Source organism: Phoenix dactylifera, chromosome 2 (genome assembly GCF_051530095.1).
Source record: "Phoenix dactylifera cultivar Ajwa chromosome 2, Ajwa_hap1_PhDact_Kaust_v1.1, whole genome shotgun sequence".
In the NCBI taxonomy this organism is placed as follows: Eukaryota; Viridiplantae; Streptophyta; class Magnoliopsida; order Arecales; family Arecaceae; genus Phoenix; species Phoenix dactylifera.
Genome location: NC_143191.1, coordinates 31,614,531 through 31,675,478, shown reverse-complemented (window position 1 = coordinate 31,675,478; position 60,948 = coordinate 31,614,531). Strand labels below are relative to the sequence as shown.

At 43.8% G+C, this 60,948-nt stretch overlaps 4 protein-coding genes and 1 long non-coding RNA gene across 9 annotated transcripts; 3 read left to right on the top strand and 2 right to left on the bottom strand.

Annotated features, from left to right (window-relative positions):
- Positions 1 to 2,066: 2,066 nt before the first annotated feature.
- LOC103711490 (UDP-N-acetylglucosamine transporter UGNT1) lies at positions 2,067 to 9,083 on the top strand. Of its 2 annotated transcripts, XM_008797645.6 has the most exons (8): positions 2,067 to 2,483; positions 2,587 to 2,663; positions 4,650 to 4,783; positions 5,307 to 5,391; positions 5,519 to 5,617; positions 8,278 to 8,385; positions 8,473 to 8,521; positions 8,606 to 9,083. In XM_008797645.6, the coding sequence occupies exons 2-5, from the start codon at positions 2,598 to 2,600 to the stop codon at positions 5,543 to 5,545; spliced, it is 312 nt and encodes a 103-aa protein (XP_008795867.2). In that variant the 5' UTR covers positions 2,067 to 2,483; positions 2,587 to 2,597; the 3' UTR covers positions 5,546 to 5,617; positions 8,278 to 8,385; positions 8,473 to 8,521; positions 8,606 to 9,083. The 2 variants fall into 2 exon arrangements, with proteins under 2 accessions (XP_008795867.2, XP_089785009.1); XM_089928883.1 differs by lacking the exon at positions 5,307 to 5,391.
- A 5,097-nt stretch (positions 9,084 to 14,180) lies between these two features.
- LOC149768281 (uncharacterized) lies at positions 14,181 to 14,961 on the bottom strand. The gene is made up of 2 exons (XR_016399219.1): positions 14,593 to 14,961; positions 14,181 to 14,556 (listed from the first exon to the last, which is right to left on the bottom strand). It is a non-coding gene; the product is annotated as an uncharacterized LOC149768281 (long non-coding RNA).
- A 7,894-nt stretch (positions 14,962 to 22,855) lies between these two features.
- LOC103711491 (protein TOPLESS-like) lies at positions 22,856 to 48,743 on the top strand. Of its 4 annotated transcripts, none has more exons than XM_017843892.5 (25): positions 22,856 to 23,802; positions 23,915 to 24,094; positions 24,168 to 24,281; positions 24,446 to 24,604; positions 24,704 to 24,866; positions 24,984 to 25,110; positions 25,668 to 25,783; positions 26,003 to 26,162; positions 26,272 to 26,381; positions 26,470 to 26,539; positions 26,691 to 26,764; positions 26,905 to 27,000; positions 27,070 to 27,165; positions 27,328 to 27,455; positions 27,589 to 27,823; positions 27,912 to 28,067; positions 28,164 to 28,262; positions 28,413 to 28,559; positions 46,438 to 46,548; positions 46,630 to 46,809; positions 46,905 to 47,033; positions 47,135 to 47,230; positions 47,386 to 47,574; positions 47,830 to 47,987; positions 48,073 to 48,743. In XM_017843892.5, the coding sequence occupies exons 1-25, from the start codon at positions 23,723 to 23,725 to the stop codon at positions 48,221 to 48,223; spliced, it is 3,324 nt and encodes a 1,107-aa protein (XP_017699381.2). In that variant the 5' UTR covers positions 22,856 to 23,722; the 3' UTR covers positions 48,224 to 48,743. The 4 variants fall into 4 exon arrangements, with proteins under 4 accessions (XP_017699381.2, XP_017699380.2, XP_088572011.2 ...); XM_017843891.5 differs by having other exon boundaries at positions 23,022 to 23,802; positions 26,467 to 26,539; XM_088715885.2 differs by lacking the exon at positions 28,413 to 28,559 and having other exon boundaries at positions 23,022 to 23,802.
- On the bottom strand, positions 36,730 to 38,453 carry LOC120111834 (uncharacterized). The gene has a single exon (XM_089928882.1). The coding sequence runs from the start codon at positions 38,309 to 38,311 to the stop codon at positions 36,851 to 36,853; it is 1,461 nt and encodes a 486-aa protein (XP_089785008.1). The 5' UTR covers positions 38,312 to 38,453; the 3' UTR covers positions 36,730 to 36,850.
- Positions 48,744 to 52,829: 4,086 nt separating the features above from the next.
- On the top strand, positions 52,830 to 56,358 carry LOC120110934 (pentatricopeptide repeat-containing protein At3g16610-like). Its single transcript, XM_039126991.3, has one exon. It carries the CDS (start codon positions 52,891 to 52,893, stop codon positions 55,372 to 55,374), a length of 2,484 nt encoding a protein of 827 aa, XP_038982919.2. The 5' UTR covers positions 52,830 to 52,890; the 3' UTR covers positions 55,375 to 56,358.
- The last annotated feature ends 4,590 nt before the right edge of the window (positions 56,359 to 60,948 follow it).

The following is a 60,948-nucleotide window of genomic DNA, read 5'->3' as shown; positions in this document are numbered from 1 at the left end:
ATTAATATATTATACATATATTAATATAGTATAATATATTATAAACCAACTCTTAATTATATCAATATTTATATTGATTATATATGTTTATAACTAATATATTAGTTTTAATATATAAATAACTATATTAATCTTGCATATATTAATAAATGTAGTAACTTTAATAAATACATTAATTATATATTATTTACTATGATTAATATATTTTATTCATTATTTATTATAATTGATATAATAAATTATTTCATTATATTTAATATGTGAAAAATTACTAATAACAATTTTAAATGATAATAATATTAATTTATTAATATATTTATTATCAATTATTAACTATTAACAAAAAATAATAAATTGTTATTAATTATTAATAGATTTGACATGAGATTTATGAATAATTAATATATTTATTTATTTATAAATATATTTGTAAAATTTATAATTAACATATTTATTAATATATCAAAAATAAACTATAATTTTTTATAATAAGAAATATATTTTTATTACATGTACAATTAATTTAAAATATTTATTATTTTATATAAATATATTTTAATATTCAAAATGGCCTATTGCCAACTTTCATGTAAGTGGCCATAAGTAGCCAACAAATGGACTGAATAAAAACAATGTCACTACTTTAATCGTTTATGCAAAGGTATTGTTAGAAATTTGACGATATTCTCATATAAAATTTCTTCCAATCAAGTATAGTAATCTTTTTTCTGGTACTATTTTCCAGAGTAATTATTTTCACCATCCAAACATAATAAAATTTATTTTTCTTCATAATTATTTTTTAAATAAATAATTTTCGGGATTTGTTAAATTACCTCATAATCTAGCATACCCAAACAAAGGCACCCTTAAGGCCTGTTCGGATGTACATATAGAATTGGGCTGAAAATTCTATAGGAATCACACCTGCTAGCTTTTATTTTCTAAGAATCTATCTAAACCCAACTTAGATCCTAGCTATATTTTGGATGCAGAAAAAAAATCTATTTTTTTTTTTCTTTTCAAGGGATTTGGGTTGAGTGGAGTTTAGTTGATTTAGAGAATATTTAAATAGAAGGCCTAATTCACAAATCCTATAAAATTTTCAATCTGATTCTATAGGAATATCCTATTTGACTAATTCTATAGGATCAGACTAAAAATTTTGTAGGAATTAGGTATGTTGACCTATGTAACTTGTATTTTCTAAAAGCTTATTAAACCCAGCTTAGATTATAGTTTTTGGGCTGCAGGAAGAAAAAAAAAAAATGATATATAGAGATTTTTTTCTTCTCACAAAATCTGAATTAGATGGAGTTTGGTTGATAAGGCTACACTTAAATGGATGGCTTAATTTAAAAATATGATTAAATTTTCAACCAAATCCTTAAAAAAGAACAATACCCATAAATTATATTAACCATCTGCCCGAAATCCTCCAAACCCCTGAATCCTAATACTAGGGGTGGCAAAATATGACCCGACCCGCCAACCCGACCCGTGTTCGACCCGCCATAAACAGGTTTGGGTTTGGCCTAAACAGGTTCGGGTCGTAAACAGGTCGACCCGTTTAACCTGTTTATTAATTGGGTCGGATACGGGTTTTAGATGTCTGACCCGTTTAAACCGTTTAACCCGTTTAACTGTTGGGCAGGTTAAACAGGTCTAAACAGGTTAAACAGGTTAAACGGGTTAAACGGGTTAAACAGGTTAGACAGGTCTAAACAGGTTAAACGGGTCTAAACAGGTCGGGTTGGGCAGGTTAAACAGGTCGGGTTGGACAGATTAAACAGGTCTAAACAGGTTAAACGGGTCAGGTTGGGCAAACAGGTTAAACAGGTCGGGTCGGATTGGGTAAACAGATTACCTATTTATTAAACAGGTTAAACGGGTCGGGTCGGGTTACCTGTTTAATAAACAGGTCAGGTTCAGGTTTGTAATTCCTGACCCGTTTAATAAACAGGTCGGATTCAGATTTATAGTTTTCTGACCCGACCTGTATTTGACCCGACCTGTTTATGCCTGACCCGACCCGATTGCCACCCCTACCTAATACCCTATTATTTATTTATTTATTTATTTTTGGGCACATGCCCACGTGGCCTCCTCACTCTATGGCGCCCCTCTCTCATTCCTTTCATCTCCGCCGCGGGCCCCGCCCCCGGGCGCCGCCGAAGTTCTTCCACCTGCCCTTCTCCTCCGTCACCCCGCCTCTCCTCGGCCTCCTTGCCTCCGGCTTCCTTTTTCACCCGGCACCCACGGTGGCGGAGCGGCACTGGAGCGTCTTGGAGGCGGCGGTCAAGCAGGGGGCTGTCGCCCCCTCGCTGGAGACGAAGGAGGGACGGGTAGCGACTAGCGACGGGGACATGGGCGAAGGAATGTTGGGAGGGATTCGGTAGACGGCCAAGGAAGGAGAGCTCGATGGAGAGAAGCTGGCGGTGGGAGTCGAGTGCTTCGATTTGAGGCCGAGAGGCGGCACAGCAGTGAGATCTACTCCTATTAATATTCATCATTCATTCTCCTTCCATTTTTCTTCTAACTTCACCAAATTTTGATTTTAATGTTTTTGGTCTACAATTTTGGCAGTACTTTTGGTGATGTTAAACAAGGCGGCTATGTCTTCCTACAATTTTCCATATGTCAATGTCATGGCCCTCCTTCAGGTAGCTTCTTTCTCTGTATTAGAGGCAAGCGTTATGCAATCACTAGTTTTAGCCTCTCTTAGCTTAGTTCTTGTAATCAAAACGCTTCGGTCATGTTACTCCATTAAAGTCTTACTTGGGAAGCCTTAACGGACACCTTGTTAATTATGAAAAAGGGAGGTCTGATTCGTCTATAATCGGACGATTCCTATGGTTGGATTTGGTAGGCCCAGACTAATTTTTTGCAGGCAATATCATCTGTATTTTTCGGTTTGTGTTGCCCCGATTATATCATGTTGAATTAAAATTACAGAAATTTGGAAGTTTTGGAACCAAATATGATCTAGGAGATTGAGGAGTAAGATCCTATCGAATTTAAGTAGAACATAATGAGAATTTCCAAACCGATAAAGATGGGTTCTGGTTGCTGGTTACAGTTTGGTCATAGTTACTTGCTACAGATACAACTATCAGTAAGTTCATCAACCTCTTCCACAATTAATACGGACTTATGTACAGGAAAAAAAGGAGAAATGTTTGTGATTTATGATAATGACTAAAAGATAAATGAAATCAAATCTGCCTATGAATATATCCATATGTAGGCCATATCCATCAATACTAGTTAGAGATGAAACTTCAACATGGTCGTATTCAATGGATGAACCAACGCTTATTTGAAAGCACAAAACTTGGGAAAGCAACCGTTTGTTTTAGCTTAATACTTTTATGTAATGTAGTAAAATATTATGGTTTCTATACCCATTTTCTCTAAAGCAAAGTTTGCAGTACTGGTTTCAATACCTGTAGTGCTGCCACTTTGGTATTATGTTGGTATAAGTCTGTATACAGTAACAACACTTGGTACACCCTCTGTACTTAGTCTTGTTCACTATCAGTATGGCATGGCATGCCTAGTATATGGTGATACAGTCTAGTACAGCAAACTATGCTCCAAAGTAACTAAATACTAAACTATATCTGATTTCCTTCTTTGCTGTGTTTACTTAAATTGGTCTCTTTACCTGCTACCAGCATATTAGAAAAAAATAAATGAATTATACATCAGACACTATTTTTATTGTATTTACACTTTGCAACTCAGTTTGAGGCTCCATGATAGTTCTTGGTCAATCAAACTTATGCACATAGAATTTGTGTTAGTTGTCTCCCAACCTCTTCACTTGATTCAGGAGCATTGATGTGGCACAAGTGATATAATATATATGATTATTTTCCATAAGCATTTGTCATATTTCTTCTGTACTTCAGAGATTTTGTTATTTCATTACCATTGTTAGAAAAATCTAGTTTATGCTTAATAAACTTTCATCTCACATGGCTCCCAAGTGATCTTCCAACTTCCTTGTGTATGTATAAGACCAATTTTAATACAATATATGTATATGTATACTGCAGAAAAGAAACTGTTACACAGATACTGTTTCTTTCATCAACTGATGGAAAGATCAGTTAGTCCACCATATTTTTTTCCTTTACAGGAAGGAGATGGTTATGTATTCAGACTGTCTGTTCTTTGCTTAGACAAACTAATCTTTGGCTTTTTGACTCTTATTTATTTAAAGGTTTGTATCACCCCCATCATCTTGAAGAGCTTAAAAATGTTTCAACTTCTTCTCATTACTTTGTGTAGTTTTCAGTAATATTCAGATTTTCTCTCTTTATGAATGTAAAATCTATTGAAGTAGGCAGCTTTCCCGCTTATTTTGTGAACAAGCATGATACTTGTAATTCTGCAGATAATAGTTTCAACCATGTTGCTCTGTGCAATGAATCGTTGGAAGATCTTTTCTTTTACAACAAATGAAACCTGGAATATGTCAAATAAACCTGCAAACTTTGTACCAGTTGAAACGCTGCTGTGAACCCTTCCCCTATCTTTAACATATTTGCTTTACATGGTATGGCCAAACTTTGATAATTAGATGTGGCAATCATGTCTCTACTATGTGTAGATAATGTCTAGCCCTTTGTTTTTGCTGACAGCTAGCTTCAATGGAGTCTGTAAGGGGAATAAGTGTTCCCATGTATACCACCCTCCGACGTACAACTGTGGTGTTTACAATGGTCATGGAGTACCTTTTAACAAGGCAAACATATACGCCTTCTATTGTTGCTAGGTAAGTGGCATGTTTTTCATCTTACAACTTGATGTAATTTGTAGGTAGTATTACACCCACTAGCTTTGTTTTCTGTGGTTCTAAGCCTTTCCAAGTGGAATTGACATTAGATATGAAGTTCTTTTGGAATCTTTTCTTTTTAATTTGTTATTCTAGCAATGGAATCATCATGTACACATGATCCAATAAGCACTTGTTGATTATCTTTCAACCATGGACGTCATTAGTTGTCAACTTTCTTATGGTGGTTAGCTTTGATGCTGGTATTCTTTTTAATTTCTCCACTGGAATTTCCTCTCTTTATGACATATTTTTTGATGATGGAAATGATTACTCTTTAGCGTGTCATTGACCGTCATTGGTGCATTTATCACTGGTGCTTGAGATTTATCATATGACAGTTATGGCTATGCTATTGTTTTTGTAACTAACATAACAACTGCAATATACCTTGCAACTGTAGCCTGACTTGATAATGCATGCAAACTTATTCCTTTTCTGTATCTTCATTTCTGTGGCTCAGCATAGACATGGCACTATTATTTGACATCTTTGTGCTCCAGGGAAATCTAATGGACTCAATAGCTTTGGTCTCATGTGGTGTAATGGTAATAATGCACAGTCTAAGACTCTTAAGTAATTTGAGCTTTGGGACATTATGTTGCCTACATAATCATGATAGAGTTCTTCCCATTTATTGTAAATATTATACACAATTGTTTCTTTATTTTTCAGGAGTCATATGTGCACCACTTTTATTAATTTGGGCATTTGTTTTCGGGTGATTTGGAGAGGACCATTATATTCCCACATCTATATTCTCCTGGTTTTCTGGTATTACCGACGTTTTATTTTTTTTAAAATGCATGCATAAAAAAATACATATTCATTAATGCATACTTCCAATGTTGTCTTTGCAAAGATGATACTTGTAAAATGCTTGTATGCATGCATCTCATCTTTTTTTTTTTTTTTTTGATACAACAGCTACTCATCCTACTCTAGTATAGGTGTAGCCAACCGAATCAAAAGCAAGGACCTGGCACAATGGTGCTGGAAGGACCTCCTGATGAGTCCAAAGGACCTCTCTAGAATGCTGCGCCGCATAGATAGCCACCTAATCAGCGGCTCGGTTTGCCTCCCGGTAGGCATGCACAACCTGAAAGGTGTTGTATCCTCTTAATATCTGCTGAACGTTATGAAGTAGAGGGCTCCCATCCCCCCTCCACATCTCCTCTCGTATCCAATCTATCATTGTGGCTGAGTCCCCCTCCAGGATGATGCGCTCCGCTCCCAATCGCCGGCTCGCAATGCAATATCCTCCCAAGCTGCCCTGAGCTCTGCCCCTGCAGCTGACAACCCAACAATGCGTTGGCCTCCCACAGCAATTAGCTTTGAGTCGTGGCTCCTGATCACAAAGCCCACACCTGCTCTACCTCCCTCAGTGGCAACACTGCCATCGAAGTTCACCTTGAGATGGCGGAAGGGTGGGGGCACCCAAGAGACAAGGATAAACCTGGGTGCTGTATCAGCAGAGTGAGTGTTACAGATATCTCCAACCATCCCAAATGAAGTTATCGTAGTGGCTCGGGTGAGCTTAGCAGCCTGTAGAGTGGCTCTCTCCACTACCGTACTCAGTGACACCCACCGGTCTTCGAATATCCGGGTGTTCCTGTCCAACCAAATGTGATACGCCACGTAGGCGCAGGTAATTCCCCACTCCATAGTCCTCAGGCTCTGCATCGCCTCCTTCATCTGGAGTAAAAGATTATCAGTTGATCGAGTGGTCTGTGGCAAGGTAAAGGCAACCCTACTCCAGATCTGTGCTACTCTCGGGCATCCTCGTAGAATATGGCTGATGGACTGCTCCACCTTCGGGCACCACCCACAACACGGAGTGATCGTGACACCTCTCCTCGCCAGCACGCTCCTCGTAGGTAGGCACTCCCATGCCACCTTCCATAGGAATAGGGCCACACGAGGATGGATACGCATCCTCCAAGTCCACCTACTGTCTATCTGCTTGGGCACCGCCCCGCTCAATGCCTCCTGTAAATTCGAGGCCCTCACCCTGGATCTACCTGTGGCGGCCCAAACCAGTCTGTCCGCCACCTCCCCCATGGGTAATGGCATGGACAGAATCCTTTCCGCCAGCTGCTCCCCGAATGCCTCCCTAACCAGCATCTTGCTCCATCTGCTCTGGCCCGGCACAATCAGATCGCTGACTCTGCAACTCTTCAGTCTCGCGGAATCCACGAAAGTCGGTGCTTGACATAACGACTGCTCGAGAACCCAACTATCCTCCAATACGTCAATGGATCTGCCATCACCGACCGCCCACCTCAGCGCAGCAAGCACCCTCGGGGCATAGGAACAGATCACCCTCCAAATGTGGGAGAACCGCCGCCCGGCCTGAAAGTTTGCCGCTGACATGCGAGTCCCATACTTGGCTCTCAACAGGGTGCACCACAGGCTATCAGTCTCCAGTAAGTATCTAGCCGCGTGCCTCGCCCCCATCGCCTCCTGCCTCGCCACCAGGGACTGGATCACCAAGCCCTCCTGCCTAACCGGCTGACATACTACCTCCCATGCCACCAAATGGATGCCCCTCCTGCCCTCCTGTCTGCCCCACATGAAGTTTCCGAATAACTGCTCCAGGAACTTCAAAAGCAACGCTGGCACCGTGGTGTTCAATAGCAGAAATACGGAAATCGAACTGAGTACAGACCGCACCAGTGTCACCCTAACCATCATCGAGAGTGCATCCGTCTGCCACCCCTCATCCTTTAATGAGCATCATCTTATGCTTAGTATTCTGCATGAAATCCCTGAATAGTCAATTAGATGCTACTCATGCGGTGTTAAGCTAAAAAACAGATAAAGCAAGTTGGGGAACATGCTCATTGTCAACAAAAGTAACATGCACACATAAATAAGTTGTCACAGATATGCACCGCATGGCTGTAGTTGATGTTAAATATCTGTGATCTGCAACCAGATAAGTTTGGTATCATGCATATTTTTCTTTGCTAGGTCATAATCTATGCCTTAATATGAGCATAGGTGCGCAAATAAAATCCCACTTTCTATATTTTGCTAGATTATTTTCTAGGAAATCTTGAATTCTTGACTGATGATCGGTTCTGTGATTTTTTTGACTAAAAATACAAATTTTGTTTAAAAGTCAATATGCTGCTTATCCAAATAGTTGAATATATATATATATATATATATATATATACCTCTCTCTCTCTCTCTCTCTCTCTCTCTCTCTCTCTCTCTCTCTCTCTCTCTCTCTCTGTGTGTGTGTGTGTGTGTGTGTGTGTGTGTGTGTGTTACAAATGCTATCTAACGGGTCTTTATTGGAAAAAAAGGGGAAATGTTTGACAACCAATATTACATGTTTTTCTTACTGATTGCTTTGAGGCTGTCAAACAGTTTTAATGCTGTCCACTCACATAATTGCTGTATTTTTTTTTTTTTTTACTTTGCAGGTTGTTTTACTCCTTTCATGTATAATGGCATTTCTGTTGAACTACACCGTTTTTCTGAACACAACTGTTAACTCTGCACTCACTCAAACAGTGTGTGGCAATCTGAAGGTTTGGTTATGTACTTACAAGCCCTTTTTTATTGTGGTTATTCTTGCAATCATGGCACCTCTTTCTGATGCATCATTTCACCTGCAGCATTTTAGGATTTTTTTCACAGTGGTTTCGTGGGCTTCCTTATGATCCAGTGAGTCTAATCTTCACATCCTGATGGTTCTTCCAACCTATTTTACATTTTAACAGTCTGAAACTTTTCTGTACTTTTCTGCAGCTTAATGTTATCGGGCAGTGCCTTGGTTTCCTTGGCTCTGGCTTGTATGCCTATTGTAAGCTCAACGGAAAGTAGTCTTTGGTCAGCTGAGGCTTGTTTAAAGTCGCGTGCTCTGCTTGAAATTCCAAAGTTGCGGCCTTCTGAGAGTCGGATCTAACAAGAATTTTTATGCAGAGAATTCTTATCGACTTCTCAAGTAAGAAATCAAATTTTGATCCTACCTGGCAGTGCTCCTTTCTCTCTCTTGCCGGTATGTCAGCATGCCTGTGGATCAATTATTATATCAATACCTATAAAAGAGAACTCTAGATTGGAGACAAAGCATCTTTTGATACTGATTTGCCGGCTCTTTGACAATCATTGCTAGCCATTATAATAAGAGTTAATGGAAGTAAATCCTGGTGTTATTCGTTCGAGTTCCTGTTTATAAAATAAAATATTATATTTAACTGAAATATCATTCTTATACTTGGGTGAACTGTGAAAAGTAAAATAATTGCTTCTGCTTCTTCCATATTCTGCTTCTTGTGAATATTTATAAGACATCTTTGATAGCCGTTTTATCAAGAAGGCTACCAAAAACTCTTTTATAGCAATTACTCAAATGATCTGTGCTATAACTCAGACACGTTTATTAGACTAGGACTGCAAATTATCTGAGCCAAGGCTGCTCATGCATGGATGGTTTGCTGAATTCAAACTTGAGATAAAGTTTAGCTACAAATGTTCGAGTTTGGCCTAGGCTTGACTGTGGCTTCTTCCTTGCTTGAACTGGCCCTATGATAGGTTTCATAGCATGGATGTCCAACGCGTGGGATCTTTTTAGGCTTCGAATCACCATAATCTTCATTCTTTTTAATGCTAGCTGCGAGGCAACCTCCAGTAAGGTAAATGGCAAGTCAATGATCATTGACTTGCATACTCATCCCAACTGAGAAATTTGAGTCGGCGGAGAATTTAGAAAGCTAAAGTAGACAGGGATGGCAAAAACTAACCCAACCTAATTCTATTGGAAACGAGTTTGGATTAAGAGTCTTTTAGTTAGGACTGGGTACAGATCAAATTTTCTGATATGACATGTTAAATGGGTTGACAATGAGTCAAAGTTCCAGCCCAACTCAAGTCATGAGGATAGTTTACTCCGGCAGAAGAGCTGAGGGAGGCCGGGTCATTTGACGGAAATGAAAGGCTTTTTCCGAGTAGTGACTTACTCATTCTTGGGGGGAAAAAAAGAGGGAGCTCTTTACGCCCAATCATTCCAGATAATGTTTGCATCCTATGTGGCTGCTGACGTAGAGTTAGCCAATGCTTATTTTTTAGATACCGTTGTTGCTTTTTCTCTAAGAAAAAGAAGTTCACTATGACTTAAGCATCGGTATTGATTGAGAAGTTTTCGGGCAAGATTTTATGTGTATTGTGTTTACTTGACCCGAAGCAACCTGACCCATTGCCACCCCTAATTGAGCCAATTTTCGAGCCAAATCTAGCCCATTCTTCATTTTACCGGCCAAATATCGCCCAACTTAGATCATTTATAGCACTTGAGTGAGATTGATGAGCCACTTGCCAACCCGAGCTCATAGGTAGCTCGGTAAAATTGCATCCTCAACTAGACCCAAGCCTGGTAATTAATATCATCATCCTGAGGACCATTGCTTAGCTGAATTCAGAATATTTTCACTATTTTAAGTCATTGAGTCTATGAAGACGGAAAAAATGCTGGAAGGCACTTCTCCTGGTATATAATACAGGATCCAGATGATTCGCCTCACAAATTCATGTTGGTAGGTTTCCAACATTTTCCTTTAAATTATATAAAAAAATAGTGTCAGGAGTCTGGATTTGGAAAACAAGCCTAAGAGTCCAAAGTTTCCTTTAACCCGGAAATTGAAACATTATTAAATTAAGAGGAAGGATGATGACTTTGGATCTAAAAAGTTTTAATTGTTTCGAATGCATAAATAAGCCAAAAATGTCGAGTATAAGTTTTACATATAGAATAAACAAAATCTAGGCGCAAACCGATGGAGGCTGGATTATGTTGTGCAACACCAAGGCCAAACTCAAGAAATATTGCAAATGACAATATCATAATGTTATAACTAAATGGTTACAAAATGAAAAAGATTTTTTTTATATGTATACCCTCCCATATAAAATTGCTTGAATACTCTTATAAAATTACTATTTACATGTATATCTTCCTTCTTGTTTTTTTTTGCATATGAACTCATACCATCTGACGTCGTTAAAAAATAAACGGCTTAAAACTAAAATGACCGAAATACCTTTATAGGTAGATATGCAATATATATATATATATATATATATATATATATATATATATATATATATATATATATATATATATATATATATATATATATATATAAGAATATATACGCAAATAGCAATTTTACAAAGGCATTCATACAACTTCTCATATTTAGAAGTGTTGCTGGTGGTCCAAACCGAGAACGATTGGCACTGCGGTGTGAACGGGGTTCCGTCTGAGTTGTCTTGGTTGGTGTTGGTTGCGCTCCACCTTCCGCCAAGAAACCTGCAAACAAGCCTTGCACCACCACCAGGGTGGTGATAGCCCTCCGACGGTCAAGTCAGAGGAGATTGGAGGAGGAGGAGAGGTGATAATCGCAAGTAAGAGAGTGCTCTTGGAGATATTGCTCACCTCCCCCCTTTCTCCCCCCAGCCGCATATATACCTGGCTGGGGGGTCTCTCAGGGGGGTTCGTTATCGTGGGGCACGATGGTGTGGCCACTGACATGGCCGTTACAGGGCGTCGTGGAGCAGCACCGGGTACGGCCACGTCAGGGCATAGTGGGGCTCCGCTTTGTACGGCTGATGCAGGAGATCGTGGAGCAGCATCGGATACGGCCGTTGCAGGGAGTAGTGGAGCAGGAGGCCGCGGCGTGCCTCTGGGGAATAGCCTGTCGTTATCAAGAGATCTCCGACTCGGGGTCGGAGCGCTGGATCGAGGGGCAGCTGACTCGGGGTCGGGCTGCGGAGCCGAGGATATCCGACTCAGGGTCGGATTGCTGGATCAAAGGGCAGCCGACTCGGGGTCGGGCTGCGGAGCCGAGGATATCCGACTCGGGGTCGGATTGCTGGATCAAAGGGCAGCCGTAGTCTTCCTGGGCGCGCGTGCCGGTCACGTGGGGCATGGCGGCTTATTTCCCCCGTAACAGTAGCCCCCCACTTCCGAGCCTGGAACCAGAAGGGGAACAGGTGAAGGGAGTGATGTTTCGGGATTGCCGCCGTTCCTCGGAGAGGCGCGCGCGCTTCGAGCTCCCCGCCCTTTTTATGGCGTATGGCGGTTATTGCTGACCTGGCAGTCTGAGGATTTCGGCGGACATCCTTCCTTAATGGTGTCGATTCGCCTTTGGGGCGCGAGCGACCCTTCGGCAGCCAGGCGTCCTCTGGCGTCATTGAGGCGTCACTTGCCTTTCCGCCTATTTAATCGGGGGCCTTTCCCCGTCCGTCTTCTTCTTTACAGATATTTTCAAGTTTCCCCTTTGCGCTGCTGTTGCTGCCGTCGGACTGTTCGCTCGTTTCTCCTTTGGCGCTCTCGGAGCCGTTCTTACCTCTTTTCCGGTGAGTTTTCCCCATTCTTCTGCTTAGGGCTCTCCATACTTTCCCCTCTTATACTAGTGTACTCCAGTCGCTCCGGTCTTTCCCCCCTTCCTGTCCCCGTCCTGACCGTAGGCTTATTGGCCATTAGGAATGGGCGAAGTGAGAGCAGACCAAATTAAGTCGGAGCTGGTCGCCACAGACTTAGACAGACTTGTGGCTCGGTACCACCTTCCCGAGGCCTGCAACGCCACGCTCCCGGGGCCTGAGGAGAGGATGTCCCATCCTCCTCCAGGGAAGATCGCCATCAATGAGGGCATTCTCCAGGCCGGGTTCCGCTTTCCCCCTTCGGATTTGGTCATGCAGGTGCTACGGGGTTTAAGAGTGGCACCGACGCAACTGGTGCCGAACTCGTGGCGGGCCCTGACGGTCTTCCAGGTTCTCTGCCGTATGCACGAGATCCCCGCCACCCTGAATGTTTTTTGGGAGTTCTACAGCCTGAGCGGCCACCCCCAGGACAAAGGGTGGTGGTGCTTCGCAGCGCGGCGAGGATGCGGCCTTGTCAAGGAGGCTCCTACCTCCATTCACAAATGGAAGGAGCGCTTCTTTTTTGTTGATGCAGATCCCTCTTGGGAAATCAGGGCGACCTGGGAGACCCCGATGAAGTCTCCGATCGGCCTATCGAGACTGTCAAGGGAGGAGTCCGATGGCTTGGCCGCCTTGAAGGGGTTGGTTGCCGAGGGCCAGCTCCCCCCGGTGGCCCGCCTTATTTCCGAGGATACTTTGGTGAATGTCGGTCTGAGCTCGGTCCCCACCGACCGTGAGTCCGCCACCGATTCTTTCTTGACTTTTTCCCTTCTTTCGTCCCGTTCTTTCCTTTGGTTTCTCCGTCTCCGACTATCCCGTCCTCTTTGCAGAGATCGACGACGTCATGCGGTCGGTGAAGACAAAGGCTGTTGGTAGGGCGTCCCTGCTGGAAGCAGCCCAGAGGAGGAAACGAGCTCTTCCGAGCGGGGCCCCACCGGCGAAGAGGTCCCGTAAGGAGGTGCCTCCGACGCCGACCGACGAGTCCGGGCCCACCGATCAGGGAGACGTCGTGGGCACGGACCGGCAGCTGACGCTGTATCAGCCCTCCGGTGGTAAGATTGCCGCTACTCCGGAGGTATCATCCGAGCCTGCCCGAGACGGACGGGTCGGACGTGATCGGTCCCCGACCCGGCCTCCGACTCGGTCGGCTCCTGATGACTCGAGGAGGGACGCGCCGAGGCCCCGACCGAGCGAGACCCTATCAATTCCTGGGGTGACCCCCGCCCCGAGCGCGATCGGCCGGACTCTTCCCCAGGCGATGGATAGGGGTAAGGCTGCAGAACCACCGTCCAGCTCTGGGGAGAAATCGGGGTCTGCCTTCACTACCGATGGCGCCCGAAATCTCATCGAAACAGTGCTGCTGGAGAAGGACCGTCGGCGGGTCCGGGAGTTGGAGGTCTCTGACGTTGGGGCTGCCAGCTGTGTCTGTCTCATGTCGGTGAGTGTTCTTCTGGCCGCTTTTCACCATTTATTGGCTCTGTTGTTCTCCGCCTGACTCCCTTATTTTTTCTATTTCTTAGCTCGCCCAGTACATGATCCGTCTGGAGGAGTGTTACAAGGAACAGGCGGGGCTTCTGGCGAAGGCCGAGGACCGGCTGAAAGCAGTGGAAAAGGAAGGCCAGGCTGTGGCAGGCAGGACGACCGGGGACTTCGAGGCGAGGCTCCGGGAGGCCGAAGAGCGGGCACTCGGCTTTGCCGCCCTCGAGAAGCAACTGTTAGAGGCTCAGGAGCAGCTCAAGGTTGCCTCGGGTCTCGAGGGCGAGGTCAAGAAGGCGGATGAGCGGGCCGAGAAGCAGTCCCGGAAGGCTGCCGACTACCGGGAGAGGTGGGAGAAGGCCCAGCAGTCAGCCGACGACGCCCGCAACCGAATCCGGTCTCTTGAAGCTAAGCTGGGCGAATTGGAGTCGGCCTTGGAGAAGTTCCGTGCGAGCGATCAGGAGCTTCATTCGCGCCTGACGGAGGCTGAGGCTGCTCGCATTGCTGCCGAAGCGAAGCACAAGGAGGCTCGGGCTGAGCTGCTGAGGGTCTCCACCGAGGCGGAAAGCCGGATTGTGGCGAAGGTCTTGGAGGCGAAAGCCCAGATTATGGAGCGGGCAGAGGCGGCGCTGGCCGAGAGGAGTGCGGAAATCGGGCGTCAGGCGGTAGAGGCTTATCGCCAGTCCGCCGAGTTCGCTCATGATATGTCGGAGGCAGTACAGACCTATCGTCAGTCCGACGAGTTTGTCCGTGACGCGTCGGACGCGGGGGCCGAAGCCTTTATCTTAGGCTTCGAGGAGGGCCTGGCAAGGGTGTCGGCTAAGTACCCCGAAGTTGACCTGAGCGAGATTTCCCTTCTCGACTCCTCTCCGGCGCCATTGCCTGCTGGTTCTCCTGCTGCTTCCCTACCTCCTGCGGACGAGCCCGACGTTCCCGACCCGGGAGTTCCTCCAAGCTGACCTCTTGTACCTTTCGTTGTCTTCTCTTTTTTTTTGTATACCGGGGTTTTGCCAAATTGTATGGGCCTCGGCCTTGAAACAATGAAAATTAATGCTAGTTGAATGTTTCTTCATTTCGCCTTCGTCCTTCTTTTTCTTTTAACTCTCGGTAGCGTCTTGCTGACTCCTGGCTCCCGAAATTCTTCCGGCGCTAGGCCAGGCATCCGAGGGTTAGGCCTCAGGAAACTCTTCCGGCGCTAAGCCAGGCATCCGAGGGTTGAGCCTCGGGAAATTCTTTCAGCGCTAAGCCAGGCATCCGAGGGTTAGGCCTCAGGAAACTCTTCCGGCGCTAAGCCAGGCATCCGAGGGTTAGGCCTCAGGAAATTCTTCCGGCGCCAAGCCAGGCATCCGAGGGTTAGGCCTCAGGAAATTCTTCCGGCGCCAAGCCAGGCATCCGAGGGTTAGGCCTCAGGAAATTCTTCCGGCGCCAAGCCAGGCATCCGAGGGTTAGGCCTCAGGAAATTCTTCCGGCGCTAAGCCAGGCATCCGAGGGTTAGGCCTCAGGAAACTCTTCCGGCGCTAAGCCAGGCATCCGAGGGTTAGGCCTCAGGAAATTCTTCCGGCGCTAAGCCAGGCATCCGAGGGTTAGGCCTCAGGAAATTCTTCCGGCGCCAAGCCAGGCATCCGAGGGTTAGGCCTCAGGAAATTCTTCCGGCGCTAAGCCAGGCATCCGAGGGTTAGGCCTCAGGAAATTCCACTCGTTGGTCGACCAAGGCTGGCGCATGCCGAGGCAACTGGTCGGGGCTTCAGGCTAGTCTGCTCCCGGGATGGTCATCGGGTTAGCCTGGCATCCGAGGGCCGAGCCTCGGGACCTTCCACTCGTTGGTCGGCCAAGGCTGGCGCAAGCCGAGGCGACCGGTCGGGGCTTCCGGCTAGTCTGCTCCCGGGATGATCATCGGGCTAGCCAGGCATCCGAGGGCCGTCAAGCCTCAGGAAATTCCGCTCGTTGGTCGGCCAAGGCTGGCGCAAGCCGAGGCGACCGGTCGGGGCTTCAGGCTAGTCTGCTCCCGGGATGATCGTCGGGTTAGCCTGGCATCCGAGGGTTGTCAAGCCTCAGGAAATTCCGCTCGTTGGTCGGCCAAGGCTGGCGCAAGCCGAGGCGACCGGTCGGGGCTTCAGGCTAGTCTGCTCCCGGGATGATCGTCGGGTTAGCCTGGCATCCGAGGGTTGTCAAGCCTCAGGAAATTCCGCTCGTTGGTCGGCCAAGGCTGGCGCAAGCCGAGGCGACCGGTCGGGGCTTCAGGCTAGTCTGCTCCCGGGATGATCGTCGGGTTAGCCTGGCATCCGAGGGCCGAGCCTCGGGAAATTCCGCTCGTTGGTCGGCCAAGGCTGGCGCAAGCCGAGGCGACCGGTCGGGGCTTCAGGCTAGTCTGCTCCCGGGATGATCATCGGGTTAGCCTGGCATCCGAGGGCCGAGCCTCGGGAAATTCCACTCGTTGGTCGGCCAAGGCTGGCGCAAGCCGAGGCGACCGGTCGGGGCTTCCGGCTAGTCTGCTCCCGGGATGATCATCGGGCTAGCCAGGCATCCGAGGGCCGAGCCTCAGGACATTCCGCTCGTTGGTCGGCCAAGGCTGGCGCAAGCCGAGGCGACCGGTCGGGGCTTCCGGCTAGTCTGCTCCCGGGATGATCATCGGGCTAGCCAGGCATCCGAGGGCCGAGCCTCGGGAAATTCCGCTCGCTGGTCGTGCGCTTGTCGCTCGCTGCCCGACGGGGTTTCTCCGTGGCCAGCCGCGATCATGTTTCTCCTTTTCTCAAGCGTTGCCTGGGGGAACACGAGAAGGGCATTAAACGCTAATTAATGCGTTACCTGGGAAATCGGATCACCAGCTGCTGCTTGCGAGGAGTGTTAGTTGAGCGGCCGCGATACGCGGGTTCTTCGAGGAGGATACGGCCTGGGCGCGAGCGGAGATATGTGGACCTAGGGGTACATGACACCCGGATTGTCCTGCACAAAGAATGCGGTTTAAGGAGAATGACGCTTAGGAAATCGCGGGGAGATACGCCTCGGGAGCCGGAACGGCTCCGGTTTCAATGCGCCTGCATTTATTGGAGCCACCCGCATCGGAACGACCAGGGGGCCGCAGTTTGGCTATAAATACAGGTGCAGGTACGATGGAGTTTGCCAAGCCGGAGCTGTTCAGGTTGCCATGGATCGCGGACCTCCTCCTTGGCATATGACTGAGAGACTCCTGTTGAAGGAAAGGGGAGACGCTCCCCTTGCGACTTCAGCCAACTAGCCGTTTCATCTGGGATCAACAAGGAGGGTCTTCCCGGCGGAGCTCCGCTCTAGGCGTTTCATCCGGGATCACATCTCCCCTCCTTGAAGTTCAGCCTCCCGATCGAGCTCTGCACCAGACGCTCAGTCCGGGACCGCGCCTCCATATGCTCTTCCCCCTCGTATTCCTTCTCTTTCCTACCACTGGGGAGGATGGGAATATCCTTTGGAGGCGGCGTTCCCCTGGGGGCAGCGGGAGCTTCTTCTGCGGCGGCTCCTCGTCTTTTTGGTGAGGTGCTGGATGGCGCCTCCGGTTAGAAGCACCCACTTCCGGTGGGATTGCAGCTGCTTTGGATTGAGGGTTTGGGATCCTCGGTCCTCAGCTCCACAGATTCTCCACCTCTTCTTTGCTTTCTTTACTCCCTAATTCCCCTCTGGGAATTCCTTGTAATCACACGAGCACGCCATTGTAACCAGAAATTATTGAAATGAAAAGTGTTGCACCTTTTCAAATTGTCTTTCTGGCCTTGTTGTTCTACTGGTAATACATCCGCAGGTTAGCGGAATTCCAGCCCCTTGGAATTTCTCGGCCATCTAGGGCTTCCAACTGGTAGGAGCCAGGTCGGTTTACCCAACGAACTTTATACGGGCCTTCCCAATTCGGCGCTAGCTTCCCACCTTCCGTAGGTTGAGATGCCTTAGCTCGCCTCAGCACCAGATCTCCAATTCTGAAAAGCTTCGGTCGGACTTTGGAGTTGTAATATCGGGCCACCCTCCGCTGATACATTGCCATCCGAACCTGCGCCATTTCCCTTGCTTCTTCCAAGAGATCCAGGTTCCCTCGGAGTTGCTCCGAGTTGGCCTCGGGTCGGTGTGCGGCTACCCGAGGTGAGGGAAGTCCGAGCTCTACGGGGACAACGGCTTCCGTGCCATAGGTTAGGCTGAAAGGCGTCTCCCCGGTAGGAGTCCGATGCGTGGTCCGATACGCCCAAAGGACATTCTCGAGTTCCTCGACCCAAGCTTGCCCCGTCCGTCCGATCCGCGCTTTGATACCTTGGAGGATTGTCCGATTTGTGACCTCGGCCTCGCCGTTGGTTTGTGGATGCGACACGGACGTGAACCGATGTTCGATCCCGAACTCCTCGCAGAAGTCTCGGAAATGCTTGTTATCAAACTGTCGACCGTTATCCGAGATGAGGACCCGAGGTACCCCAAATCGGACAATGATGTTCTTCTTTACGAACTTCCGGACTTGCGCCTCCGTGATGGTGGCCAGTGGCTCTGCCTCCACCCACTTGGTGAAGTAGTCGATGGCGACAATCAAAAATTTCCGCTGGGCCGAAGCGATGGGGAATGGTCCGAGGATATCCATTCCCCACTGTGCAAAGGGCCATGGGGCGGTGATTGGCGCCAAGGGAACAGAGGGGACTCTCTGGATGTTGGCGTGGCGCTGGCAGGCGTCGCATTTCCGTACGTGATCCTTTGAGTCTTCCAATAAGGTCGGCCAATAGTAGCCTTGCCTCATGATCTTATGTGCCAGGGACCTAGCCCCCAGGTGCGATCCGCAGATGCCTTCGTGGACTTCGCTGAGGGCGTAAGCCGCCTCCGAAGGGCGGAGGCACCTTAAGAGGGGGGCGGTGAACGAGGTCCGATACAGCCTTCCTTCGTAGAGTACGTAGTGGGTGGACTTCATAACAAGTCGCCGAGCTTGATCTTCATCTTCGGGGAGGATCCCTTCGGCGAGGTAAGCTACAAGCGGGTCCATCCAAGATGGTTCCGGATCAATTGCCATTACCGCTTCAGCCTCGCCGATGCTCGGGGCATCTAGGGTCTCCAGGTATATCGCCCTTGACAAGTTGTGTGCCTCAGCGCCCACCAAGCGGGACAACCTGTCGGCCCTAGCATTTTCGCTCCTTGGGACCTGCTGAATGTCAATACTGCCGAGGTCGGGAATGAGTGCTTGCACCTTCCGGACGTAGCTCTGCATGGTCGGGCTCCGTGCCTCGAACTCCCCTCGAACCTGCCCGACCACCAGCTGGGAGTCGGTGAAGACCTTCAGACGCCGGATGCCGAGCTCCTTGGCGAGTTTGAGTCCCGTGACTAGGGCCTCGTACTCCGCCTCATTGTTGGTCACTGGAAATCCGAACCTCAAGGCATACTCGGCTATCACTCCATCGGGATTGGTAAGGACCAGCCCAGCCCCTCCACCTTCAGGGTTCGACGACCCGTCAATGTGGAGCGTCCAGATCGGGAGATCGAGGCTGGGTGTTTCCGGCGGCCTAGGTTCCGTCTCCTGCACAGTGCACTCAGCGAGAAAATCCGCGAGCACCTGGGCCTTGATGGCGGGCCGGGGCTGGTAGCGGATGTCGAACTCACCAAGTTCTACTGCCCACTTCACCAGCCGTCCCGCATTCTCAGGATTGCTGAGGATCTGCCGCAGTGGTTGATCGGTCAAAAGGGTGACAGAATGAGCCTGGAAATAGGGGCGAAGCCTCCTGGTCGCAGTCAGCAGCGCGAAGGCGATCTTTTCAGCCTTCGTGTACCGCGTCTCGGCATCCCGGAGGACTCGGCTGGTGTAGTACACGGGCTTCTGAAGTTTTGCCTCTTCCCGAACCAGTACTGCGCTGACTGCGGTTGGGGAGACCGCCAGGTAAAGATAGAGCATCTCCCCCTCTTGCGGCTTGGACAGCAGGGGAGGAGACGCCATGTACTCCTTGAGCTGGTCGAAGGACTGGATGGAGTTAGCCTCCAGGCCGGCGAACCATGCCCTTGCCGGGCCACGGAGGGTCGCCGGGAAGGCCTTGCAGAGGAGCGGATCCGATGCTCCATGGAGGAGCATAAGAGTCCTGAAACTCTCCACGTGGTCCCGCGGGTCCGCCGCCCCGTCGTAGGGTTCGATCGCCGGCATTTTGAACCCCGGCGGGTTCGGGGTCCGCAGGATCCTCGAGGCAAGCGCCGGCTGGGAGGAGATCTCCAAGTCAGCGAAGGGATCTTTGGAGTGGCCCTTCAGGACCTGGAGTTGTCTGTGGAGATCGTCCACCCGCCGGTCCAGGGAGCGCGACCGGTGGGTGGGGGACAAGGAGCGGCGCGAGGGGGACCGACTGGAGTGCGGGCCCCTCGAGGACTGGGGTGTCTGAGAACGCGCCCGGGTCCGCCTCTCATACCCCGCACAGCTCCGATGAGAAGGTCCTGGCAGAATGGACCGCACTCGAGAATCCTCCTCGCGCCGGCGCTCCTCTCCATGGGAGAGGAAGGAGCGCGGGTTGTGAGGAAGAGGCGAGTGCTCGGGGGGCAGCGGCTCCTGAGCCCGTTGCGGCACCCGAGAGATCACACCCTGCAGATTCTGCACTGCCTCCGCGAGGGTGCGAACCTGCTGGGCTAGCTGGTCGAACTGAGCAGCTTCGACCGTCTGAATGGGAGAAGGGGCGGTGGAGTGCTGCTGAGAGTGCGTTGGGGACGCAGCAGCCTCTCGGCCGGAGGCGCGAGAGGCTCCGCGACCGGAAGCATTGGAAGTTCCACGACCACCTCGCCGTGCCATTACGATCGTTCTAAGATTCGGGCCCTTCCTCTAGCGCCAACTGTTGCTGGTGGTCCAAACCGAGAACGATTGGCACTGCGGTGTGAACGGGGTTCCGTCTGAGTTGTCTTGGTTGGTGTTGGTTGCGCTCCACCTTCCGCCAAGAAACCTGCAAACAAGCCTTGCACCACCACCAGGGTGGTGATGGCCCTCCGACGGTCAAGTCAGAGGAGATTGGAGGAGGAGGAGAGGTGATAATCGCAAGTAAGAGAGTGCTCTGGGAGATATTGCTCACCTCCCCCCTTTCTCCCCCCAGCCGCATATATACCTGGCTGGGGGGTCTCTCAGGGGGGTTCGTTATCGTGGGGCACGATGGTGTGGCCACTGACATGGCCGTTACAGGGCGTCGTGGAGCAGCACCGGGTACGGCCACGTCAGGGCATAGTGGGGCTTCGCTTTGTACGGCTGATGCAGGAGATCGTGGAGCAGCATCGGATACGGCCGTTGCAGGGAGTAGTGGAGCAGGAGGCCGCGGCGTGCCTCTGGGGAATAGCCTGTCGTTATCAAGAGATCTCCGACTCGGGGTCGGAGCGCTGGATCGAGGGGCAGCTGACTCGGGGTCGGGCTGCGGAGCCGAGGATATCCGACTCGGGGTCGGATTGCTGGATCAAAGGGCAGCCGACTCGGGGTCGGGCTGCGGAGCCGAGGATATCCGACTCGGGGTCGGATGGCTGGATCAAAGGGCAGCCGACTCGGGGTCGGGCTGCGGAGCCGAGGATATCCGACTCGGGGTCGGATTGCTGGATCAAAGGGCAGCCGACTCGGGGTCGGGCTGCGGAGCCGAGGATATCCGACTCGGGGTCGGATTGCTGGATCAAAGGGCAGCCGACTCGGGGTCGGGCTGCGGAGCCGAGGATATCCGACTCGGGGTCGGATTGCTGGATCAAAGGGCAGCCGTAGTCTTCCTGGGCGCGCGTGCCGGTCACGTGGGGCATGGCGGCTTATTTCCCCCGTAACAATTATCATTATTGAATCTTTGACATCTATATATTCTTCATTATTTTTAAAAGATTAAATCACATCAAATTTAAATTAAATATAGATGTTTAGACTAGTAAAATATTTTTTAGTGATTTATAAATGTTGAGTTGTTGTTTGTTTTTGAAGCGAGAATTCCGTAAAAGCAACATGATCATGTGACATGATAATATTAATCTTTTTTGCCATCTTTTTTTATTAAGAATAACCAAATTATCTTTACTAAATTTTGATTATTTTTTATTAGTTTTTCTTAAGTATATATCCTCCTAAATATGCGTAATTGTATGAATATTTTTGCAAAATTGCTATTTGCATATATATTCTTATAAAGTTTTCTTTTTGTATATCTACCTGTAAGAGAATTTCAGATATTTTAAATTTAAATTATTTATTTTTTATCGACGTTAGATGATATGGGGGTATATATATATATATATATATATATATATATATAAAGAAGGGTATGCATACAAAATAAGTATTTTATGAGGATATATATATGCAGATAGCAATCTTATGAGGATATTCATATAATTTATATATTTTGAAGGGTATATATTAGAAAAAATCTAATAAAAAATTAGATACTCCAAGCTATTTATCCAAATGGTTCATAAACCAATGTTACATCTCATAAAAATCCTTAGAAATCACTATGATTGCTGCCTAAAGATGGCGACGGGTTAGATAAGCCATTAGCCGTACCCGCCTCATACTTGTCTAGTGATGGGATAGGATAGGATAGGTGGGGTGGGTAGAGATAGACTATGAGTTGGATGGATTAGAACGAATAAAATTGTAAATTTTTTTTCGTACTAAAATCAAATAAATAAATAAATATAAAGATAAATTTTAATGCTTCAGATAATATAGAACAAAAGAAGAGTTGAAAATATGGAATGCAGCAAACCAAATCTTTATATATATATATTTAATTGAGTGAAGCAACAACAGCACAGCATGAAAAATAGATTTATAAAGAATTATATATACTCTGAATAGATTTAAAATGAATTTTATCATATCCCTATCTACTCCGGAATCTCTCTAAATTGGATAAAATCTGCGCCATAGGTTAAGATCAGATGGTTCATCCGAAGAGCCAGCGCAAATTGCCATCCTATTGCTGTGCGTCATCTCGTGCCACGTCAAACGGCAAGTTGGTACATCAACGGGACCGCAAAGTACCGCTGTGGGTCCCGCATTTGACGTGCTGCCAGGAATCAAGGGCCCTTCTCGGCCTTTCCCCGGGTCCCGTCACACTCCCCGAAGCATAATCCGATCCGTACACCATCTCTCTTTACGCAGCTATCGGGTACTACTATGCGAACACTGCGAGAGGAAAACATAGAGAAACAAACAAACCCCAACCGCATTGCACGTACGTTGCACCTCCGCCGGCCTCGGTCGGTCTTGCCTCTTTTCTTCCACCTCGCCCCCGCCCGCAGCCCAAACTCAGTCCCAATTTAAAGGCTCCATCGGCAGCGTCGCGGGAATATTGGCGCTTCGTACCACCGACCATGTGAATAGGACGAGTCCTCTGTGCTCCAATGTGCCTTGCAAAAACAATCCCAAGAAGGGGTGAAGATCTCAAATACCGATCGAGATCGCCTGACATCAGCCCTAGTTTTCAAGTCATAAATGCGGGACCCACAGAAGCGGGAGTATCTTACTGTTTTTTTTTATTGAGAGTTATCGGCGGTGATCCGGGGTTGATTCGGCAACAATGAGTTCTTACCCGAAACATCCCGAAACCTTCAACACCACGATAGCGTTTCTGATAGTTTCTTCGCGTTTGGAGATTGATTTGCGCGCACCAGTGATAAGCCGCTGGTCATTTCAAGAAATAAGCCCGCGGGCATATCAGCGGTCAGTTTCAATCTGTGTGCGTATATAAAGAAGTCCTGACCTCGCTCCTCCATGGCCTTTTTCGTCCCTCGTTCTTGTTTGTTAGCCTCCGATATACCCCCGTCCCCCCACCTCTCTCTCGCTCTCTCTCGTTCCCTCAAGAAAAAAACCTCTTCAGCCGCTCCTCGACAGAGACTTTTCGCCACCATCGATCCACGGAGATCGAGCCCGGTCAGATTCGTGGCCCCCCAGAGGCGGCGGCGCGCCCCCGATCTGCAGGCCCGCTGGCCACCGGAGGCTCTCCGACGACCCCCCCCCCGCCACCGTGAGAGGAGGCGCCGCCGGGCGCCATGTCGGGCATCGGCCGCGACCTTATGTTTCTCATCCTCCAGTACTTAGAGGAGGAAAAGTTGAAGGATACCGTCCACAAGTATGGAATCCAACAAATCCCCCTCTCCCTTTTCATTATCCATCGTATCTCTGTTTGCATGCCTTTCTTTTGTTCCTTTTCTTGATCGGTGTTCTTGTTCGTATTACGGAAGACTGGAGCAGGAGTCGGGGCTTTTCTTCAACATGAGTTACTTCGAGGAGACCGTACTCGCCGGGGACTGGGAGGAGGTGGAGAGGTACCTGTCGGGGTTTACGAAGTTCGATGATAATCGGTACTCGATGAGGGTCTTCTTTGAGATCCGAAAGCAGAAGTATCTCGAGGCCCTTGACAGGTAACCCTCTTTGCTAGCTCTATTTTCAATGCTTCCATTGCTTTCCTTTTATGTATTATTTGTACGTTCACAGGCATGATAAGGGCAAGGCACTAGACATCCTGATCAAGGATCTGAAGGTGTTCTCGGCAGTCGGTAAAGACATTGTTAAGGAACTTACTCTACTCCTTTCTTTGGAGAACTTCAGGTATTGTGATTGAATCGAAGAATGGGGTATTTTGATCTTCAAGTCGTAAACTGCGTCTTAAAATTTTGGCGCGTTTTCTTGATCTTGAGCGAGAATTGAAGTATTGGAGGTACTAATCTTGATGTTGCGAACTACATTATTATTTGTTTTTTTGTTAATTTAAGGGAGAACGATCGACTATCTGAGTATGGAGATATCCAGCCGGAAAGGGCGCTGATGCTGGCAGAGCTCAAGAAGTTGATTGAGGTGAATCCTCTATTCCTTAACAAGTTGCAGTTTCCTCCCATCAATAAATCAAGACTTCGCACCCTCATTAACCAAAGGTATGAATTCGTCCGGGGAGAAAGAAAGAAATCTTTAGTTTTATGTGTTTTCTTGTTTTGGTATCTTCTGGGATTTGGCCATATTGTGTTCTTTTGCAGTTTAAACTGGCAACATCAGCTCTGCAAGAACCCCAGTCCAAACGCTGATATTAAGACCCTTTTCGTTGACCATTCTTGTTCCCAACCAAATGATGCGCCTGTGCCGTCTCCATACCCTCCGCTTGTGAATGTCATGCCAAAACTCGAAGCATTTCCCCAACTGGTGAGTGGCAGCAGCTGACTTAGCCATTCGCGAACTGATTGTTTGCAGTCTAGTTTCAGGTCGAATGCCTTGAGTAAGCCATTCAATGACTTCATGTGTTTATTCATTTTCATTCAGCCATTTCAGCAAGCTGCAGCAGCTCTGCCAACATCCTTTGCAGGTTGGATGGCTAACGCTGGGTCCCACCCTGCATTCTTTGGTGCCCCCGTTGGTGATCTAGCAGCTCCTCCTCGTGCACATTCTCGTGAGTATTTCCTTTTGCTTTTTAAGAAGATCTACTCCAGCAGTTCCTCTTTCTAGGCCTGTCATGATCAAAATACCACACCTGTCTTTTGGCATGCAAGCATTGGGTTCACCCTGTAAATCATATTCAACCACCATTCTCCCTGTGCTTTAAGACGATCAGTTCCCTTTCTTTTGTACTCTGTTAATTGTTAAATCCAGCTATATCTTACAAAGTTGGATGATTGCAATGATAAAGAACTACAATGTTTTCTATGTGTCTCTTAAATATGCAACTCTTACTATAGATATGATGCTGATTTCTACCTATCAAGATGTTTTCAATTTGCTCAGTTGACCATGTATTATTGACCTAGTTGTTTCAGTTAGCAGTTTGGTCCTGTCATTTAGAATTGTTTAACCCTCTATCTTATCTTCGTAGATCGGTTTTTGTGAAGTACTTGGCCCATATATTATTGGGCTGTTTTATTTAGATGGTGCTTGCATACACTTGCATACGACTTTCTTTTTGCCAAATTATCTATTATATGCATTAATTTTTTTTGTTCATCTTGGTAGATTGTCTCTTGAAGCGTCCTTTGACTCCCCCAAACGGAAATCCTGCTCTGGATTATCACACGGCAGATTCAGGATATGTGATAAAGAGACAGCGTCCTATGGGAATCTATGAGGAGGTTTGTTTTTTCTTCTCAATTTTCTTTTGATTTTTATTCCCTTTCCGTGCAATGTTTCTGTCTGTGAAAGTGCTGGGTTTGTGCTGTCTTTTGCACTTGTAATCTGCAAACTTTTTCTTTCTTTTCTGGGTTTTAAGTTGATAAAATTTGTAGATACATTATAAGTTTTTGCAATTCTTCAGGACACATGAAATGTTTCTATTACAATTGTCTTTGCAGGTTGGCCTGCCTGCTGCTCATTTGCCTATTGGATCCTCTGGCATCGCACAGAGCCAGCATGCCCTTGATGAGTTGCCCAGGACTGTTGCAATGACTCTAAATCAGGGTTCTGCTGTCATGAGCATGGATTTTCATCCTGCTCAACCAACTATTCTTTTAGGTTAGAAAACAGGTTTCTTTAGTATCTTTCCATTTTTCACCAAGGAAGGTTTTTCCTCAGAGTTCATATAGGTTCAACATTGAGTTTGACTGTCAACTTTTGTCTCCAGTTGGAACAATTACTGGTGAAATCTCACTGTGGAATGTAGCTTCTGGGGAGAGGATTGCTCATAGAAGTTTCAGAGTTTGGGATCTCCGAACATGCTCAGCCTCCTTTCAGGTATTCCAGTTTGCCCGTAGATTCTGATTTCGTAATATATTCATGAAATCTCCATTTTCATTCTCGCTTTGGTTTTAATTATAAGCAGACAGCTCTAGCCAAGGATCCCACTGTATCTGTTAACCGTGTGATATGGAACTTTGATGGTACTCAATTCGGTATGTTCAAAAAGAAAACTGGTCTTTCTATAGATTATAATTCAATAGTTTATGCCATATAACGAGCAGTATGTGTAAAGCAAGGATGAACAACCTCATAAACTATTTCTGGTGTTTGTAAAATTTCGATTGTCATGCTTTGCACTTGCAGGTGTTGCATACTCCCAACATCTTGTGCATTTGTTTACATACAATGGCCGTGATGGCATATCAAACCATCTAGAGGTAATATTTACCAGCTAATTGTGTTTCTTTACACGCTCCCGAGTTTGAATTCAATTATACTGGCGAATCTTTAATCATACGAGCCATTATATTTTTCTGATGCCTCAAGGGATTTTTTCAAAACTTATGTGACTTTTCAGATTGAAGCACATGTTGGTGGAGTTAATGATGCTGCCTACTCTCAACCTAAGAGACAAGTGTGCATTGTGACCGGTGGAGAAGACAAGATTATCAAGGTTACACCAATCTTGTTGACAAGTTAGTTAGTATTGATGCTTTCATTATTAACAACTATCTAACTTCAGGTATGGGAGGCTGCTACTGGTGTGCTTCAGCATACTTTCGAAGGTCACGAAGCACCTGTGTACTCCATATATCCACATTTTAAAGAAAATATTCCGGTAACATGCTTTTCAGAATTTGTATACTTATATTACTATCTTATTTTAAGCAATCTAAAAGCCTTAAGCTGACAATTCCTTGTTCACCTCAATACTTGTGTTGAAAGTCTTTTCAGGGCTTTTATAAGTTCATTAGATTCTTCCATTTCTTTTTTTTTTCAGTTCATCTTTTCGACTTCTCTTGATGGGAAGATTAAAGCATGGCTGTATGATAATATGGGCGAAAGAGTTGATTATACAGCACCTGGTCAATGGTGCACTACTTTGGCTTATAGTGCTGATGGAACAAGGTTGGCGTGATGATCACTTCCCTTATTTTTCTGTGGCTTGCTTGATATTTGTGATAACAAGATGTCCTTCAATTTTAATAATAGTTCTCACAGTTTTTTTTTTAATATAATGATGGTCCGTGGACACAATAAGGCTGTTTTCTTGTGGGACTGGCAAGGATTTAAGGCCCTATATTGTTGAATGGAATGAATCTGAAGGGACGATAAAGCGGACATATCATGGTTTACGCAACCAAGTTATGGGTGAGGTAAAATTTGATACAATAAAAAATCGGTTCTTAGCTGCTGGAGATGAGTATATGGTCAAGTTTTGGCACATGGACAACACCAACTTACTGACAACCACTGATGCGGATGGTGGTTTACCGGTAACTAGTCTAATAGCTGTCCTTATACTTTCTCCTTATCATGTTGGCGACAGGTCATGATTTACTGAATACAACCTTATGTTTCTAGGCATCACCACATATCCAATTTAACAAGGATGGGGCCTTGCTGGCCGTCTCAGCAAAGAACAACCGTATTAAAATTTTAGCAAATGCTTCTGGTCAGCTGCTGCTTTCCTTGGCCGCCAGATCAGCTTCTGAGTCCATTCCAAAGGAGATTTACTTAGTAACATATTTATGTTTTAATTTGCATGGTTTCTCCTTATTTTGATTGTACAAGCCATATTTGATCATCAATTCTAGTCATTTGATTGTGGTGCAGGAACCGGCCATTAGACCATTGGGAAGTGTCAGTGCAATGGCTGGAACTAGTGCTTCAGTTGCTGATAGAGGTGCTCCTGTGACAACTGTTGTTGCATGGGTAATATGAAGTTTATAGTTGTAGTATGTGCCTTGGTGTTAATAGATCCCATTTTCTTTCAAAAATAAATTTGGTTTTTGACTATTTGCTATTAGATTGCTTAGATTATGAGGATTATTTTATGCATATTTACTTTCAAATTTACAATAGAATGAGGAGAGTCAGAGTTTGGAGGAGGTGAAACCAAGGATAATTGATGAATCAATTGAGAAATCTAAGATTTGGAAGTTGGCCGAAATCAATGAACCATCTCAGTGCCGTTCTCTGAGGCTTCCAGATAGTTTGGTAGCAGCTAAGGTAAGAATGTTGAACTAGTGCAGCAATTTGGGAATGAAGCTACCACTACTGATTTAGCAGCACAATAAGCATATGTTTCATGTGACCCTTTAATAGGATAGCCTTTGGATGTTGCTTATTTTCCTTTTTTTTTGTGTTAATCCATCTGGCATGATGCTTTATGACAAATATTCATTGATTTGATGACTTCTATACATTTTAGTCAGCTTCTTTTGTTTTTGATGTAAAATCTATTTGAACTGAAATTGCAGAAGTGATATTTTAGTTTTTCTTTTTTCTTTATATAGTAATGTGCTTTGTTTTATTCTAATACATTTTATTTGGAAAATGGAGTTATATGCATCCCGATGGAGGAGTTTATACTGCTATTGTTTCACCTTGGCATTTAATGCACTATAGTACTCTCTTAGACTCAATCCGGGACTCTCTTTTCCCACATGCTAGATTTGTTTATTTTTTTGGGTGCAAATAGATCTCTAATATAGAATTCTGCGAGCATTGTAGTGCTCCTTAACAAATCAAGTTTTGACTTAAGCTCTCAGAGGCAGGGTCTGCTGAACCGGTCGGTTCCTGTACCGCACTGGTACCGGCCAGCATCGGTACGGTACCGCCATAGAATTCAGTTTTGACCCCAAAGGCTTCTTGCCCGTACCGGTGCGAACCGGTCCGGTTTGAACTGATACAAGCCTGGTACCGGCACCGGGGAAGAAGAAAGGAAGAAGAGGAAAGAAGACGAAGAAAGAAGACGAAGAAGAGGAAAAAGAGGAAGAAAAAGAGAAGAAGCCTATCTATCACATCGGGCCTCGGGCTGACCTCCTCCCTCGGGCCGACGAGGATCACCCGTCTTGCTCGTGGTTCCGGCCCCTTCTTTGCTTGTGGAAGAAGGGGGAAAGAGAAGAGAAGAGAGGAGGAGAGAGGGGAAGAAAGGAGAGGAAGAGTGTTCGGGAAGGAGGAAGAAGAAGGGAAGGGAAAAAAAAGAAAAGAAAAAAAAATGGGCGTCTGTGCGCAGGGCAATGCGCTCGCGTGCGAGGCAGCCCGCCCACGCGCGATTCCACGCGCAGGGAACCTTGCCCGCCCGCGGTTTTCCTCGCGGGGTCGCGAGCCTATGCGGCATCGCGCGCAAGCGCGAGCCTATGCGGCCCCGCCCACTCTATGGCTAAAATGCGGACACGAATTTTTTTTTTTTGCTGTTGGCCGGTTCGGTACCAATCCCCACCGGTACGTCAGTTCGGTCGGTTCCGCGTACCTTGCTCAGAGGATACCGGACATAACTGAAACTGTTTCAGAATTTGTATAATCACTACATGGTGCAAGTACATATTCTCATTGTACAATATGTGTACCTTAATTAAATGCTTAATTGAGTATGACACATTTTTCTATTCTGGCCCAAAAATTACAACATCCACTCAGACAATTTTTGTTGTTGTGTCCCCTTTCTAGAAGTGCTTGGCCATTTGAAACATAGATTTAGGGCATTGATTGGGATCTACTAGTAAAATTCTTTTATGGGGTAATAGAAAAAAACTAACGTCAAATAAATCATTTTGTTATCCATTTTATGGCCACTAGGTCATCGACATGTCCTATGCCCTAATTACTAAAATAGCTACAAAAACAAATCCTAGTCTCCAAGTCTTGATCCTGAAGCTGCTTGCTAGGGAGGCTTCGATTTCTACAACAGTTTGTTGTTCTTCTTGGTGTAGTTCCTGGTATATTACTTTGGAAATATTTTCCTTGCCTAGTATGGTAGATCAATTGTTTAGTAAAATAACTCAACTACTTCTCTCCCAAAAGTCAATAACCTTTCAGGGGATTGGTTGGGTTGTCGATGCTGGTTTATGTGCTCATGGTTTTCACATCAAATAGGAAGATATTAAAATCATTGTGCTCTTCTTTCAAGTGCCTATAACACAATTGAGTGGTCAAACACCATATCAAATTAGAGTTGGGTATGTTCCCTTGCATGTTAGCACATTATAGGAGTAACTCGAGGGTGGCATTTTCTAAATCAGACATGCCAACCCACCCAAACTTGTCAAACTAAATGGCTCTTGATGAGTGGTTTTCATAGTTGGATCAGGCTTGGATGCTTCAGACCAAGGTCCGCCATACTGACCGTACCGATGGGCACCGGTACCGGTTGGAACCGATACCAAACCGGCCAACAGAACAGCGAAGTCCGCGGATGCGAAAAAAAATAAGGCACGGACGCTTTAAATGCCACAGAGTGGCATCAAATGGCCCACGCGGGCTGCCCCGCATGGGCACGCTGCCTCACGCGGGGAACTGCGCGCGGGTGCAATTTCTTGCTGGGGAATTGGCCGCGAGCGCAGTTCCCTGACCGGAGAATGTGCGTGGGCGCGAGCTGGGTGCACGATTCTCTGCTCGCACTCGCGCAGAGAACCTGGCGCGGACGCGTTCCCAGCTTGGAGAACCCCGCGCGGGTGCGGTTCCCAGCTTTGGGAACTGCTTCTGAAGAACAGCGTGCGAATGCGATTCCCAGCTCGCGCCACCGCACTGGTATCGGGCTTGTACCGGTGCAAATCGGACCAGTTCGCACCGGTACGAAGGTGGAACCGCTTCGGGGCCGAAACCGTTTTTTAAGGCTGTACCGGACCGGTCAGAGGCGGTACCGGTTCGGTACGGGCTGAACGGGCCGGTACGGGCCAGTTCAGCAGACCTTACTTTAGACTAACTATGTCATAAATCTATCAGGTTTATATTTTAGCCCCCAGACTTGATGAGTATATGTGGGTTGAACAAACCCAACTGAACAAACCCTTAAGATCCATTCCTACGCCTTAGGATAGTGGTAGTAGTGTGGCAGGCCATGACCTAGTTAAGGTTTAGTTTGTCCACAAGCAATATTAAGAGAAAAAAAGAAGTATACTAAAGAGAAAAATAGCAGCCAGCAGGGACAACCTGTTTTGGATTTAACATATTTCCTTCTCCCACCTTATTTCTTTTCCTCACTTCATCACTGTAATTAGATTTCTAACCTTAGGTCTCTTCTTTTTAGCTTTTCATAGTTGGCGAGTCCTAATTAGGTTGATGGGTTGGTTATGGAACAATATAAATAGATGGGTGTGTATGGGTTCAAGCTTCTTTTCCCTGCCCGAGCCACACCTGACTTAACCCGAGCCAGTGGCACCTGTAGATTAGTTTCACTTCCTAGATGCATGAACTTGGTCGAAATTATGATCTAATTAATCCCAAAGAAGGATGTGTAGTTGGTGGATGCTCGATTATGACCAAGCTATGATTAGCAAAATCATCAAGAGTTAGTTTTTGAGTTTTGATGGCCCAATTTGAATATGTTGAATGATTTGCAATGTCTTTAAGTTTTGTCTGCGACCTTTAAGAGAGAGCAGATATTATTGACGTGGGATTTGACTAGTAGATGGGCATGATACTGTTATGTGAGTGGTTCTTGATGTCCTTTGCATAGTAAATGCATAGGCCATGTTCATGAATCATGATGGTACTGGATATTTTCCTATTTACAAGTTGATTAAAATTGATGTGCATTTGGAGGTAATAACTAAAATTAGTTTAGCCATGCCTGCTAAATGTAAAGAGAGAGTGTTATTGTAATTCAAAGAGACATTTCTTGACAAACAATTGGATATTCTTTATGTTTGCATCATTGGCTGGAGCAAAGGTGGAATACAAAGAGGTGAAGGTCCACTTGGAAGTTTCCATGGCTTGACCTCGTTATGAAGATTCATCGTCAACTTTCAATATCATATGCAAGCCTATGTATGAGTGTATATTGCTTTTTTGGGGGTACTTCTAAGTAAGGCACATGTTAAAGAGGAAAATAAACATGTTTTATGGGTTTGCATGATCGATGAAAGGATGGTTGGTCTAGAAAAATATCATAAGCTTGCAGTGCTTTTGTATGATTTGGGATGTGCACCAGCTCAGGAAATTTTCTTTTAATCTGAAATGATTTCTTATTCTTCTGTAGAAAATTCGCAAAGAAAAAATATCTATACAATGGGGCAATCGTCATCATGACCTCGAGGCAAATCCTCAAGACTACTTCAAATTGGAAGGGAAAGGTTGAAAGAAGTGAATGAGGAGAGGGATCACAAACTTTAAGGATTCCATGCTGTTAGATGGCTGAGATTTAAAGCTATATAGGAGAGGCAGAGAGGGAGAATAGGAGGAGAACAAATGCTAATAGATAAGGGCATCGGGCCATGTTTTTAACTTTTTCTTCTATTCTTTCTTTCCTAGGCGCCTGGAAGAGGCTAGATGTTCCTTTATTTTCACCATGATAAGAGCAGCTGTATGTTACCTTATTGTTAGCAGAGGGTAGATCCTGATAAGTTGGCTGTCAATTCTACTGATAATTGAAATGAGTTGTGGCCTCCAAAACTTAAGAACTTGGACTAACACTGCAAAAAAAGGTTCATCTAAGGTCCTAAATAGTAGGCCTCCATCAAGTAGAAACCTATTTCTTGCAAAATGACCATCCGAAGACATGTAGAATGAACTCTATAGAACCTGAAAGTGTAGCAAAACTGAAACTATGCTGGTAAACTCTAATTAACACCAAAAATAGTCAAAAAATTAAATACTAAAATTCGAATAAGTCAAACCTGGAACTGAGATTAGGTGAATCTAAACCTATACATAGGCTGCATCAAAATTAGCTGGACTCGAAATTGAGGCATTTCAGGTGCATGTTGGTGCTTAAATATTCTAGATAGGGGCGAGCAAAACTAGGCCAAGATGCTTGCCTATCGCCTAGATTTTGATTTCAATGTATCATGTTGAATCGTGTAGTTTTAATTTAATCCCAGAAATTCAAAGACATTTCTATGCACGGTAAGTTGAACCGATACCATGCCCCAATTATCGGTTAGCTACCGGTTCGGTGCCGTACTGACTCATAGTACGGATTGGCATGCCGATTCCGGATCGGCATACCATTTTTTAATTTTTTAATTTTTTTAAAAAAATAATGATGTTTTATAAATTTTTAGATTTTAATGATGTTTTATGAAAATTTTGAGTGATTTAAACATTAAGTTTTCTTTGTTGAAGTGTTTTGATATTCTTTACTGCATTGTTTCTTTTTTGCATATTTTTTCTTTATAAAATGACTATAATTTTAATGATAAATATAATTAAACTGTCATAAAAAAATAATAAAATATAGAACAAAAAGCTAATTTAAAATTTTAAATACATACCAACATCTAAAATCTTATTGAGTGGCGATTTTTCTCATAAACGTCGAGCTCATCTTCATATCCAGGGGGCTCAACCCAATGCTCCATCCACATAGCCCTCGGCTCTTGTAAGCTTGTCGGCCTGTCATAAGGTACATATCGTATGTGATAGTGAGTCATCAGCCTGATACTATGGCCATGGAGCGATCTATTTGAATATGCTGGTAGTACATTTCGACCTATAAGGATATTAGCCACTGGAGGATGACGTGTCTGAAGCACTATAAAAAAAGTAGCCGACACCATATCCATAGGATCTCGTATAGGATTCCAAACTTGCTATATCGAGGGATCCTACCCCACATACTACGTCATCGTATCCACCATGACCTCGAGGATCCATCTTCTGTATGCATTCGTATCCTCGTGGTTTCTTGGTTGTATGGTATGAGTGAATTGGGACTCTCCTAAGAATTGAATCCCATCTTGGGGCTATGAGCCATACTCGATGGTCTGACCTTCATGGCCACCAAATGCATCAGCATTGCTACTCTCATATGACTGTGAGGGCTCCCTACTATCTGAATCTGACTCCACTCTTTCCAACGAGGCCTTGCCTTTACTTTTCTTCTCATCTACTTTTTTTCTTATCCTACGCCGCTTTGGCTTTGCTGTGATGATTGACCATCCCTCCCGACTAATTGGACTTGGAAGTGTGGCGGCCTCGTATGAGCATCTCTCAATCAAATCACTAGAAGGATGTCTCGGATATGGAATCATCTGACGATCTGATCCCCACTGACTCCTTTGCTTGATCTACTGGATGTGAGCATAGGTGTTACCAAGGTTCGCGGTACCGATCGTACCGACGTACCGGTCGGCTCCGGTATCGGTACGGTACCGTTGCCGAACCGAGCCGAACCGATACCGTACCGATAGGGTACATTTAGCGACCCATCATCGTTTTTTTTTTTTTGGAGTTTTTTGGATGTTTTTATGTTCAAGTTTAAGGTTAAAACTAGATGATGCAACTTATTACTTCCAAATGATTCAAATAATGAGATGAAGAACATAAAAAAATTTCAAATTAAGATACAATCAATTACATACGTTTAAATCACTCTCGAATATCTAAAATCGGGTCGAATGGCGATGCTTCTCGTCAATATCTGGATCAGCAGCATAATATGGAGGCAGATCAACCCATTCCTCTAACCAAGCGGCATTGTAGTCTTGTATGCTCAATCCTCGAGGAATGCGCGTTGGATCATAAGAACTCTCGGATCTCTCGCTGAAGCTCTGGCTCTGAGAGGTGTCTTGATAAGGGGCCCATCCGAATATGCCGGCACTAAAATCCGATCCGTAAGATCCTCCGGGCTGCGCAGGATAGTAGCTACCGGAAGATGACTCTGATGCACCATATCCATAGGCTGGCTGAGGCCGCGGATAATAGGAAGACTCGGAACTTGATACATCAATGGATTCGACTCCATATGGAAGGTCATCTGCAGCTGCATCCTGGCCTCTTGAACGACCTCGAGGAGCTCTTCTTCGATATGCAATGGTATCTGACCGGCCTATATCAGACGGCCTACCGTGGTCCGTATCTTGTGTAGCATGTGTAAACTGAGACTCACCGGTGTATCGAAAACCTCCCTCCGGCTGTGTCTCATAACTAGTACCATACTGTCCTCCACTTCCTCCATGGCTAGTAGATCCATCACCACCAGAATCTTCATCGCTGCTGGTCCAAGTCTCCTCCTCGACACTCTCCATTGGGGCCCTTTTCTTTCCTTTTCTTGTTTGTTGGGATTGACGCCCTCCTGATCGAGTCGACTGGGTAGTAGAGCGTCCTCGTCCTCGTCCTCGCATGAGAGGATCATCTCTCTGAACGGGAGCATCGGACCAGTCATGCGGTGACTGGCTCCCCTCTAGCCACGTCATATCAGCTGTAGGAGTGCGTGGAATGTTGCGCTCAGCCCATTGCTGTGCATCGACCATAGCCTCGGTGGCTATGATACTGGCTGGTCGTCGAGATGATCCCGGCTCATCAAGCTCGGGCTTCTGCTGCTGGGCCGCAAGCCAGTCGAGCATAGGATTATCATCATCATCTGTAAAAGTTCTATAGATGGGATCTGCATGCTTGAGCTCCACTTCCTCTTGAATGCATTTTAGCCTCAATCGTAGATTGTAGTGCACATAAACTAAGTCGTTGAGGCGCTTTTGTGTCAAACGGTTCCTTTGTTTGCTGTGGATGAGGCCGAAGGTGGACCAGTTGCGCTCACAGCCAGTCGAGGAGACCATTTGGGAGAGAATCCGGATAGCTATCCGCTTAAGATTTTTTGCGGATCCGCCAAAATGAATCCACCATTCAGCTGCAAAAATATTGAAGATAATTACATTTTATATATATGATGGCCTCATAGTTGAAGATAATTCAGATGCAAAAATGTCTTGCAGATTTGTATTGTACCTGGATTCATAGTTGTCTTGCTCATGACAGCTGGTCGCTGTCCAAAGCTGTGGCTACCCTCTCTAAATAATTTGGTCTGTGGAAAGAAGCTTGTTGTAGTATGTCAATAATATAAGATCTGATATATTTACATATGTTACTAAATCATAGTTACCTCTTCTATACATAACGCGGCGACTTCTGGATCAGGCTCCATCTTATAAATAACATTACGCAGAGCATGAAGAAGTTCATCATCCATACCAATTCCACTCTCGTACTGAAACCGGGGATTCAGATAGTATGCTGCACATAGATGACACCATCTTAGTATAACTATACAAATATATCAATCAGTATAATTATCAATATTATCGCTTACCTGCTAGATGCAATTCCCTACCCATTTGGGCTCCCCACCGCCGCTCAATGATGTCGATGTACTCCTGGGCATGGGCTACATCTGCCTCCATGATCTGAGCCTTTGCCTTCTCCATCATGTGATACAAAAAGCCCATCTGGGGATACCTCTCGCTATCCACGGCCCGCAGCACTTCATATAATGGTTTGATAGCCTTGACTATCACATTGGCCCGCTGCCAGAATGACTGCCTGCTTACCAAGTCTTCCATCCTGCTTCCTTCAGTGTCGGCCTAGGCATATCTACTTTTCTGCCACTCGGGACTGACAAACATCTGACGTAGGGCTCCTTTCTTCTCGATAAGGCTATCAAGTGCAATGTAATTCGTAGCAAACCGTGTGACTCCTGGTCTAAGAATTTCTCCCCCTGCATACCTTCTCATTAATGAAAGAACCCAAGTATGGCTATAAATATACCTGGTGATGCGTTGAGCTATCTCCACCGTATGTTGCACCCTACGGATCTTTCCAATATCCATCAGGATGAGGTCGATGCAATGTGCAGCACATGGGGTCCAGAAAATTTGTGGTCGCCGCTCCATCAAGACCTGCCCGGCCAACTTATATTGTGGTCCGTTATCAGTGACGACCTGCACGATATTCTCCTCTCCAATCTGATCAATCACCTTCTCCATAAGTCTGAGGATGTATGAGGCGTTGTGCACCTTATCCGAAGCATCAACTGACTTGTGGAAGAAGATCTTCGTATCACAGTATGTCAGAAAGTTGATGATGGCCCGCTTTGTCGGACCGGTCCAACCATCACACATCAGAGTGAGCCCATATGTGGGCCACTTGCTTTTATATGAACCAATCCAATTCTCTAGCTCTTCCTTATTGTTGTCAAGAAGCTCACCGTAGATGTCCCTCGGACCTGGAGGATCAACACCGGGACCGGCAGTCTGTATGGCAGAAATGGCAGACTTGTAGTATGTATTGTCTGCAGCATTTGCTGGAATGTGGCTGAAGTGGAACCAGGATCCAATAGCTTGCCACATATCCTTCTTCTTCTCCTTCTTCCACATTGTGTCTACTCTTTGCTGCTTCGAATCTCTTCTGGGGAAGGCATGCGGATCTACATCATGGATTGACGCACCTGGTGGAATTCCTCCGGAAGTCTTCTTTCGGCTACGAAAACCACCCAGGATAGATGCAATCCGGCTACGTCCTCTGCCCTCGCCCTCCCTGACTGATGTTGTCCTTTGAAACTCTGGATCTTGTCTGCTTCCACCAGAACCGGCGCCCGACTCAAAAAACGAGGGCCCAAATCGAGCCCGATGCCTCGCCACCTCCTCCTGCTGCCATCGATCATCCAGACTCGCCCGCATGGCAGCCTGGATCTGTGCCTCCTCCTCATCTGGACCCTCAGCCTCCTGTGACTCCATCAAGTGATAGGAAGGTGCTTCTGCAGCTTGGCGTTCCACCTCCGCTTTCTGCTTGGCAGCCCTCTCCTTGGCTGCTTTGATCTCAGCGAGGTTTTTCCTCATCAGCTGACGGATGGTCGGTGGGCACTCCGAGCATGCAGATATCTCACGAGAATTACCGGCTAAGTGCTGCTTTAATCTGGTTACTCCTCCTCCTTTGAAGCACTTGTGGCAATAATTACACTGAAACTGGTGACGTTCACCGAGCATCTTCCCATGCTCCCAGCCAATATTACGCTCTTGGGGTTGCCCTCTCCTTGATGGCTCCATTCCTACGACCACATTAATTTTTTTCAATTTTTATTTTTTTAATTAAAAATTAATTTTTAAATTTATTAATTAAATTATAAATTATATAAATTCTGTAAAAAAAACAGTTAATGTCATTGAATCATTGAATCATTTCCTAATTTTTGGCAATTAAATTAAATTATATATCAACAACATATAAAAATTTCAAAACGAAATGGAATCATTGAATCATTTTCTAATTTTTGGCAATTTTTGACTTAATTTTTTTAAGCAATTTAAATGAAATATTAAAAAAACAATGTAGGGGAATTTTACCTTATTTTGTTTTTGCTGGATTTTTCTTCAAGAAAAACGACGCTCTCCGACCTTTCTAATTTTTTTTCATGCCTTTGTCTTTTCCTTTCTCTTCTTTTCCTCCTTTCTCTTTGCCTTTCCTTCACTTAAACTGATGCACTTGTGGCTTCAGCCTTCAGCATTCGGTTGGCTTTTATAGCCAACCGTTGGGTCACTGTGGCACTTTGAAAAGTGCCACTGTGAGCCACAGCGCGGCACTTTCGAAGTGCCGCGCGAAGTGCCGCACAAAGCGGCACTTTTGGTCGCATTGCCGCACAAAGCGGCAATTTAAACCTCCCGCTTTCAAAGTGCCGCATAAAACGGCACTTTGAAAGCTCAAAGTGCCGCACAAAACAGCACTTTGAAAGTGCCACTGTGGCACTGTGGCACTTTCAAAGTGCCTGAAAGTGCCACACTGTGGCACTTTGAGTGCCACAGTGGCACTTTCAAAGTGCCTCTGCCAGAGGCACTTTGAACCAGCGCTGTGGCACTATCATAGTGCCACAGCGCTGGCACCTCATTGCCAGCACCGAACCGGTGCAAACCGGCTCGGTTCGCACCGGTTCGAGCATGTACCGGTGCGAACCGCCTCGGTTCGCACCGGTATGGTGCTCGAAACCATCGGTTCCGACCCATATTGGGTCGGAACCGATTTACACACTGGAACCGGACCGGTTCCAGTCGGTACCGGTCAACCGACCGTTCGGGCTGAACCGACCGGTACAGGTCGGTTCAGCAGACCCTGGGTGTTACATTATGCCCATTGCTCCACATTCATCCTAGCCTCGCCATCTACAATGCTAGCTGGTTGTGGAAGCGATCCTGGTTCATCAAGCTCTGGATCTCACTGCTGGCCCTTAAGCCAACCAATCATCGGATCCTCATCATCCGGTACAAAATCATTATGGAGCGGATCGTTATACTTTAGCTCCACTTCCTCCTTGATATACTTTGGCTCAACCTTAGATTGTAGTGCATGTAGAAGAGATCGTTGAGGCATTTATGTATGAGAAGGTTCCTTTGTCTGCTACGGATCAGGGCAAATGTGGATTAGTTGCACTCATGGCTACTAGAGAGCACCTTTTGTGAGAGGATTTGGATAGCAAGCCGTCTAAGGTGTTGGGTTGACCCCCTAAAATGAAGCCACTACTCGGCTGCAGGAAAGCATTGAGCAAAATTACATATAAGATGGTGGTAACTATAAAATATCAAGCAACCACCTATTAGCTATTGTTCATATATGATATACCTAGATTCATTCTGATACTATCTTTGTTGAGTACAAATTCTCATTCACCGAAGCTGTGGAAGCCCTTCCTGGATAGTTTTGTTTGTACAAAAATGACATTGCCCGTGATGTTATAATATGTTGAATACATTTAAAATTATGGAAGACATATTTCCATCTAAATTAACTAACTTTCTCAAGATACTGTGCTGCGACATCTGTATCAGGCTCCATCTTGTATATCATATCATGCAGGACGGACAAAAGTTCCTCATCTATTGCAATGTTAAGGATGCTATACTAGATCTTCAGGTTCAAGTAGCAAGCTGCCAATACAATTTGCAATTGTTTTAGTATGACAAGATGAACTAGAAGACTAGACAATAAGCAACTATTTTAAATTTTTAATGCATATTCTTGTCTACTAGATGCAACTCCCTACCTATTTGGTAGTCCCATCTCTGCTCAATGATGTCTATGTACTCATAGGCATTCACTAGATTTGCTCAGCTGATCTATTCTTTACTAACTATCATATGACAAAGAAAGCCCATCTACGGGTATCTCTCATAGTCCACGGCCTGAAGCATGGCGTATAAAGGCTTGATAGCCTTCACAACCATCTCGGCCCGCATCGAAAACTACTGGCTCGTCACCATGGCCCCCATGTGGCTCCTTTTAGTTCTGTCCCTCGCATATCTGCTCTCCTTCCACTCAACACCGATGAATATCGGGCATAGGCCTACTTTCCTCTCAAGAAGGCTTCTCAAGATGCAATATAATAAATGGCAAATCGTGTAACGCCTAGCCTCAATATTACTCCTGCAATGAACTTCCTTGGCAGAGCAAGGACCCATGTGTTATTTTCAATAAATCTGATGATAGAGACTGGGTTGTCTTCACGACCTTCCTGACCTTGCAAATCTTCCCGATATCGATAAGCATAAGGTTGATGCAGTGTACAGCATATGGTGTTCTGAAAATGTGGAGCTGCCTCTCCAACAACTCACTGGCATCCTGATACTATGGCCCATTATCAGTGACCACCTACAAGTTGTTATGCTCTCCCACATGATCTATCACATCCTCTATAAGTTTCAATATATACTGTGCATCATACATCTTATCTGAAGCATCAATTGACTTATGGAAGAAGATCTTCATGCCACAATAAGTCGGAAAATTGATCTTCGCCTGCTGGAAATGAGACTTGGATTGACATATATCCTTGATGTGGGTACACATGGTACAAAATAAACATTTTAATTAAATGTTATGTGATTGATAGGTGTTTTGGTAATAGCGTTAACTGTGAATTAAATTTCGTGTGATCCACAGGTGCTTTGGTAGTACTAGGTCATGGATTAAGCAAAGAGGGAGGGAGGCTACTTGTATTGAACCATCTCTGTAAAATAGGTGAAAAGGTGCAAGATTATTTTTGACTGTTGCAGGTTGAATGTTTAACGGGATTAGCATTTCTAGTCTCTTGGGAGAAGGAATCAAGCATATGAGTTTGTTGGCCAAGGTTTTAGATGGATTGGACCTATGTTGAACCACATGGATACAAAAAATCCAAGTCTCCTATGGGTCTAGGCTAACATTTTCTTTGTCCAATGTCTAACTTTGGGTCTGAGTTAACTCTAGCTAAGGCCTTTGATTAGGAGGAAATTCATGAAAAGAGAGGGGGAGGGGGTGGCAGCATCAGTGATAGATAAATGGGGAAGAGGGGCATGAGAGGATCTACCCAACTTCCAAGCTTGGGAAAACTAGATCGATCTACTTTTGACCAAAAGAATATCGTTACAAGAAGAGTCAAAGAGGTGTTCCATTTTGAAAGTTGAAGCCTGACTAACTATGATAAGGCAATGGAGGGGACTTTGAGATCTATAAAATTAAGCTTATGTTGGGAAAGGAGAGGAGAGGAGAGCAGTAGGGAAGAAATGAAGTAGATGGAGATGGCAAAGAGGAGAGCTCATAGTTGCGATAAAGAAGAGAAATGGTGTGACTAGTAGGGTTTTGATTTTTAGGATGGTGTTTTAGCACCATTAGGTGTAAAATAGGTTAAATCCTGATTGTATTATCATACTAAAGTCAAACTCATGTAAGTCTAGGTCTGACCTTGCTATCTTCTAGGCCCTGATCCATGGTTCTAGTCCAACCCATCAGATGTTGCTTACAATCCATATCCAGTTTTTTAGGCCGTGCTCTGCAAATTTGGGTTAGATCCAAGTCCATTAAAAATTTCTGCATGGACCCCTGATATTCCGAAGATGTTGGACAACAGGCCACGGTGGAAGGCATAGTCATGAGAAAACAATTGAGCTAAGAAGGGTATTCTTAAAGGTATTTCCTCTTTGCCTCAATGATGTAACATATTCCAGATCATGACCACGGCTAGCTGCTTGCCTTTTGAGGGTATAAATTTCACTTGGTTGTTAAGCTATTATATTACCTACAGAACAAATCCAAAATTCTAGGAGGAACCTGATCTGCAAGTTTGTGCAGTTGGCCATGTCAGCAAAGTCCACCTTTCCAAGCAAAAATAATGAAAATATCACTTAGCTTTTTGGTGGAGATCCTTCAATCTACAACATTTGCTAAGTAATAAGAGTATCCCCCATTAAGTTCATCTAAATATTGTCATTGATGTTAGAACAACATTTTCTTCAACCAGCTTGACAAAGTTCTGGTGAAGATGGATTGAGATGTTGAGTACTACTGGGAGGAAAAGAAATTCACTCATAACTCTCAAGAAATTAGAAATGTAAGATATCATTCCAAATTGTTTGTCTCTCACTAGAGGTTCTCGGAGATAGGTTTTTACTTTGGTGGTGTCAAACTAGCGCCCAATGTCATTATAGGATCAAAATTGAGTCTTAAGTCATAGAGGCATTTGGATTAGATTGAACCATGGATCAAATTGTGAATCATAAGCTTTTGTTCATTTTTGTTGCAAAAAATACATAAAATATGATTTTTTTGAAAAAATGAATTAATTGTAAAGTAATTGAATAAATAATCTAAGACAAAGTATAATTCCACTATTATAAGGCTGTACATAGCCTGTGCAATGAACAAACATCATGTCTAAATATCGAAGATGCTTAGGAAGAAAGAATTATATCCTTTAACAGATTGCCGGAACACGAAGACCACATGCTTTTAACTTCATGAATTCCAAAAGTTTTGCATCTTTAGTTTTCCGAACTTGAAAACAGTATCTAGATTGCTTGTTTTATGTTTTCAAGCCCTGTTATTTAAAAATAAATAATTCTAAAAGCCCATAACTTGTATAAATCATAGAAATGGATTTCTTATTTGCTTAAGTATAACTGACATGATCAAATTGGATCTTATGATTTGAGGGACCCTATAATCCAAAACATAGATCTGAATTTTACAGACCTCTTTTATTCCAATTCAAGGATGAGATCCGTATTGTTTAGAGCAAGGTTCACAAAAGTGGTACCGGAGCTTCTACCAGCTAGCAACCGGTTTGGTATGGTATTGGGATGTACTATTCCAAGTCGAGGTATACTGGAGACTAAAGATTAGGAGGAGAGGATAGAGGAAGAAACCTTAAACCTAACCCTAACCATAGAAGGAGAAGAACTAAGGGAGAGAGAAGATGAAGGGGAGAGAAGGAGAAGGAGAGGGGGGAGAGCAACGAGAGGGGGGGGAGAGAGAGAGGCGTACCAAAGGAGAAGCATTGGCATCAATCGAAGGTGACAGCATTAACGTTGATTGAGGATCCAAGAATCATGCAGAATCAAGGGAGAGGGCCTTGGCATCAGTCGAGGGAGAGAATATATGAACCGTTGATCGAGGAAGAGGGCATAGGTGTTGATGTCCATTGATATGGAGATTGTTGGGAGAGAGAGGTTGCTGGGAGAGAGAGAAGAATCGAGAGCGAGGGAGAAATGAAGAGAAGCTTCAAGAGGCTATTCGGTCGTTTCATATATTTAGAAAAGGGATTGAACCAAAGGGCCAAACCATGCTAATTACCGGCTGGTCTAGTTTGGTATGCCCCGAACCACTCAGTTTGGCATGGTTCAGATCATGTATAGTTAGATTCTGAAAACAATGCATATAATCATCCCTCTTTTTTGTTTCTCTCTGATGTCTCTTATTGAGGAGAAAAATTTTATCATTATGTCAAGAGTGGTAAGATGTAGGTCTAAAGACATAAGAATACAGGCGTACAAGGAGAATTGTGGTTTTATGTTGTTTGCTTTAGGAAAAGATTAACATCTTGCAGGTAGTCTTTGTTGGGACCTCACACTAAGTTTGAAATGAATAGGCCATATCTTTCCTATATAATTTATTCATAAAACAACATAGAATATTGACACAAGTTATTGTATAAATATGAACTATCTTGCATGCCTACATCTATATATAGTTGTGCATGCACACATATATACATTTGGTTATATAATTAATCAAATGTGTCTTTAGAGAGATCTTCCAAGATTCCATGGAACTGGGAATAATATGGAGAAAAATAACAAGAAAGCCGAGTTCATATATAAAATCATGCTCAGTGATTGACACTTATGTCCTTTACCTGGGTTTAGTTGTATGCAAGGTATTTCGAACTGGTACCGGTAGACGTATCGGTGGCCTACTAGACTGGTTCATCGTTTTCAGTACCATTTCGGTGCCGGGCCCGTACGGAAAGCCCCAGCTGGAGTTGGAGAAGACGAGGTGAAAAAGAGAGCGAGCGAGGGAGGGAGGGAGGAGATGCCTCTGCCGTCTGTGGAGGGCCGCAGGGGCGTGGCAGAGGCCGCAAAAAAAAAATGGGATTTTTTAAGTGAAGTCGGCAAGTCGCTTGCCGACTTCACTTAAAAAACTTTAAATTTCTTTCCCACGGCTGCGTCCCCTATTTTGAAAGAAACAGGAGACGTGGTCGTGGCCTTGGCCTCTGCCCCCTGGGCTCCGCGAGCGGCGGAGCCCTCTCTTTCTTCCTCCCTCCCCCGCTCGCTCTCTCCTTCTCTTCTTCTTCCCCGGCTCCGGCTGGGTTTTCTCGGTACGGGCCCGGTACCATTTTCCACGGCTGTACTGGACCGGTACGGTACGTGCTGAACCGGCTGGTTCAGCATACCATGGTTATATGATTCAGAAAGTTGGGCCTATATTTGATCCGAAGCTTGACCTGCTCACCATAATTGATGGCCGACTTAAAAGCCAAGTAACTCATATCCACCACATGGTGAGAATTTAGCAATATAAAGAAAAATTCAAGACTGGAAAAATACAATAAAGCAAGGTATGCCATACCAGTCCGAACCGGACAGTACGGAACATACCATACGATATCGGATCGGTACTGGTACCCAATATTGGTGGCATACCGACACTTGGTACACTAAAAAAAACTCCGCACCTTACCATATCGACATTGTGCTAGTGTGGCACCGATACAAGGTCCGAGACAGCGAACCTTGCAATAAAGAACTATTCACTATCAGTATTCAACCTACCTACCAAACTAATGGGTGAATCAATTGCACCAGCTAGTTCAGCTTATTATGTTAAGTAAATCTGGTTGGGTTTTTAATTTTCCTCCAAGTGATGGTTGGCTAACAATTAAAATTTATATCCTTTGTGCTTTCACGTGTTTTGGGAAGACGAAAGATTGAAAAAAAATTGAAAGAGAAAAAATTGTGTAAAAGAAGAAAATAGATGTACAACAAAATTATAAGGGCAGCTGATTATTTTGGCAAGGATGTGGTTTGGTTCTTATATAGTTCTTATACATTCCTTGTCATGTTGAACTTAATTCTCATGTAATAAAGTTTCAGTCTGAAGAATTAAGATATTATCATAGGGCTTTTAGTGATGAATGAGATATGATTAAACTATTAAAATATGCAAGGATATAAGATGAGAAGCTTCAAAGATGAGTGTTAAGTTTGATATGCAGTTAACTAGGGAGTGCAGAAGTATGCCTTTCACATTACACTGAGCTTATAGTGGTTGCATAACCTGTTATTATGGCTTGGCTTTGTTAAGACCATGAAATGACCTGGATATGAGGGGGATTGGTTTTCTGCATTTTGACAGAAAAGGAGTGTAGTAGAAACATAATAGCCTACATAAGAGAATTTATAGCTTCTTGTTATTATGATAAAGTTAGCCCCTTTTTGGCGCAACAGTAATATGTTCTCAGGTTGATGGTGGTATCCTTTTTGAATTTGGTTCCTCAAATGTGGATAAGATTGCTAAGAGGTAAATGTGCAACCACCTCATCTAGAGCACTCTAAAATGGTCAAGATTGCTACCCAAGAGTAAGAAATCCTTGTAGGAGATGCAAAATCTCATGTAGAATAAATACACACTATGTATACAATATTATTGTGGTATATATGCAGGTCAGGTCACCATTTATAACATATCAAAAGTTGTTACTCTTAAAAAAGTCATATATTTTGAAGAGGACATGTCAATAGTTTCGTTTTGTTTATGCGATTATCTCTTCAAGGTTCGCAGATATCATTTTTCTTATGGAGAATAAATAATTCATGTCCTCAGAAGCAGGTTGCCGTTTAGGGTTCTCACGTATCCTAATGGTCCCCTATAGGTACCCAGATTGATTTATACGAATTCAGGACATGCTATATTGGCACTGACATCAAATGCTGTTCACAAATTATGGAAATGGCAGGAGACTGACAGAAATACTCCTTGGAAGGTTCTGAATTTTGGCTGCTGTTACTTATACATAATGTCCTTTTCTGAAACCTTAAAGTATCTAGATGCTTGGATTTTCCAGGCAACAACAAGCATACCACCACAGCTGTGGCAACCTTCAAGCGGTATACTAATGACTAATGAGATTGGTGATGCAAGGACAGAAGAAATTGTTCATTGCCTTGCTCTGTCAAAGAATGATTCATATGCTGTGTCTGCATCAGGTGGAAAAATTTCCCTTTTCAATATGGTGACATTTAAGGTAATGTGCATCATGCTTATGTCTTTATGTTGCTCTTTTATTGTCACTTGATCTACTTGTTGGTGCTTATAAAGCATGTATTTCATATATTGCAGACAGTGACAACCATCATGCACCCTTCTCCAGCAGCCACTTTTCTTGCTTTTCATCCACAAGACAATAACATCATTGCCATAGGCATGGAAGATTCCACAATCCAAATCTACAATGTCCGCATTGATGAGGTTGTGCTCATTTTTTGAATTGAAAACTTGCTTGCTGATAACAGTAACTAGATTATATTGTTATTGTTGTTCTTGCTGTTATTTCAAACACTCTGTTACAGGTAAAAAGCAATCTCAGAGGGCACCAGAAGAGAATTACCGGTCTTGCCTTTTCTAACATGCTAAATATACTAGTCTCATCAGGAGCAGATGCTCAGGTATGTTGGACAACGAAAAGAATCTCAAACTCATTCACGTTGTAGATAACATCCAACACTAAAGATCTCTCAATTGCAATGAATACCTTTCTAGGCTTATACAGTTTTGTGAAAAACAAATAACTTCTGTGTTTTCTTTTGATTTTTTTCCCCAGTTGTGCATATGGGCAGCAGATGGATGGGAGAAACAATCTAATAAATTTTTACAGATACCTAGTGGACGAATGTCAGGTCCTCTTTCAAAAACAGAAGTCCAGTTTCACAATGATCAGCTCCAACTATTGGTTGTCCATGATACACAGCTAGCAATATATGATGCAGGAAAATTGGAATGCCTTAAACAGGTGAGTTGGTCATCGCTTCCCAGTAGTAGTACTTGCACAGCCCATCTGTCCATGTTGCATATTCATGGATGAGAATTTTGTTGTGTGAACATGTACTTCCTTTCACGTGTAAATTTTGCATCACATTTGCAGCAGTTTTTATGTTCCATGTATGCAGAAGAATTGCCTTTCTTAGATATGATTCTGTCAATGCCTTTGCATATGTTGATCTACTAATTGCAAAGCTTCTTTCTTATTCTACTACTATTTCAACAGTGGGTACCCCGTGATGGAAAAATTACGCATGCAACATATTCATGCGATAGCCAGATGATATATGCAAGTTTTGTGGATGGAAGCGTGAGTATCTTTACAGCAGACCTTCGATTGAGGTGTCGAATTAGCCCGTCAGCCTATCTGAATGCCCAACCCAGGTACCTTTGTGTTTACTAATGGGTGCTTGACTGGATGTATACCTTCTGCCCAGTTTCTCTGAACTACTCTACGTGTTGTTTTCAGCTCAAATTTATATCCACTCGTCATTGCTGCCCATCCTTCTGAACCCAACCAGTTTGCGCTGGGGCTGACTGATGGAGGTGTCCTAGTACTGGAGCCTTTAGAATCAGAAGGGAAATGGGGAACTGCACTTCCAGCAGAAAATGGTGTTTGATTAAGTGCTAGCTCCAGCCAGGTTGTGAGAAATTCTGCTCAAGATCAATCATCAGAGCGATGATAAATGCCAAGAGCATAGCAACTGACAGATTTTCTTTTTCTTGTCGTTGCGCTTAAACATCTGGAAGTTGAAGTTTCCTCAACTTGTCAGATACATGGATCACCTGAAGGGTGAAGACAGACTGCAGTTGACACAAATTGCGGCTAAGTTACTCAAGGCACATAACCATTCTCCGGTAAGAGAAATGACTGTCATGAACAAAGGTTAAACCGAAACAGAAAAATAGAATAGAGATGGGAAAGAGGGAAACCTGAGAGGTCTGGACTTGGTTATTTTGTTTTAGGTCTAGCATCCCTCCCCTAGTCAAGTGTTAGATATGGGTAGAGATAAGTTTGTTTAGAAATCTTTTGTTTTGTTTTTGTTTTTTTTCTGGCAGATTGAAGTTCAGTTTTACATTGTATGGATGTGTATTTGTCCAAAATTTTCATTCAAGTGTGCATGTTACTGACCTTTTTTCCTTGGTTTCTCTGGATTTCTGTATGATATGATGCAAATGTTAGAAACACTCTTCAGAAATTCTTTATTTGAAACAGGATACCTTGATTAGTTTAAAAATCACATAAATCAACAGCTTGCCTTATCCTCTATTTCTTTTCCCCTCCCTCCTGAGATCGTTTACAGTTTAATTTCTTCACAGCAGCCGATCCTTTGTCTAAGGTACCGGGGATGACCAAATTTTCTGGACTTGTAACTTGCTTGAGCAGAAGTTTGGTGTACAAGTCGGTTGCTGATATAATTACGCAAGGATGCCGTCAGTTTCTTCCGTTCTTTGGATTTGATTGCTAGCTGAAAGCTGATTTGAGTATCAGCCGTCTTCTGTCAGCCAAGGATGGCCGGTGCAAGAAGTTGTTATTTGTCCTTTCATTTGGAAAATCTCCAGGCATGTTGGACAAACCACGACATCTGTTTAGGGCTAGAAATGGACCGCACCAGGCTACACCTACTCGAGCCCGGCCCAAAATTTTTTTGGGCTCCGGGCTGGGCTTAGGCTGAAATTTGTCAAAAACTCAGGCCTGAGCCCAATTGGGCCAGCTCGATAGGACTCAGTATTATGCCTGTATAACATTCATTCCATCCAGGCCCGAGCCTGCCCGAGCTCCAATAGGAAGAGTCATTCATCTGTTCAGTTCTTTATAAGTACAACTATTCTAGCTTTATAGGAGTCAAATCTGCATTTCAAATGACATCTAAATAGTTACAAATCACAAGTTATCTAGGTGACATGGGTCACCATAAGAGGCTATTGAAATCAAAGTAAAGTTTACCAATCTATAAAAAGCTACTTAAGCAATAACATTAATGTCATTCCAATAATCAAAACCAATGAAGACCTAATAAAGCCATCAAAACTACCATGAACATCGTACCCTATGTCCGCTATAAGATAAAATTGCAAACAACTAATATTGCTTTTGTTATAGCTGCAGGCTCTTATAGAAGTACAAGCACTTCAAGTTTGCTATCTAACTAGTAAGCACAATTATCATTGTTAAAAATATTAATCTACTAAACATAACAGTCCCCAGCACTGTCAATAATACCTAGTTAGTACTAAGAGCTAATACAACAAATCACTATCGGTAAGAGGAAGAACAATAGCTACTCTCCACCTATAGTCATATACAACAAAACGAATGACACAAAGAACAACCATCATAACTACGAAAGTTATATCTACTATCTAAAAATGCATATACATCTTAAGAAACATGACATTAAAGAAGGAAACCATCGGCCATGATCACTACAACCATAACCCTTGCTGATGCAAATTCTAGTACTGCTATTAAAATCTGAACTCGAGCTAAATGAATAAAATCTGGGAGCCTGGGAGCGACAAGCACAAAGCCGTAAGCAGCAGATGCATAAACCAGTGCCCGGGCCCGGACCGAACCCAATTGGGCCAGCCCGATGGGACTACTGTGAAAAGCATAAGTTCCATGATGACAAGGCAAACAGAACATGTAATTAAGGAAAATTTACATATGTGAATCAATAGCAATTCGAAGTCAGAAACCCACTCAGCCCCTAAGCAAGCCATGTTAGAAGGACAATGCTAGATAAAGCAGCTCAGGAAACTAGTACATTTGCAAGTTGCAACTAATGATATGGATTTGTATATGCCCAAATAACCATGTCATTATCTAGCACTTGACTTCAAACCATAAACATATGATCAATGTGTATTGAACAAATATTTGCTTGGGTAAGTTATCAATGCAATAGCTAAACAAAATATTTTTTAGCAAATATTTTCTCTTCATATTTATTCATCCATTGTCGTAAAAACCTATATTTTGAGTAAAGTAATAATTAGAACATGAAGAAAGTTAAATATGGAAACTTGTAAATTGATATGGATAAAAAAAATTATAAAGATGATTACTAAAAATTCATGTCCGATATTCATTGCTAGGCCCACTCCGGGGTGCCAACATCCGCATTCAACTATAAAAAAACTCGAGCAACTTGTAACTATTAACACACATATTAATCAAAATTCTTTAAAATATAAGCACAATAGGCAAATAAAAAATATTATATAAATGTAAAAAATTTATATACCTTCGTCATATTCTTTACGTAGCCAATTCTGGGTGCAAACCAAGGCCTCTATAATAGATGGGCTCAAAGAACTTTGATACTAATCCACAACTTTACCACTAGTACTGAATGCCGACTCAAATGAAGCAGTGAAACTAGAATAGCTAGAATATCTCGAGTCATTTTTGATAGTATAGGATAGACTATTGCATTGCTCTTCCACCATACCAAGATATCAAACTCCTTATCCTTCAAATCATGAAGCACGTCATCATCCAAATAATTATCTAGCTCAGATTTTTTTAGGTGTTTCAAAGAACTTTGACTACTAAACTAAGCAAAATCCATGCCAAGTTTTTTTTACCTAAGGTAAGAGAAGAAAGTGAGCTTGTATCACTTATCCACGAAACTTAGATGTTAATTCACTTGAACTCACAGAGGGCTACACTCTTGTTGCATCTGCATACACATTATAAAATTTATAAAGGCAAGTATGAATATCATCAATCTTTTTCTTACTTTCCTCCATAGCAAATATCCTTTCATAACAAAACTCTATAAACATCAACTTTGATCTAGGATCCAAAATAGAAATAATTTCTAACAAATTATTACATTGAGACCAATATTTGTGGAGCTTTTTTTGTATCTCATTTGTTAGCTGCTTCACTGTTTCATTAGTATCAATACTCTTATCCATCAACAATGCCCTAATTCCTCAAATTTTTTTAGGTACAAATTAGATGCTGGGTGCTTACAACCAGAAAATACTTTAGTGATATCAAAAAAGGCTTCTCAGAATTTAATAATTATATCAGCTTTTTTCCATGAGCATATACATGAATGCTCAATTGCATATTTAATAAAAACATCTTTATAGCTAAGTGCATCATGCAACATCTCATAAGTAGAATTCCACCTCATAGTAACATCCAAAGTGAGTCATTTTCTAATAGAAAGTCTCATATGCTATGCAATTTTATTAAATGCCAACATTCGAGATGGGGTTGCAGGCATATATCTAACAATCTCTCTTATGCATTCAATAACTCATGAATTATTTTCATCCCATCCTGAATCATAATATTTAATATATGTGCACAATATCTAATATTACTGTACTCCCCACCAAACAATATTGCATAACAAAAGTGATCTTTGATCCTTCTAATCACAACATCATTTGTGGTGCAATTATCTAAAGTAGTGGCACATATTTTAGTATCCAATTTCCATTCAAGAAGATACTTTCTCATAACATCTTCAATTGCAAAGCTTGTACAAGGGTACAGAATCAGAAAAAAACTATTTTCTTATGCAGAATGAAATCAGAATCAATATAATGTGCTGTGACATACATGGAACCGATTTTTTGATCTAATGTCCAAATATCACTAGTGAAACTAGTCTAAAAACTTAATTTCTTAAATATATCATGCATTTTTTTCCTCTTCTTGATGCAAAGCCATACAATCAATTTTTACAGTCTTACGGTCCACAATATTGAATAATGATGGAAGAGATCTCATAAAATCTAATACAACAGAATCCTCAGCACATATGATAAATTTTGCAAAAAAATTTCTATTCTATTATTGAATGAACTTGCTACTATGAACATTTGATTAACCAGATTCTTTGGATACTTTTGACAAACATTTTAAAGATGACGTTTCAGATGGCTCGTTACTCCTATAGTACTACCACTTAATATTTTTGTACAATATTTGCACTTAGCTATTAATCCATCAGAATTTTTTTTCTTATCAGAGTGATTCCATACTCATGATTTTTTTTAGAACTTTTGTTAAAATTATTTTCAGTATTATCTTCATTTCTATCATCCTCATCCTTATATCTTCAAGAATTTCATTTTCACATATTTGAGAATGAAACTTTAGTAAAAATAATCAGCCCAAATAATACCATAAATTGCAAAAAATTATAGATTCTTTTTTTTTCTTAGAGAAGGTCATTAGTCATGTGATGTTTGATCCCTGTTAATGGTCCGGTGAACCCAATCCGACCAAACCAACTTGCAAACCATATTAGTCTCTTCCATGTGTACACAAGTCCCAACTTCGTTCGTCGATCCTCCCATGGCCGCTTCTGGCTTTCCTCCTTACCCGTCCCTTCCCATTTCCACCCTTCCTCCTATCAACCCCCAGTCCAAAACCCCTCTCCTTCCTTCACCCTCCCCCTCCACTACCTCTTCCTCTCGCCATGTTAATCCCTCCCTCTACTCCTCGTCCCCCCCTCCGACCCACCGCCACCCGCCCCAATCCGACTCCCCCGCCGCCCTCGCCTTCGCCCTCGACCACTTCTCTGCCGCCCTCTCCCTTGCCGAAGGCTCCCAGATCCATGCCCGTGTCCTCCGCCTCGGCCTCTCCTCCGACCCTGACCTCTCGGCCCGCCTCCTCCGCCTCTACGCCGCCTGCGGCCGCCCCGACGCCGCCCGCGCCATCCTCGACTCCACCCCTCCCCACCTCCTCACCCCTTTCGCCTACAACTCCCTCATCCGCGCCTACACCTCCTCTTCCCTCCACGAGCTCGCCCTCCTTCTCTTCCTTAAGATGCTCGCCTCCGGCCTCCGCCCCAACGAGTTCACCTTCCCCTTCGTTCTCAAGTCCTCCGCCCTCCTCGGCTTCCTCGACCTCGGCCGCCAGCTCCACGCCATGCTCCTAAAGGCGGGGCTTTTCTTGGCAAACGTCTTCTGCGCGAGTGCCCTCTTGGATCTCTATGTAAAGCTGGCGCCTTTGGGCGAAGCGTGCCGGATGTTCGACAGAATCCCACACAGAAACGCTGTGACTTGGAATTCCATGATTTCGGCTTATGCCCAGAATGGGTTTTTGGAAAAAGGTCTGGAATTGCTCCATACGATGGTAGAGTCCGGACTAGAAGTCGATGTGAGTAGCTGGAATTCGATCATCGCGGGCTGTGTTCGTCTTGGTGATGCAGAGCTCTCATTGGAGATGCTTGGAGAGATGATTTCATCTGGTTCAATGGAACCCAATTCAGCCACGTTCAACACTCTCCTTCCGGTGATCCCTTCCATCCCCTCGTTAAGTAGGCTTAAGGAGTTGCATGGATTTTCTTTAAGGAATGGAGAGAGAGTACTGGCTGACCCTGTAGCCATCGACAGGTTGTCGTCCGCCATCACTGCTGGGTATGCCTTTCATGGGTGCATGGATTATGCTTCTGCATTATTCGGTGCAGTTAAGTTGAAAGCCAGCCAATTGTGGAATTCAATGATTTCGGGGTTCCTGGATTCTGGGCAAACTCATGAAGCATTCACCATCTTCCGCGAGATGGCTTTTCAACGTGGCCATCAAGGGCAAGCTCTGTCCACTGTTTCATTAACCTTGGTCCTCCCAGGGTGCGGTCAGACGGCAAAAGGTGGACTTGAGATCCATGCGTATGCTTATAGGAATGGTATGGAATCTCATCTATCTGTAAGCAATGCACTTATGGCCATGTATGCTCGGAGACGAGACAGACGATCAGCAGAAAAAGTTTTTCGAAGGACTCCTGAGAAGGACGTGGTGTCTTGGAATACCCTGATTGCTAGCTACGCTATGGCCCATGATTTTGATGAATCATTTAAACTATTCCAACAAATGCTGGCTGAGGATGTCAGGCCTGATGAATACACATTTAGTTCTGTGCTCAATGGATGTGGTTCCTCATCATATCTTAGACAAGGGATGCTGGTACATGGTCATCTGATAAAGAGTGGGCTCTGTCAATCTTACCTGGTGGTCCAAAATGCTCTCACGGATGCTTACGGGAAATGTGGGAGTTTGGAAGATGCTCGGAAGGTCTTCGAGGAGATAGATTTTAAAGATAGGATTTCATGGAATACCATTATCTCATGTTGCGGACTCGGTGCATGTCCTCATGAGGCCTTTTCGCTCTTTCACAGGATGCAGGAGCAAGGGTGTAAGCCCAATCGTATCACTTTCATCGCACTCCTTTCAGCATGTAGTCATGCAGGCTTGCTTGATGAGGGTTTCCATTACTTTGAGATGATGACCAGCAAGCATGGTATTGTTCCTGATGTTGCTCATTATGCCTGCATGGTAGATAATTTAGGTAGAGCGGGCCAGCTTGATAGAGCTTATCAATTTATCAAAGACATGCCTATAGAGCCTGATGACTGCATATGGAGTGCGCTGCTTAGCGGTTGTAGGATCCATGGAAATACCGAACTAGCTGAGGTTGCAGCAAAACATCTGATTGAATTGGACCCCCAGCATTCTGGGTATTGGGTGTTGCTATCAAACATATATGCAGATGCTTCCAGGTGGAGTGATAAGTCGCAGGTCCGAACAGCCATGAAGGAGGCTGGTGTGAAGAAGAGCCCAGGTTTCAGTTGGATTGAGGTTGGCGGCAGTGAGCTGCATAGGTTCTTTAATGCTGATAAGTTGCATAAACAGTGTGTCGATATTTATTTAGCTCTGGACGGGTTAACAAAGCAATCGAAAGATGAGGGGTATGTCCCTGCTGTAGACTCCAAATTCAAATTTATTGACAAAGAACTTTAGAAAAAAGGCATCACAGTTGGCTGAGAAGAGAGGAGAATAAGGAGATGCCTAGAACTACAGAGAGGGTATGAACATAGATGTCATAGCCCCCGCATGCAACATTATTTATTTGAATGTCTAATTTAATATGAATCAGATCCTGCATTACCTAACATAGATACAAGTTACAACTTTTCAGAGTTCAAAGACTTTGAAATTTTATTGGGTATGAAAATTTTTGTGGCTTTTCGACATGAGATTTTGTGTGATGAATTAATAGTATGCTGATCGTCTGCTCGAGCGGTGAGGAAATACTAGGTAAATCACTCTTCAGTTTTGAGTATCATTTTAAACTGAAGAAAATTAAGATGGACCTCTAAGCATACGAGATTGCTAGCCACTTAGGAATCCAGAGAACATTTCCTGATTGGCAGGGATAATTTGTAGGTGGTGACGGGGGGTTTTGCAGCTAATCTGATGTGATATTGGAGTCTGAGATATATGTGGCATGTGTTCTGTGACAGTGACATTTTGGGGCCTCCACAAATTTTCTTCAGTATTGCTACTCAGGGTGCATGAAATGCTTGACTGTTGAAGGACAGGTAATTATTACTGAGTCTTTGTTGCTTCTCCCTCAGAATTGGTGGAAACTAAGATGATCCATGACTTGAGGAACAACAGTAGTTAATGGATTAGGCTTTTGATGAATTATTGTTTTGTAGTCGCCGTTGTCAGTCAGGAAATATGTGCACGGTTCAATTTTCATCAAAACGGGGAACGAGAGTGTATGCTGCCATCTTCAACCTAGCACTTGTGTTCTACGATCTCCTAAATCAAGTTACCACTCTTTTTTTGGCAGAAAAAAATACTAAACTTTCATGCTTTTTGTGTGTAGAGGAACTGACAAATGTTTTCATATCCCATTATTTTCTCTGAATTTTGACTACATGCCTGGATATCTTCGTAAGAGTCTTATGATGAATATGAGTTGCAATTCTGACTGCAGACTGCTGGACATTTAAGTAAACATAATGTTTTCATATCCCATTATTTCAAGACTAGCCATGCTTGCTGAAATGCCAATACTGCTGCTTTTTTCTGACTTGCATCACAAAGGCTTTTGTGAGAAGGAAACAATCATCAGTGAAAGCTTTCCAGCCAAAGCTTTCCAGAGCATCACATTTTTAGCCAAAATAACTCTAACCAGAAAAGCACAAATTTGCACAGAAGAATTGCATCACCAGAACTGGGAATTTCGGATCGTACTTATCAAGTTGCATTATTAGTAGATAGGAAAATCTTAATTCAGGAGTAAAGTCATAGTCTGAAAACTCGAAACTTATAAAATGGTTTGCTAGTTCAAAAAGTTTAATTCGAGTGAGTTGACTAGGAATTCCAGATGAGTTATGTGAACTTCTGATTTGAACATTCAAATAAAGATAAAAAAACTAAATCATTAGACTTGATCATGTTCTTAAACAATATTTTACTACTATTGATTCAATGTAACAAACAAGTAGACATCCTTAACATTTAAGTTTATATTGCCCATCTAAGAAAAGATTTGAGAATCATATGTAGTTGCAAGTCATGCATGAAAGACCGATTTGATTAGGGCACATTTTGCCAATTGTTAACTTGACCTCGATGCTTTCTAATAGCAGCAGCAGGCAGCAGCACCATTAATAATAACAATTACAACAAAGGGTGAGAGAGAGAGAGAGAGAGAGAGAGAATGTGATGGCTTTTTTTCCTAGAGAAGATAATGATTAGAACACTGTGTAATATAAGCCACTGTTTCAATTAGCATAGACAAGGTCAAGCATAAAATGTCTGAAAACTTTTGAGGAGTCTTATGATGGTGTTACAATGTTGGCTAAGTTCTTATTTTTTTGGCAAACAAGGGGACAAAGCCCAGAACTGGTAAAGTCTGATATACCGCCGGGGGAATGGGACTGGCAGCATGTATAAGAAGATTCTGGTTACCGGCAGCATGTATAAGAAGATTCTGGTTTAGCGCTTGACCAGCAACCCAGTCTGCAGCCCGGTTTCCTTCTCGAAGCACATGTGAGGCCTGAAAATTTGAAACAGCCTGTTATGATTGGCAAATATCCTGTGACAGTGGGTTGATTGCCTGCCTGCCATTTGAAACAGAGTCAAATCCAATGGAGGACGGTGAATGAATCGCCTTCTCTATATAAGCCTGCTGTGCCTTGAAATGTACAAGTGCTGAAAAAAATACCAGACCAAGCTGCAACCGATTCAGCATATGGCACAGCGCAAGTAGGAAGAAGCTTACCCTCTGCTGGTTAACAGATGCCCAAGTTCATTCCCAGTCATATACCCTGCACCTGCTTTGTTCCCACACACAGAACCATCGAAGTTGATCTTTAATACACCAAGGAGGGGAGATATCCAGCGAAAATAGCATGTACCAGAGGGCCTTGAATGTGTAGAAAAATTAACCTGGGAATTATTGGAAGTGAGACCTGAAAGCAGGCTAAAAAGCTACCTTAGCAACTGCTGAGGGGAGGTAGCAAAGGCCTGATATATGAGCCACACAGCACAAGCAAGGATATAAAGATCACAGCTGACCTGGTCCTCAGTTAAAATTCCCCAACCATACAGAAGATGTTTGCATGGAATACTTTGCCACAAAAGTTTCACACAAAAGAGTTTGATTCTCGAAGATACTTGGAGTTTCCAGATGTGAGCAATGGAGACAGGAGTACCTGGAAATACTGCATGATTAAGTGGAGCGCAAAAGTCTTTAGTAGAGACCAAAGCCTGCCTGCTTGCGCCCTCAAGCTAGTTGATCACGCCGCCTCCCATGGGCTATAGGAACTGCAAGTAGTAGATGCAACATATCAGCTGGAAACAAAGAAGATAATATATAGTTTCCATGTTCTATCTGAGTTAATGAAGTCCGAAACTTTCTCATGCTGCAAATTGAAATCCATGTTAATATAAGTCGGCGAGGAATGGTGGTGATCCGAGGATCTGGCAGAAAATTAACTTGAGAAACAAGATTCATGGTCTCAGTACCGGACCTCGTATCGATGCCAAATTAGCACAGTATTGGTATAGTACGATATAGGATTTTTTGACATATCAAGTGTTAGTATGCCGTCCGTATCGGATACCAGTACCGAATCGGTATGGTATTGTATGCCTTGTATTGTCCTAGTTCAAGCTGGTATGACATTGTATATTGAGAACCGTCCACAAGGTTCCAAATAAACTTATATTGAAGTTGCGTGGCATGAGAAACGACATGGTGCCAAATTGCAAAATATTTTGATGGCAAACTATAGGTTTCCCAACGTCTATGAAATTTGTATTTGGCTACAACTAATTGAGCCCATAATGAGGTTTGACTGAGTGCTACCTGAGCAGTAAGTTTGCACAAAATCACCTGCTGCTTTGACCGTAAAGATTGAAGCCCCAAGCCCCTATGCTGTTTAAGTGAACACACTACCTCCCATGGTAACAGATGTAAGCCTCGCTGATTTGATGGGTGACCCCATAGGAAACCACTGTGAGGAACATATGTGGAGGATATTGTTTATAGAGGAAATGAGGAAAGAACAAGCTGGATCAAGGTTGCTCTTCCCGAGAAGGAGAGAGCCTTCCATCGCTAGCTGCCTATTTGTGCTGAAATTTTATACGGAAGAAAATTAAAATCAGCTGAATTGAGAGAGGTTCCAGAGATTGGAACACCCAAATAATGCCAAGCTCCCTCCTATAGCGACATTTGAATGAGTCTTCGAATTTGACTTGTAATGTGAGATGGAGCTTCAGGACCGAAGATAATATAATACATGATTTCTACTTATCACATATGGTTGCTTTGGCCAGCAAAAAGCAAAGAAGACATGAGATATAGGAGGCCCACTGTGACTTGGTTGAAAGGCTCGCAGTGCTTGATGATGGACAACTAACTGAAGCACGCTAAAAAGGTAGTTGGATACGTAGGGAGATAAGAGGCAACCTTGGCGTAAGCCCTTAGTTGGATAGAACCAATATGCAGGGGAACCACTAATTAGAAGGGCAAATCTAGGATCCGTTATGCATTCATCGACCTTGTTTATAAAAGTAGGATGGAACTTGAAGTGTTTTAGGACAGCTAATACAAAATTTCAATTGACCCTACCAAAAACTTTCTCCATATCTACTTTCAGGGCCATTAAGGATTTAGTTATTGGAGTAGTTTCTAAGAAGTGCATGATTTCTTAGGCTAATAGGATATTTTCAGTGATTTGGCGGCCTGAGATAAATGCCCCTTGGGCGGGTAGGAGAGATTAGATCAGGCACGATTGGGTTTGATTCAGTAAGCCAAAATATTTGCAACTATTTTATAAATAGTATGACATAGGCTTATAGGTCTATAGTCTGTAATATATATTGCCCTAAGAATGTGATTCATCCCCTATGTGCAGGTTTACAACGATCTCGTCCGCAAGGTATAACATTCCGGCTCAGCTCGATTCTCCTCTAACGAGTACGATCAATGAGGAGGCTTGATCCAACCGACTTCTTCAATTGCCCAAAAAAGATAAAAAAATAAAAAGCAAAAAATTGACCAAATTATCCTCCAGTGAGTGACCATCTGAATGCTAAATAGATGTAATATGCTTTTTCTTTCCCCTTAAAACAGTAGATTCCTGAAAAAGCTTGTATTACTATCACCTTGCTACAGCCAAGAAATTCGGGACTTTTGTTGGAAGATCTCTTGCATTTTCAAATTGTGATTATAAGCTTGAAGAGCTCAAAGCAACCGCAGGTGCTCTAAATGTGAAAGACCTCCCATAGCTGCTGCTTTTGTTTGAAGATGCAATAATGTGGCATTTAATTCTTTCCCTTCTTGAAAATATCTCCAACCCGTCTTTTGTTCCTTCATGGTATCGACGGCCAAATAAAAAAAAGAAAGAAATCCAGCAGCACACCAAATATTCAGTTGGCATGAGTAGAAGGTGGAGGTAGAAGTGCAATGCTCAATTTAACCCTTTCCATTCAACTTCTGACTATGTGGCAAGTTGCCACTCATGTTTAAAGCACTGTATATGCAAGATGTTAGTGATAAAATTACTACAGATGAAACTCAAACCTAAATTACTGATAAAAGTTTTAGTAACTTTACCAATGAAATCATGTGATGCCCATTGTTTGGTATGAAATACAAAAACAAAATTTAGATATGGCAGCAATCCTTTGGTCATATTAACCTGGTCAATCTATACAAATCAAAGTCTTGTACAATTTGCAATTAAAATTGGGTATTCATTTCAGCTGAGACAATTCATTTTATTTTTCATTTTCAGTTTTTTTTTCCTCCAAAATGGCAGTTTTCAACCAATCTAATCTAATGGACTCCCAAAATATTGTTGTTGATGGAGCGGATTTGGGTCGGAACTATGATTTATCCACCTACATGGCTACATCCAAACTTGATAAGAAATCTCATGTTTGAGTTCAAATTCAGATCCATCAAAACAAGCAAACACCATACTCGCATCCAATCTCAATTAATTCATCACATTATTTTATGAGATAATTAAATAAGGATCAACAACTTCCAAAACCGAAAGGACTCAT

Excerpts from the sequence above, each read along its gene's own strand:
- LOC120110934 (XM_039126991.3), top strand. The coding sequence starts at position 52,891 with ATGTGTACACAAGTCCCAACTTCGTTCGTCGATCCTCCCATGGCCGCT.
- LOC120111834 (XM_089928882.1), bottom strand. The coding sequence starts at position 38,311 with ATGGAGCCATCAAGGAGAGGGCAACCCCAAGAGCGTAATATTGGCTGG.
- LOC103711491 (XM_017843891.5), top strand. The coding sequence starts at position 23,723 with ATGTCGGGCATCGGCCGCGACCTTATGTTTCTCATCCTCCAGTACTTA. Across the intron at positions 24,095-24,167 it reads TATCTCGAGGCCCTTGACAG|GCATGATAAGGGCAAGGCAC; the intron begins GTAACCCTCTTT and ends GTACGTTCACAG. Across the intron at positions 28,560-46,437 it reads ATAGTTTGGTAGCAGCTAAG|GTACCCAGATTGATTTATAC; the intron begins GTAAGAATGTTG and ends GGTCCCCTATAG.
- LOC103711490 (XM_089928883.1), top strand. The coding sequence starts at position 2,598 with ATGTTAAACAAGGCGGCTATGTCTTCCTACAATTTTCCATATGTCAAT. Across the intron at positions 4,784-5,518 it reads ACGCCTTCTATTGTTGCTAG|GAGTCATATGTGCACCACTT; the intron begins GTAAGTGGCATG and ends TTTATTTTTCAG. Across the intron at positions 5,618-8,277 it reads TATATTCTCCTGGTTTTCTG|GTTGTTTTACTCCTTTCATG; the intron begins GTATTACCGACG and ends TTTACTTTGCAG.